A 72,089-nucleotide genomic window follows, 5' to 3' on the forward strand; every position below is an offset into this window, starting at 1 on the left:
ATTCCTAAGAATCATTCTCAGTAGTTTCGAAGATTAATGGTTTAATCAAATGACCAACAGACCACAGATGAAATACATAATGCCTTATGCACTCTCACAGACTTAAGTGGGATTTATAATTTTTTTTATTTTTGCCGTTGATAGTAACTTTGATTTTCAACTTTTGCCATGTTTAAAGGGGTTATAGAAGAAAAGTGGAGGATTTAATTGAAAAGTTTGAGTACAAAAATTTACCATTTTAGACATATTTCGTATTGTCGAAATAAGTCTATACATATTAAGAAAAAAGGCAAAATGTAGCTCCGCCCACCACCCTATCTCAATTGTGATGATTTTTTTTTATTCGTCGTGAGCCAAGGGGGCGGAGTTTAACGGCAAAATCCTTATTTCACGAAGACAAATTAAAAACATGTTTTTGAGTATCGTGTTGTTCAAAGAAAACTATGTATATTAAGAAAAGAATAAAGCCAAAGATTAGGCCCCACCCATACCGCCCCGATCTCAATTCTCAATTGTGATGAATTTTTCATTCGTTGTCAGATCGAGGGGCGGGGCTTAATTGCAAGATCCACATTTGTCTACAAGAATTTACCATTGGAAACATGTTTTAAGTTTCTTGTTCTGAAAAGACGACTACGTATATTAAGAAAAAAAGCAAAATGTAAAGCCCGCCCACCCTCCCTATCTCAATTGTGATGTTTTTTTTTTCATCGTCGATATCTAAAGGAGCGGAATTTAATTGCAAAATCCTTATTATTTCTCTACAAGAAATTACCATGTAAGACATGTTTTTGAGTACGTGTTAGTAAAAAATTATATGCATATTAAGAAAAAATTAAAGCCAAAAGTTAAACCCCACCCGTACCTGCCTTGATATAAATAGTAATGAAATTTTCATTCGTTGCCAGACCTAGGGGCGGAGCCTAATTACAAAATCCATATTTCGTTACAAAAATTTACCATTTTAAACTTGTTTTACTAAGAATAAAGAAAATCATCACAATTGAGATGGGGTGGGTGGGCGGGGTTTATATTTTGCCTTTTTCTCTTAATATACGTAATATTCTTTGAACAAAACGATACTCAAAAACATGTTTCTAATTTCTTGTAAAGAAATGAGTATTTTGTGGTTCTCGGCGAATAACAAAAAAATCATCCCAATTGAGATGTGGTTGGATTTGTATTTTGCCTTTTTGTTTTAATACGTATTTTGTAAAAAAAAACACTAAATTTAATTAATCAGTCTAGGTAAAAAAGTTTCAATGAAATATGAATTGAAAATCGTCTTTTGTCAATTAATTATATCCGTCTACAATTATAATCAGAGATTAAGCTATCTCCTAGCAATTGACAAATGAATCGTTTTCTCGAGTTTGCTAAAAACAAAAATCGGGTTTAATTTAATAATAAAATGACAAATATGCTTGACTTTTTCACATTCAAAATTACGTTGGTCAAGAGTACACATTTGAGCATTTGTTGCAAATATATATGTCGGTACGTTATTAACAGAAGCCGAGGACTCGTGAGGGGCTGAGTTTGCGCTTTATATCTTACTAATTTCTAGTGCGATCCCCACTGGATATCTGATTGAAAAAGTAATCCTTTTTTGTGCAGTACATTTATCCACCTGAAGCTGAATTGCCCCGACGCGAAGTTCATGTGTAGCGGTTTGGCACCTTACCCGCAAGAATCCTGGTTATTAATATGTATGTGAGTTTCTGAAATTTTAATTGTTTTTAATGTACGATTGATTATTATCTAAGCAATTTTTTATTGTCATTAAACAACAATTTTTTGATAGGCTTAGTAGTTTTTGTGTAGAAGTATCCACATATGTTTTATATATTACCTTACTCCGCATAATTCCATTACTGTTGCGTAAACATCTGGTTATTTGTAAATTGATTCCGAAATTGTTGCTACAAATAGTTCATCAATAGATGACATAATATTACTATTTTTTTGTGATAAATCTTCAAATTTGAATTAGGATTCTTGCACAAATTTTAAAGAGTAGGTATAGTTCTGAAATATCTGGCAAACATTTTCATATTTTTAGTTTTACTTTCGAATCTTAGAAACATTTAGAGAGGAAATTTTAGAGCTTTGTACGTTTCTACCCACAACTTGACCATGGTGATTAAACCATCGCTTGAGATTTGAGTCAAGGTTATTTTACAAATTCGTAGTTCAGTTGTGCTTTTGGGTCATACGGTAGTCCTATTTTTCTTAAATCGTATTATACCTAGAAAAATGTTAAGTATTTTTGTTTGTTTTATATTTATATAGTTTTTAGGGTTTTTACATTCGTTTGACATGACACTATTAATCATATTTAAAGTTTTATTTTGCTAAGGTTAGGACAAATACAACGTATATTTTTGAAGCGGAAAACTTCCATCCATATTTTTGTATGGTCATATATTCATTTGATTTTAGATTTAGCGTTGGTTCTAACTTTAAAACTTTTGAAACCCAGCAAAAGTATTTTTAGTAACTAAAAATCAAATGTACCAACAATAAGAAATGGTTTATTTGCTCAAAGTGCATGATACAATAGTAGGGGCGAGGTGCAAAGTTCCGTTCATGATCTGGGTTTCAACAGACGACTTGCCGGGGCCGGAAGTCTCGTAAACCCAGCCGAGTCAAAAACCGGAAGTAATTTCTCCTTACTTCCACGTAGTTGGTCTTTCTTCAAAGGTTCGGTCGGAAAATAAGTCGCTCCATAGAAATCCAGTCCTTGCTGTAGCAGTTGGTTGTACTCATCAAGAGAAGCCACGGTGACCCTTATAGGATTCGGAGTACCGGGGGGTTGATCAAGTTTAGCAGAGACTCTTGTAACTTCCACCTGTATTAAAATAGAAAACAACAAAATTACAGTTTAACTAGAAATGGAGACTCACGACAGAAGCATATCTGTATAGACTGGCTCTGATGTCATCCTCCGGTAGATCCACCGGCACTTCGTGCACCAGCAGGGAGAACGTCTTCTGTGGTCTGCACGGGATGTTGACTTTTCTATAGAGCCTTCCACCTGTCACCCTATGGAACCCTTTTCGAAACACTTGCTGGAAGTCCTCAGGGTCCGAGAACTTGAACAGAATCCCCGTTGCGGTCTTCGTCAGAGAGAAGCTCCCTCTGAAGTTGAGTTTGTCGCAGATATTGGCTGCCTTGTCCAAGCTGAGGTCGTGCGATGGGGTGAGCAAGAAGGCGCCCTTGGTCAGAAATCTTGCGTCGCTCAGCTCGCTGTTGTCGTCGTCGTTCTCGCCCATCGCGTCAGGGTACCATGACATCCTCCCGCACTAGGACCAACATAGTTTTAAGATTCCGGGAGCGGAGTTGGTTTTTATAACCGGTACCGTCCCACATAGACCAATTTGTAATAATTTATCAATGGCGTAATCGACCTATTACGTTTTTAATACATGGTTTGGGCAATTTCGGATCCTTTTGTTTTGCTGCTTGGGCTCGATAATTGGTCGTTTTTTTCGATGAAGATTTTTCTTCTCTGTCTCGCTTGCGCTCAAATTGGATAAATTGTTCGATTTAATTGTTTAATGTCGTGTTTAATTAAGCGCGACGGGTATATTAAGGGTGTAACTGTGCGATGGCGTCATGGATGGAGAAGGGGGAGGATTGGATGAATCGGGAAGGAAAAAATCTAGTCTAAGGAGAAGTGAGTAATGCAGATTGTAAACAGTCTATGGGTTTAATCTATATTGACTCTTTTTATTTAACATGATTGAAATGCTTTTAAGTAACGTGATAGTTTCGAGTGCAAAATAAAGCAGAAGGGAAAGGGCGAAAGGCGACGATGGGGTTCCTCGTCGCAAGGATTTTATGCGTGGCACTAAACTGGGTAAAACGTAAAACATCGTAGATATATTTTACAGATCTTTCATGTAGTTTGCTTTTAATATGTGGGCTTAAAATTTTAAAACTACTCTAAACCGAGATTTCTGTTACGCTTTAATCGATTAAAAGATTACTTAAAATGCGACGCATTCATGTTTCTCAAAATAGTTTTAAACAGCAACTGAGTGTCAGATCAGTCATTAGAAAGCTTTAATTAAAGTATAATAAATTTATTTTAATGAGGATCTGTAAAGAACTCCAAAAATGAACATATATAATTTTATTTGCGTAGCAAAAAAAAAAATGCAAAGTTCTGATAGTAGCTGAAAAATAAAAGTATTATAAAGCGGTGATAAAGTAGCGCAAAAAATAATAAAATCTTTATGTATGTGTAAGATAATTACAGGAGGCAACGGCGATCTCTAGGGACAAATAAGAGCCGCATTAATTTGGTTGCTTCGTCGGTATATGACGTCAACAAAAAGTTTTTAATGGAATCGTATATTTTTTCTTAAGTTGATAATTTAACCCAACGTTTAGAGAAGTAACGTAATTTACCGTAGTCTCGAAAATTATTTTGTCGATAATTGTCTACTCTTATGCATGTTATTAAAATCATATCAGGAAATAGAAAACATTATTGTTAACAGTATCCACTCTTTTGTTATTGCCTAAAGATTTTATGAATTTTAAGTGTTACTTTATTATCACTCTATACCTGTAGTGTGCTCATAAAGAATAGAATAAATGCGATAAAAAAATTACTGTTGCAATTCGACAAAGGTAGTCAGTCATTTTGAGAATATATTGAACTTATTGAAGTTATTTTTTATCTAAATTTTGCAGAAGTCAAAGTTTCATTTATTTGCAGATTTGCGACGCTAAAATTATTTCAAGATCAATATTTATGAGAATAAAATGAAAAAAAAAAACAAAGTGGCTGCAAATAAATTTTATTCGCAGTTTTGTTGTTGCATGACAATAAGGTATTTCATCTTGAAGATGTATTTTAGTCATATCCCTGAAATAGGACGTCACCGAATAGAACACAAAAATAAAAAAAATAATGAACCTCCAAAATTGAAATTTTCAATTAAGTTTTATTGTAATATTATTAATAGAAATGTAAAAACAAATAACAGCACTGAAGATTGACATCAATATTAAAATATGAATAAAATTAAAGATTATTTTGTATAATAAAAAGTTAGATAGACCTTTGATTTGTGATTAATAAATTTTACGTTGGTCGAGTTTTGATGTGGATTTGTCCATAATGACAGGAAGTCTGATACTTACAGTGAATACACACATTTTTTTTCGAGTCCCTCAAGTGAGTAAATCTTTCGACTTTCACGTTGTATTGTCCGTATTTTTCTGAAATACTTCTAAGAAAAAGAATAGAACGCTTCTAGAGCGCTCTCGACAAAACATAGCATCAGTTATGACCATAACCGTTTCATACATATATTTGTAAAACCAGTCATTTTTTCCAGCAAAAGTTAAATTTAAAGATCTCAAATAAAACTTCTGCAATATGTGATTAGTAACAGAAATAAAATTGTTCAAAACCAATTAAACGTAGTAGTGGACGAACAAAAATGTGGAGCTAAAAACTGAAAACTTTTTAACTTCCAAGGTAGTTGGAATGACGTTAATGAAGGCATTGGCTTTTCTTCTCGATAGCATAACATCTTTAACTTCATTTCTTCAGTTAAAACATCGCTTGTTCTATTTCTTTGGTCGTGTTTATACACGACGCATCGAGTATTATGTATTTTTTTTAAATATTTTGACAATTGTTCAAATAACTTGACATTTAGTGTTTCTTTTTCTAAATCAAGTAGGCAAACGTAACATTACTTTGATATGTTCAGAGTTGAAAAAATGTCCAATATATTTAAGGTACTAGGAAATAAAAAACGATTTGTCGTTGACGACTGATTGACATTTCTGCGATGTACAAATTTTTTATTGAAATGTAGGAGTGATGTTTCAGTTATTGACAAAGGGAGTCCATGTTAAACGAAAAACGATCCAAAAATTTTCGAAAAAATAATTTAAACGAATCCCGTAAACTGGGAAACTGGAAAGGCTGAATCTTATTAATTAACAAAAAATTTAAGATCACTTTTGTGAATGCAAGAAGGTCTCTTTATCTGTGTATAATGTACCTCACATTTTTTGGTAAATTCTAAGTAAAAAATGAAAGAAGCAAACAAAGTAAAAATGATCATTAAGACCTCTCATCCTTAAATTACTGCAGCTAAAACGGTATGACATTCTCAATTTATACGTAGAATATAAATTCTTGTTATATCAATATTGTCCTTTCTTTGTAACAATTCTTTTTTCGCTTCTACCGTAACTGCCGACGAAAGAAACTTTTTAATCTGGATGTTCCAGACGTGTCCAATTAAGTTGTAGTCTGGATTTCCTGTAGGTGTGTCCGTGATTTGGATTCATTCTTCCTTTACATATGCTGAGGCAGTGTTTGAAATGTAAAAATTGTGTCTTTCATGTTGCTAGAGGTAGGCTTTGATGCACGTTCGACTATTTTAGAGCCAGACCCTTTGGAGATATGTGCATGTCTGTAGACCTCTTGAAGTTACTACTATATTGCACCAATAACTTTTTCTTGGAGATCAAAACATACGACATCTATAAAGGAAACTTTGATTCATTAACAACCCCTAGATACCAACATTGAAGTCTAGGTGTTTTCTAGAAAATTCTTGTAGATTTCACTTTATACCAAATCTTATGTAGTCTTATGTTAGCTGAAAACAAGGAATATGAAAAAGGAAAAACTGTTTGTTTACACAGTCGCTAAACAACGTTGAAATCGCCCCTTTATTCCGTATAATTAAAGATAACTGCAAATTCAACACAATAAAATTTATGCGTCTGATCAATTGTTTATCGACGAAGCGTCCCCGCCGCCCCCCGCCGGTAGCCACCGCCAAGGGCCAAGCCCTCAACTATTAGTTAATGCAAAGGAGCGGCCGCGGCGGAAGTCGACAAGGTGCGGCATCCAAGTTGGTTCGGGGTGCGGCAGGAATACACACGCTCGTTTATATTACACCGTCACCTGATGACCGGCGGCGGCGGTGGCGGTGGTTGGAAATGCGACGTCGATGACGACGGCGGCGACGCCTCGTTTCTAATTGCCGATGGGTGTGAGCGACGACGATGGCCTGACAGACAGAACCGGAAATAAGATACTGCTGGAAACCATCATTACGATAACCGGTGACACGTACAGGGCCTGATTCGGACAGATTATCGAATTAGCGGCATCGGGGTGAGGTAATTGGATGAGTGGATTCGAGCCAGTTGGGTTTCGTCGATTGCTTAACGATATTAAATTTTTCGGCTTAAGATCCTAGTGTGGTATGATCGAAAATTCTCGGTATGATCTCCGGTTTATGCAGCGGATGTTTTGAGGTTAATTCCTGAGCGATAAATCCGGGAAGTACTATTATACTGTCATTTGGACGACTCTTTGATGTAGAGGAAATTTTGAAATATATGTGGTACTATCTACCACAACTTTTTTAATTGTGACATTACTAAGTCTAATTTATTACTGGAAAAATTTGATATAATATTCTTTCTGCAGTGGTTTAGATGTATTAAAAAGTTGTATGTTTATGCCAGATGTGAAAATAGCCCTAGAACTTGTTAAAAGATGCAAAAATTGTGTCTTTAGAATAAGATATAAATGTAGAATAGAAGAAAAGAACTATTTTGTTAGTTCACAATTCGTAACAAGTGTTTTCAAAATACCAAAAATTCATCGTTTGGAGACATGCTTTTTAATCTGTACATATTTGGCATTGATTAAATACATATGTATTTAATCAATGTATTTGGATATCAAAATAGATCTTTTTTGTCTGTAGCAAATAAGTTTAAGCCACCAGTTTTAAATTTAGAGCTTCAAATATTGATTATATAGCATTTTTATTATTTATTTATTAATCCTCCTTTTATGACGTCAGTTCAAAGTAAATATTAAATTAATTTTTATTGGAAAATGTTCTCTGAAATGCAGAATTGGACACAAGTAATTCTTAGGGTTTATCAGTTCGTATCGCAGTAATCTTGTATTTTTTGCTGATTTTTAGTATTACGGCAATTTTATAAAATAGTATCACTGATTTGAGAATTATCCTTAAAGACATAGAAATCTGTTAGTTTTTATTTTCCGAAGTTAAGCTAGGGAAGGCAATAGGGTCCATATGGCGAATGGCGATTTTTTTTTTAATTTTAAAATCATTTTCGAGATAACAAACTTCATTTGTTGTTAACTCACATCTTAGTTTACTATGTTTCTTGATGTAAAATGATCTTGTATAAAAAAGATTGGTTAATGTCATAAATAAATCGAATCCCCATTTTTTGTTGTCTTACAATATTACTGATGTATGTGTTACTGAAAACTAGGTAGGTTATTTCCAAAATTATTGCAAGAAATAACATTGGGTATGTAAGTTTTAAGAGCAACTCGTACAAGGGTTCGAGACAAAACTTCAAAGAAATGGTTTCTGTCATCTTATAAACGAAAAAAAAAAACGTAACCTGTGTCCTAAAGCAACAAGAAAGTTAATTATCATCCTGAAACATACGAGAGTAGACTAAAATATCATTACGTGTATTGTCATGTACAAAATTAAGTTTGTTTTGCAAAGATTTTGAATGTCTTTGGAAGCTTTACTTCTTGAGGTATTTCTGTGATATCATTCAAGAAACATTTTCTTTCATTCTTGTCGTCTGGGTTATTAAATTAGTATTTTCTGTTGTTTTTACGTTAACAGTAATTTCAGAGAACTATAGTCAAATAAGCGTCTTGGAAGAACCTTTAAATTGTGAAGTAGAGCAGACCAAAAAAAAAAACGTCACCGTTCATTTAGTAGCTCATGAGCCATAAATACTTAAACTTTTGCACCAAAGTTTCATATATTTGTTTTACATTAATACTTCAAACAAAATACTTTTGTCTCATCTTTTAAAACCATTTAACGAAATCATCGAATCAGTGTTAGATTTTCATCTTTTTCTTTTTTTTATCGAGTTACCAAATGCGTGACGCGAAAGTATAGATATTATTTTTTTCGTATTCATGCCTTCCAAAAACTTCCTGACGTCACTTTAGTTTTTATAAGTATAAATGATGCTTCAAAAAAAATACTGAAGGAGGCAATTTGTTTCATTCATCAAAAACTCTTTTACTTAGACAGATCATCGTATGAAAAATAAAATGCGATGAGCTTCGCTTCCGAGACGTAGGAAGTTCTGTTTGAATAACTTTTGATAAATTTTTAATTTATAGATAATTTTACGTTGGCTAAAATAGAGCAGTTTTTTTTATAATTGTAACTTTTACAAATTCCACAACAAAATGATGTATATGTATGTATATATATCATTTTGTAGTTAATGATAATGATTACGCAATTTTTTCACATTTCTGTAAATGAAGGATTTGTCATATTCAAGTTTTTACGCACGTTTAAGTTTGGCCTCATTTGAAATGAAAAATAAAGTTGTAATACTTTAGGGTTTGTGTTACAGTCATTCTTTTGCAATCTAAACTAATGCGATGTTGAAATATTTCGAGTCTTTATTAAGTATACTTCCAAACTTTCTATTATGATTGGCTACATATCAAGTAAATTAAAGTTTGTTGTCCTTTTATGTTTCTTTATTTCTGGATAAAAAAGTTTCATTTTTACTTTATTAGCAATTTCTTTTTATTCTTTGTTACATTTCATTTTAAGCCATAACTTTACGTAAAAAACAAAGTCATTATTTTCTTAACTACCCCACTAAATTTAAGCTCATACTAGTAGTAATAATAATAATAATAATAATAAATTATTGATATCCAGATACTGTTTGTTATGGACTAAGTTTAATAATAATCTAAAACTGTAGTTGCACAAAAACATTGTGTCATTATTGCATTCCTTCTATGTATATTTTTTGACCCAGTTAACTTTAAGATATGACGTCATATACATTTCTTTAACGGAATGATACGTATTTTACATTTCACAATTGCAAATTCAATCCACGTTTTTTTGAATATTTGGATAAAGTTAAAAAACAAAACTAGTTACAATAGTTTTTTGACCTAAAAAAGTGAACATATATATTTTTTCAAGCGAATTTAGGAGTAATTAACATCTATGAAATAAAAAAAAAGGTGTTTTCGTAGTATATTTTGCCACTGTTGTACAAAGGTTTTTGTTAGACGCTGCCGCCTTCGCGACCCCCGCTGATTTCCCCTAATAACATTTAATTAAGGGTGCGCGCCTAATAAAAATTGGACGATAAAATCTACTTGGTTATCTCAAAACAGTGAAAGTCACCGAATTAGCTTTAATTTATTTAAGGAGTGTCCCTCTAGATTAGTTTTATTCCAGGGGGTCGTGGTGAGCATCACGCACTGCGTGTTTTCTTGGCTGTACGCAAGGTGGCGTCGTTTGTTGAAATGCTCATCAGATCTTTTGAATTTTCGTTTTTTCGGCGTTGAGACTGTTGTAATTCAATATATTAATCAAGGCAAAAATTATTACGACCATATCCCATATTTTCTCTGTTTAGCTTACTGTTAAGTATTTGTTTATAAAGGGCGATAAATGTAAGGCGCCCGAGAAACGCTGAGTACTTCAGTTTATATTTTATATATGCGTATTTGTGATCTTAAAAGTTAGTTCGTAATAAGCTTTTAAAACGAACGGATCGCATTTTTAATACACGCACTTTAAGGACAATTGTGTTTTAATTAACCCATTTCCTAGAGGTTATGGGCCCAGTCTACGCGTAAAGTGTGTGTATATCGTGTTACGTGCCGGCGCGACAAACGAAATAAACTGAAAATGGATAACACACGTGTAAAGCGAAATATACAACCGTTTAAGGGTGAAAAGTATAGTGTGTGGAAATTTAGAATTCGGGCATTGTTGGCTGAGTTGGAAGTGCTACATGTCATAGACAGTGCCGTATCACCAGTGATTACAGATGAGTGGAAGAAACAAGATTCAACAGCGAAAAATGTCATCGTAGAATATCTCCACGACTCGTTTCTTGGTTTTGCGAAAGAGAATGAACAAGCACGAGAGATACTAGCCAAACTAGACAATATCTACGAAAGAAGAAGTTTGGCAACTCAGTTGGCGTTAAGAAAACAACTATTAAGCCTGAAACTCCAAGGCGATAACACCTTATTCCAACACTTCACCCGCTTCGATGTCATCATTGCAGCTTTAGTTGCAGCCGGAGCCGTGTTAGAAGAGATGGACAAAGTGTCCCATCTACTTTTGACGTTACCGTCCTCTTACGACAGTGTAATAACTGCATTAGAAACCCTGGGAGCGGACAATTTGAGCCTCGCCTTTGTCAAAACTCGTTTGTTAGATCACGAAGTCAAACTACAAACGGGAGAAACAGCCACTAACCTAAAGGCCTTAAGAACGAGCAGTTCTTATTCATCGCAGAAACCCAGTGGGAGTCAAGATAACTTCAAAAGCGTACGAAATACGAAGAAATTTTTCAAAAGAAGGGCACAAAAATTTCGACAAACATCCTCTTCGAAATCTTACTATAAATTATCACATATGAAATGTGAACACTGTGGCCGACGCAATCATCAAAAGGGTGACTTTTATTATTATAAACGGATGTTGACAAAGCAAGAACAAAATCCAGGTGATATACAACCACCACAATCAAAGCTTGCGAACACCGATTACTTTGCCTTCATGATGACTAGCTGTGATGAAAATCTACAAAACGACACCGCAGACAGCGTCGTTTTCATTCTCGATTCGGGAGCCACGGACCATATGATCAACAGAGATGACGTTTTTACCTCCTGGTCTGTTTTGTCACCGCCACTCCAGGTTGCTGTTGCGAAAACCGGCGAATTCATGACGGCGACAAAGCGTGGTCCAATCCACGTTACCACCACGTTGGGTTTTACTGGAACCTTGCAAGACGTGTTATTTACACCCCAGGCTACAACCAACTTACTATCCATTCGTCGAATTCAAGAGAGTGGTATGAAAGTGGTATTCGATCAGGGTGTTCAAGTACAGGATAAGACGGGTAAAACAATATTAACAGGTAAGACATATAATGGTTTATTTGGTGTGAAGTTTAGAATTAATAAAAACATGACCGAGAGTGGAAGTGCATTAATGGTCAATAATAGTGACAATTTTCGTTTATGGCATGAACGTTTAGGCCATATTAGCAACGGCAAATTTCAACAATTAAAACGTTGTCAAATGGCTGATAATATGTTTGATTTAAATAAAATCATGCCCACTAATGACCTTTGTGAAGCTTGTCTATATGGAAAACAAGCAAGACTTCCATTTAACAAAAACAAAAATAAAAGTCATGTGAAAAGGCCCCTATATATTGTCCATTCGGATATATGTGGCCCAATTACACCATCAACAATAAGTTGTCAAAATTATTTTGCTTCCTTTATTGATGATTACACTCACTATACAGTTACATATTTATTAACGTACAAATCAGAATTATGTAAAGTTTTTAAAGACTTTGTAGCTAAAAGTGAGACACATTTCTCTCTCAAATTAGAAAACCTCTACTGTGACAATGGAGGTGAATATTTATCTAATGAAGTAAAGCAATTTTGTTTAGAAAAAGGAATAGCACTCCATTTAACGGTTCCTCATACACCACAACAAAATGGCGTAGCGGAACGTATGAATCGTACAATAACCGAAAAAGCACGATCAATGTTAAGTTCTGCAGATCTTGATAAGTCATTTTGGGGTGAAGCAGTTCAAACTGCTACATATCTTATCAACAGAACCCCGACAAAAGCGCTCAACACAAATAAAACGCCATATGAAATGTGGCACAATCGAAAGCCACAATTAAATCATTTAAAGGTGTTTGGTTCAACAGCATATATTCATTTAAAAACAAGAAAACATAAATTTGATAATAAATCAATAAAAGGAATTCTTGTAGGCTATGAACCAAATGGGTATAAAATATGGGATGTTCATGGTAAAAAATTTATAATTGCTCGCGATGTGGTCGCGGACGAAATAAATTTTAAAGTCTCAAGGCCAAGAGAACTAGAAGGAGATTTTGAAAGTTTTAAATCTCCTAATCACAATGAGCTTCCTGTCAATAAAAGTGAGTCACCAAAAGTCATAAAAGCAACTGAGGAACCAAAACAAGAGATTTCATTACGCAGAAGTGAACGGTTAAAAATTCGTCCACCACTATCATATGATGAAAGTCATCATAATGAACTCCTAAATTACGCTGCATCAGCTCAAGCTGAAGTAGGGTCGTTACCCTTAACATATGACGACATTAAAACAAGGCCAGATAAGAAGCAGTGGGAGCTTGCTATTAAAGACGAATTGGATTCACTTCGAGCAAATAATACCTGGACAATCGTACCTAAACCTCTAAATAAAAACATAGTTAGCTGTAAATGGATTTTTACTATTAAAACAGATGTTCAGGGAAATCCACAAAGGTACAAAGCGCGACTGGTAGCACGGGGTTTCAATCAAACTTATCCAGCTGATTATACAGAGACTTTTGCACCAGTCGCAAGGATTTCCACTTTCAGGTTACTGTTAGCAATTGCCAATCAGTTTAATTTGTTAGTCCATCACATGGACGTAAAAACGGCTTTCTTAAACGGAACATTAAATGAAGAAATTTATATGCAAGTTCCGGACGGTGTTAAAACTGCAAATAATCAGGTGTGCAAGTTAAATAAAGCGTTATATGGTCTAAAACAGGCGTCAAGACGGTGGTTTGAACATTTTGACTCCATAATTAAAGCAAAAGGTTTTCAAAATTCAGCAGTCGATCATTGTCTTTACTACTTAAATAAAGGACACGTTAGTAAAAATATTTATATTGTATTATATGTGGATGATTTAATAATTGCCACACAGGATAAACACACAATGTTCTCCTGTAAAAAATATCTCATGACATGTTTTGAAATGAGAGATCTAAGAGAGGTTCGATTCTTTTTAGGAATAGAAATTAAAAGGGAAAGCACTAGAATTTCTTTAAACCAAAAGTCCTACTTGAACGCTGTGTTACAAAAATTTAATATGAGTGACTGCAAGTCTACTAAAACGCCCTTGCCGGAAAAAATCGATTATGTAGGCTTAAATTCAGAAGAAGGTTATAACGCACCTTGTAAAAATCTGATTGGATGTTTAATGTACGCAATGGTTTGCACACGTCCTGATTTGTCATATGTAGTAAACATCTTAAGTCGATATCAAACAAAAAATAATCAAACTTTATGGCAATATTTAAAGAGGGTATTACGATATGTCAAAGGAACTCTTGATTTAGAATTAATATATACAAAAGGTGACGTTAATAACATTTTAATTGGCTATGTGGATTCAGATTGGGGAAGCAATGACATTGACCGGAAAAGTACAAGCGGCTATCTGTACAAATTATTCACTACTTGTACTATAACCTGGAATACTAGAAAACAACAAACAGTTGCAGTTTCAACAACTGAAGCTGAATACATAGCATTATTTGAAAGTGTAAAAGAAGCTATGTGGCTTAAGTCTTTGTTAACTAGTATCGGTATAAGGGTTCTCAATCCAGTTGTCATTTTTGAAGACAACACCGGGTGCATAAACATTGCAAATAACCCCACAAATCACAAAAGGTCAAAACATATAGATATTAAATATCATTTTACGAGAGAGCAACTTGAAAAAGGCAACATTACCATTAAATATGTCTCCACAGGTGAACAACAAGCTGACATCTTCACCAAAGCGGTACCTGTTGCAAAATTTGAAGCAATGAGAAATAACATTGGCTTACAAGAGGGAGGCTTTTGTAGTTAAGAATAATTATCTTAAGCTATATACTTGGTAACCAACTCAAGATACCTGTATTTACTTCGTCGTTTTAATTTTTGAGTGGGAGTGTTGTAATTCAATATATTAATCAAGGCAAAAATTATTACGACCATATCCCATATTTTCTCTGTTTAGCTTACTGTTAAGTATTTGTTTATAAAGGGCGATAAATGTAAGGCGCCCGAGAAACGCTGAGTACTTCAGTTTATATTTTATATATGCGTATTTGTGATCTTAAAAGTTAGTTCGTAATAAGCTTTTAAAACGAACGGATCGCATTTTTAATACACGCACTTTAAGGACAATTGTGTTTTAATTAACCCATTTCCTAGAGAGACACCTGTTGCCCACATATGTTAATGTGCATGTGAAACGTTGGTTGCCATCTACGTGGTGACCTTACAGACGTCCTTATTGACTCCCCCTTGATGTCGACGACCCAGCCCTGGTACCGATCAATAAATTTCCAACTTTGCCCTACAAACATTTCACGTGTTTAGAGTTTAATTATAAGGTGTGTGTTTTTGGATTGTGTTGAAGACTGTTGTTATGGTGTTGAATTATGAGGGTATTTTTTTTTAATTGTCGGTGTTTAAAATTTTTGTGACGTGGCTAAACTGATATTGCGTTGTACGGAAAAACCGATATTAAAGTCACCTTCACGTCGTGCAATTTCAGTTATGTAGAAATATCGTTTTTATAATTTAACCGTAAACGTCAGGAGCTTGGACTAAATTCTCAGCGGGAAAAATTTGACAAAAAACGTCTTGAAGGATGTTAAAAATGACTAAAGCTGTAAAATTTAGTAAAACGTCGTTTTTATCGTACAAATAAGGTAATACGTAATAAACATCCGCCACAAACCTCCAAATACGCATTTCACCTTCTAGTGGCTCGAATGTGACCATCGCCCACCAGCGGAAATTTCTGAAATGTCTGAATATATTATAACGTTTCAGGATCCATAATAATTTCTCCCTTGTTCCAATATTTGTCTGGAAACATGCAGACCGCTGACCTTCCAACCAGCGCCTAGTTACACAAAGCGGCCATTTAAAAATAGCACATTTTTTCTTTTCTTTGAGCCGATCGAATTTTGTTCTTTTTCTCTTTTCCGTCTCCTTTCTTTGCGTCCGTTCCGGCAAAGCATCAATTGCGGCGATTTTTCTAATTAGACGTTCACGTCTAGGTCGAAGCGAGGGGCGGCGGCGGCGGGGGCGTCGTGTTTGTATTGCCATAAACATAATTTATGTTGGCAGATAATGTTTAACGGCGTATTCTTGGACTCATAAATCGATTTGGCAAACACTTTTAATGAAAAAGGTTTCGCATTTTACAACAGGGACGGATCGATATCGTATTTTCCTCCCTGTTTTTTTTTGTTTGGTTGGTCAAAGGATCATCGATTACATCTTTCATCGAGTTTCATATAATTGTCAAGGTTTGACAAGACGACTGTATAGGTTTCAGGATGAAGGGGTGTCTAACTACCCTATCGGAGCCAATTTCCGATCATTAGGTTTCATAAAAGGCTCTGAAAGGGGGCGGCAAGTAAATGGACTCGTATGTGTGTTAACGATGCATCCCTGTTTATTTTATTTCGCCCTTTGTGTTCACAGCTCCGCTTTTGTGGAGAAGGTGGTGAATATATAGGATCGCGCCACGGACTTTTCTGCTGGTTTTAATTTGTTTCGTCCAAGTAATAACCTTGCACTCTAAATCCTCCGAAGCCATAAAATTCCTATAACATGAATGCATCTTAATTTGACGTTTCTGCATCGATCGCAATTTTATCAACGGAAGAGGGCGTTTTATCGCAGGAAATAAACATTCATCACCTATATTACACACACAAATCCCTTTAATTGGCCGTTTTGTCAGGTTATTTCCCTTACAAAATTTCAGCCAATAAAAACGCTCGGATTTTGTCAAACTGTGTGTAAATTGGGATCGTTTAACGTTTCTGATGAGTCACTAGGTATACTTTTTAGATATAGTGAAAAATAAAAAGTTAAAACAGAAAGATTGGTTTGTCAGATTACACTTTGACATTTGGGAAAGTTCAGTTGATTTATTTAAAAATGTTTTTGTTTTTAATCAAAGTTATACTTGCTATATTTAATTTTTCTATCGTTTGATTTTTACAATTCATTTTCCCTAGATCTACGTAAGTTTTTTTGTCAGCTTTATTTATGTTTTAATGGGAAAACGTAAGCTAAGGTTATTTCTAGGGAGAGGAAAAAGGTTGATACCGGAAGATACAAGAACGTCGCAGAGCATACAAGCTACATTTTAAGAATAATTTGAAATTTTGCTAAAATCGTTCAATTTATTTTAATTGAAAAAAAATGCGTTAAATACCTATTAAAGTAATTATTAATCATACGGTATGAATCAATAAATATTATTCAGTAATAAGTTTATCACATTAAAACTACATGGTTCCATTAAAAAAAAACATTCAATAACGTTAACATGATCGCATCTGTAACAATGTATGCATGATTTGTGCACCATCCTATGCATATATATTAACTTTTATAATTATCAGCTGACAATTGCGATATTATGCTAAAAAAAAAAACAATACAATATATTAGTAATTCGACTGTAATTACTATAATTAGAATATAATTTATAAATTTGTTCTTGTGTTTAAAGAAAATGCATATTGCGACTTGTTTTAATTTTTTTTTGTTGCATTTTTACTTGGTAGGTAAATAGCTATTCCTTTTCTTATTACGCTGCGTAAATTTTTGTTTTGAGGCTTTCTATTTTGAACCTCAGTATATTGGACTTAAAAAAAGTCAGATAAATAATATACCAAAGTTAAAAAGGCCTATAATCGAAGATATGGTTGTTAAGTTGGTGATGTGATAATTTTTGACATCTTACATTTTTAATTCAATCATTAAATTTTCTATTAATTTGTATTCCTTGTAGAGCTTTTGTGCAGTTTTGACCCATATATAAACCTCAGATTTTCCGAAGCAATGCATTAATTAATAAGTTTTCAAATGACATAAGTTAATAAATTTCATATCATTTATTCAACAAAATATTCGAGAAATTTTAAAAGTTTTTTGGCCCAACGTAAGTTTTTTTTTATATCTTATAACTTTTCCAGCGCTGTTTCTCTACAGTTGTCACTGTTGACTGCTGAAGGTTTTTTTTGCTTCAGCAATTTACTCATGGAGAAAATTTCCATGGCAAATATTCATTTAATTAGTGACACTACATATCGCCTGCTGCTGCTCATAATTGAGTTTTCGAATGAACTTTACATAGTTTGAACTTTTTCCTCGAGCGAACTTTACTAACGACAATATCGAATATTATTTTTTACCTAAAAGGGCAAGTCATCGCTCGTGCTCCAAATATCTAGTATCTTAGTCATCTTATACGATTAGATCGTCTACCATTTAGAAAGAATGCCTCCAATTCAATCAGACCCAACGCAATTTTTAAAAATAAAAATAAAATCTTTATAGCTCGTCTAAACGTCTGAAATTTTCCGATCCACTCTAGCAAACCCAATAAAATGTAAAACCATCCTGGAAACTCTCCCGAAGAGAAAGATCGCAACACAAATTTATTATTAGAAACAGTCCAGAATCAAGCATAAAAATGTTGTCGAAATAATCCAATACATCATTCCCGCAAGTAAAGCCCGAGTTGATCCACTTCTCTCCCTCATCGCTTCTCTACTTCTCTCGTCTCTCATTCTCTTCCTCTAATTAATTCACTGCCGTTACGTTACACAAAAGAAAAATCCTTGCATAATCGCAGCCCATTAAACGTGTACCTAACAATGTCGAAATGACATCATTCTCGCTGTTATTTTCACAGTCCCGCGCTCCTGCTCTTAGTCATTGCACACGCATTATTGTGGTACAGTGGCGACTTGTCGCTTTTTATAGTGGGCAGACGAGCGACTGCAGGTCATTAATTAATTATTGTAATTGTTATACCACTTCTGGAAAGTTGTTAACCCAATTCCAGTTCGGAAAAAATGCCAACATGAGGATGTTTACGTAAAATTCCAGAGTCCAGGTTCCTAGAGTTGCCTGCTTATTTAACCACTCATGCTACAAACTTAAAGTGACTATAGCTCAAGTGCTCCGACGAGGATGAGAAAGTCTTGCCTCTGAGAAACGGTATCCAAATAAAGTTTAGAAGCTTCAACCAGTCTAATTTAATAAATCAATTGGCAAAAGTCATAGCAGATTTAACCGCTTCTTTAGTTACGGTCACGTATTTGTAATTATTCTACAACAATTCGTTGTGTGGACCCACTCATTGTCAGCATCGCGTTACAGATTTTACCAACCGTTTTTAACGAACCTAGTAAGAACAGTATAGCATAATTTGGTACTAAAACCGTTAAAACCGTTAGAAAGTAAAGTGAGTTTTGTATGACTCCTTGGAAGTGAGAATTAATAGGTGCTGTATTGCTATTTAATACATGAGTAAATAGCAAGCGGCGTCGTATTAACTCGTGAGTTGAGGAAGGTTTGTAATTTGCCCTCGCTAATCCTATAAGTAGATGGCGTTGAATGTGATTGTCGGTGGAAAATCCTGATTACAGAAAATGATTAAAAATATGTGTAGCAGATACGAAAGCTGTTTTTTTTTTAATGTGCCTGTTTCTTTTTTATTTTAGTTCACATATAATGGTGCCGAAATTTTCGCACGGGTTATAAAAAGTACATCTTCATTAGAAGTTTAAGTATTAAGGTGTACCTACAGAAGGTTCGAAAACAAAAAATTATTTTTGAATTTACGCTATGGAGCCGAAATCACTTGGCACACCGTAAGAATAAAACTTAAGTTCAGAAAACGAAGATATTCGAAACAAAAGTGTAAAGTCTCTTTGAACCAAAGCTTTTGATAGCAATACATATAGAAAATAGGGACAAGGTTGAGTCCAGAGCAATCACACTAACATGAAAGATTAAGAAATATTAAAGTTTACGCTTTTATTTTGTGTTGGTTTAAGTATGAATGATCAGAAGAATTGTTTGAAAACGCTACTTCTACCGGAACTTAAAACCAAAGACAAAAGTATTGTAATCCTATATTTTCTTGAAAAATTAAAACTGTTTAAATTCCTTCTTTGTGGCTGAATATCTTATGCTGAAAGCGATGTGAATAGTTAGAAATAATATTGACACAAGTGAGTTCTCGCAATTAAAAGCTTTCCGTAAAAGAAGCAGTGTTAAATGCGAGATTAAAAAGACACTTCAGTCTTATCAAATGAGAATTAATGTAGTATAACTGTGTCTCGGGAGAGCAAAAAAGCACCTTCAAAAAGTATTTATTGTATTTAAGAAGTGCCAGCAACTTTTCTTCAAAACAAAGAGCTAGATGAGTACCGGTTTTAGTCAAAAAACAAAATGTATCTTTGCATTCAGAATATTAGAAATGCTACTACCGAGATTGTCGTGTTCCGAAGTACTCTTTTATTCGTATATTTATTTTGGTATTTGTATATTGTGATTTTTCTAGAGATATTATATGATATAATATCAGTTTGTCATTGTATTTGTAAATAATTAATATATATTTTAGATAGTTTCAGTAATATCCTAAACGATTGAAATTGACCATTTTGAGAATTAAAAATGGTAATATCTTCCAAGGAATAAACTTGACTAACGTGACTAATCATACCCTAGTTTTATGACTGTCCCATCACCGGCAGTAGTAATCAATTGTTAAGGAAGTTAAGTTTTACACAATGGGGTACTATCATTAAACTGAATTAGAACTGGGAAAACTATACGTACAACGGCGGATATGATAGCGAATGTTTAATGTTTAATTCGCAAATCTAGATCCTTTTACAAACGGGAATTCGTTTAAATAAACGAAATGCATCAATTTGTTCAAAAATTACGGCTAAAAATTTCATTTTAGTTTGCTATGAATTTGGTCCTCCCTTGCGTCAAAATAAAGCTGTCACGAGTTATACAAAATCACTTCAGTGCGCCAAATAAGGTCTAAATTGAGGCAAATAAATCGTTCACTAATTCCAAGTGTGTTTAATTAGTAGTCGTAACTTTCCTTGTTATTTTGACATTTAGAATCGGCTTGACAAATCCCAGGATTAGTATGATTAATGCAGGAGATGCAGTGGAAGTTGCAGTGGGTAAATTGGAAGTGCAGTTTTCAATTTCAAATTTTGAAATATTAAACACCCGTTTACAAAGCGTGTCAACGGCAATGAACTTCACTAAAATTTAATACGTTTAATGTCCAGGAAAGCAAAAAAAAAAAAATGAAATACATATTTCCGTATAGTTGTAAATTTAAAAAAAATCACCTTAATTGTTAACCTAAAAAATCTCCATTCGGGTTTAGAAAGCAATTAAGAAAATTTCGAAACCAAGAAATAAAAAAAAATCACCACCCTACATGCATAAAGTTTACCGAGTGTACGCAGAAAGATTTTTTGCTTATTTGCGTTCGTGATGAACACAAAACTCTTGCCAAATCCAAAAATATTTAAAAACATTGACAAAACCAAGGTTTCCCTGAATAATAAAACATTATGAATATTATTTGCAAGCACAGGAGTAAATCCCCTTGATAAAGTTTTAGTTTGCACGTAGTTACCTCGGCAGACCGCCCATCCTGCTGTCCGTGACGAGCCGCCACTGCTGCGCTATACCTCTACGGAGATGATGTCGACGGCGGCGAACCACGCGCGATTAACTCCGACCCCGATCCACCATCAATTAAAAACAATGACGGATAATTGCGTCCAAGGCCGATTGCGCCCACGCCTTTTTCCAGTGAGATTATGCGTTTTCGCGCTTTTTGTTTTTGTTTTCTGTTTTTTTTTTCGCGGCGGGTTGTAGGGGGCAGGTGCTGGCGTCCATCTGCCCCACGTTGTTCAGCTGTTTCCGTGTTTCCGGTGCTCGCTTACCGTTCCGCACGTCTGGCTCGGACGGTGTGTAGATGGGTTTGTGGATGGATGGCTAGTTTTCTGAATTTTGGGTTTGGAATTACCAGAACTGTATTTTGGGTTGGCGGTTTCGTTTTGTGGTTACAGTTAGGAGTTTTGAGAGTGACGGTTATGGTTAAAATTTGAAAGTTTGGAGATGTAAGTTTTCACAACAAGAATTTTCGGTACTGGTGTGATTTTACGTAAAATATTATTCATGAATTCAAAAAAAAAAGTAAATTTGACGGTCTTGCCAAAAATTTGGGGTTTTAAACAGAAGTGTGTTTAATTTAAACCGCTTTTTAGTGACTGGTACTATTTTCGAAATATAGGCACACCGCAAGGATCTGTTTTAGGCTCTATCAAAAGAATGTTTAGTGTATAGTAGTATACTACGCATATGTGCACTGTAAACTAACTTACGGTATTTTAGCTTGGGGTCACTCTCATGCTCCAGAACGCCTATTTAAAGTACAGCACAGGATTATTAGAATAATGTGCATTATAAGCGTCAGGAACGATTGTAAGCATTGTTTCCAAACATTATACTCACACTTCCCACTCATAGTTTAGTTTCTTTGGTGTATATGAAATCAACTGTACTGCATTTTACTGTTCGCGAAGAGATTCATCACCGACGTCTAAAACAACGTGATGATTTACACATAAACTTTCATAGAATGTACAGAATTCGCTGTTGCGTCCATTACTAGGACCTTAAATTTTATACTAAATTGCCACTATCAATCACAACTTTAGAATTAAATTCCTCTAAAATGGAGATTAAAGTTTTACGACTCAAAAAAAGTTACTATTCTTTTCTACAGTGCGTAAATGATGAATATGTTGTATTTTGACGTGTAAGCACATCTGTTGAAAATCATCTTTATTTCCAAAAAATTAAAGGAGCAGAAAAAGAGGAGAAAGAAAGAGACATTTTTTATAATTTCTTGAAGTGGTACACACTGTAGTTATGTATTATTAAATCAAAGCAATAAATTTTCACGCTAAAAACCATTTTGACGCAATATCTGAAAACAAGTTTTAGTTTGAAACAATCTTGGTGACGTTTCAGTAAATTGCACTAAAACGTCAGATTCGTTTGTGTTATTTAATACCCTGTTTTAACATTATTTTCGCGTCAGACTTTCGACATCAAACAAAACTTTTTGAGTCGGTAGTTATTGGTTGGCTGGCTGAAATTCTGTTTCAATTTAGCCATTTCTCGCGTAACACCTTTCGAGAATTTTGCAAATGTAAAACAAATTTTAAAATCTCAATCTCCATCTAGCAAACCAATTTCAACGCAGCACTTTCCGCACGATTCTCCTTCGCTCTTTATACGGAATGACCTTAGAGCAAACAATTTTTCGCCATAATCCAACACCAACACAACATCCATTAAGAGTTTACAGCCTGACGTGAAGATTAAAGAATCGAATTATATCGAATGATATAATTAATGATAATAAAACCCGTCTTAAAATGGTCACGTTACGTCACTCGACACAGTTTCTCAATCGATCAGCCAGAAATCATCCTAAGGCCGCGTTCACACGACGCCTAATCAGTACTCGCCCTTCCTACCCCCACCATCATTTTCAGATGGCATAATTACGAACAACGTGTACGGTTTCGATTAACGTCGTTACCAGGAAAACCGCCGCCTCCGCCGCCGCCGCTTTGATTCAAAACAGAAACTTGGCGCTTTAATAATTTCACCAAGTTTTGTGTTGTTGGCCGAGTTAGTACACACTTTATATGTAAATTGTCTTCCGACGGGTCTAAACTTTCGGAGCGCCTATCTGTAATGGCCGGACGGAAAGGAAGTATGTAGTTGTTGCAGCTAGGGAAAAATCAATCCTTTTTCGTAAAGGTATAGATTTTTCACGAAACCGGCCCACGATCTGAGGTGTGCCTAGTATTTTTTCCGTTTCGTGTCTACACTGGCATTAATGAAACACCCGCTTTTAATTAAATGAAATAATAATTATTATTATTGTTGTTGTTGCTTAGTAATTAATGTAAAAGCGTTGTCGCGCTCATGAAAATTATCTTGTATGTAATGTTTTTGTTGTTTCGTTACTTTTCTTTCTAGGCAGTTACGTTGCATTGAAAGGGTTTTCCACAATATTTTAATTTGTGTTTTTATTACTTTATGTTTATTTGTGTATTAGGATTGGTTTTTTGTGTTTGTTTTTTATGGTAATTAGGTTTCGAGCTGGAAATTTCTAACAAGTTTCCTCGTATTGTGACAGGGACGGACTAAGTTCAAAAATGAGCTTCGAATCTATCGAAAAAAGGCACAGTACCATTAATTAACACTACATGATGATAATAAATACTGCGCAAATTGATCAAAAATTGACAGTTCAAGACAGACCACTGAAACATATATTCGGCTTATCGTTCTTTGACAAACATTAAAAATTGAAGTTTTTGTTAAATTATTTATACGGGGTGAGTAAATTTAAAAATGGTTAATTTTCTCAAATTTTTCAAACGGAATACCCTGTATTGTATAACATTTTCGAACTTGTCTCTTAGTAAGTTTCCTCTTTATACCAACTATGTTAGCCTGTGTTATAAAATACAGGATGGGCCATTTAATAAACAGGACTAGCGACAATTTGTAAATTTAATCGTCCAGTTTATAATTTTAAATATGTCCATTTTATTCCATAAAATGCAACCTGTGTTAAAGAATTTCTTTTTATATCGCGAAAGATTTTTTTCAACAATTCAAGATAAATGCGTAATCTTCCGCTAGCATACGGACGGATTCGTTTATTGACTGAAAAAAATGTTGCAAAAAAATCACAAAACATTTATTTTTATCTTATAAAATCTCTTTAAGTAAAACTCTGAATACACTAACCACAAATTTTACGATAAAATCTAATGATATTAGAATACAATAAATCAGGCACACCTCATTCAACTTAACAAATCACGTGAGATAAGAACTACGATTAGTTTTACTGTTTTATTTTAATTTTTATGAGTTTTTTTTTGTCTATTTAAACCAATTGGTTATTTATATCAAACTGAAAATATTTGTAGTGGACCCCCAGATAAAAAAAATCATCTTAACATTGATTCGCAGTTTTAGTTTGAGTCTCTATCTAACTTTGGGGGTCTTTGTTATAAAAGTTAAGACGATTAAATGTTAATTTATCGAAGAAACCGTTTTTTTTTTAATTAAATCAAAATATAGTCATTTTCTAGATGGTTCGTTATTAGCATTTTATTATCTTTAGAGTAATTTTAAAGCACACTTAAAGTTGCAGAGTAATCGGTATGGTAGTTTTAGCAGATTAAAAAAGAATTCAATAGGCAGGCAGACAGAAACGGAAAGCTTGCATTTTGAAGAAAATGTGAATAATGTGGCAGCAAAAATGACACGAGGTCATAGACCGAGGATTACTGATATCACACAGATAACGCACAAAAAAATCTACCTATAAAGACCTGTTCTACTTATTTTTGTAATATATTACAATTACTTTTTAATTTATCGAATTAATTCCATTAGTACGAGAAATTAATGGACAAAAAAAAAAACAGATAATTGGGACCACATTTTAGCATGGATGGATGTTAAAATTGGAAATGTTATACATAAATTATGTACACGAATACGATGGATTAACTTTACCGCATTTTTTCATTCTTCTGTTACTAAAAAATCCCATTAACAAATTGACAAATTAATAATTTTTTTAAAGAAATCCTGGGATCTTTTAATGTAGTTGGCGTAGGAACTTGGTCCTTTGAATATTTTCTATTCTATCAAGCAATTTGAGGAAAACGTATTAAAATAGAAGAGCCACTTCGACAAACCTCCTCCAACCGTGGCGATTCACCTCTGATATTCCGTCTGTTCGAAATTATAAAACATGAAAACTCTACTGTAAAAAGCTCGTGTCAGTAATAGGATTTCAAAAAATCTCAGTAACAACATTTTCACCTTCAATAATTAAGCAGTCCCCATTCTGCCGCCCCCAATCGATACCCCCTCGCAGTCGGCTTCGTCGTACACACTAACACACAAAATCACCACCACCAACCCAAAAACCACCCCCGGCGATCTCTAATTGCGTCATCGGTCGGCGGCGCAATTTCGACCTTGATTCACCCTCGCCCCCGCCCCTCTTCCCTCCCCGATTTTTTCGTTCTTCCTCATCGCAGTCGGCGACGACGAGCAGAAGGTCCGCTCCTCGCGCATCAAGTAGGCCGATTTTTCTCGTCGTTAATGCACGCGATTAACGCTAGATGGCGCTGCGAAATAAACGCGCGCACGCTCTCAACGCGACCATTGTTGCGGGGGTGTGTTGGTGCGAGATGGATATACTATTGACGTAATCCCGGAAGCAGCCGATCGGCGCCGGTGCGGCACGAACATGTTCGTTTGTTATAATTCTCAGAGATGTTTCGACGAGTTTCGGCAGTCGAACGGCGGAGGTGGCACGGTGTGGAGGTGTACGGAGACGGGGTTCAGGGGTAGAAGTGATCGTGTTTTTTTTTTGTTTTTTTATTGTTTTATTGGATTGAGAAGAAGTGTTTTTGTTTGGATTTTTTTTATTTTTGTTTTTTGTAAACGAAGAACGAGTTGATTTTTTTGTAAGTAGTTTAGATTTTTTTGGGGTGAAGACTTACACATTGTGGGGTTTGATTCGATTAAAAGCTTTTTGTTTGGTTTTCGGGGCGATGAAATGGAACGTGTGAAGTTTGGAAGGGGGCGGTTAAATTTTAGCGTTTTTGTAAATATTTACGTTTTTCCTTTTCATCAACACAGTTTGTAATTAAAATTTTCCGCACGTTTCGAACGATCTCGTGACTTTTCCGAATTCTAATATTCGTTTTTCTGTTCCAGAGGAGTCCACATCCTGTGCTTCGTGTTCTAATACGGTAAGTCCTTAACATATTTTTAAATTTAATATATTTATGTTTTTACTGTTCAGTTGGATTATGTCAACAATATGCACGTAATTACGTCAGCTCGTTAAAAAATTGAATCATCTTTTAAGAATGTTTATGCTTCCCGTTTTTCCGCTTAAAATGTCGTTCCGTCGCCAATTCGTGGTTGGTCGAACCCTGGTTAATTTTCCACCCACTTTTGCTAATTGGCGATTTCTTGACAAATTAACGAACGACTTCACCTTTTCATTCATTAACGGACACTCCTCTAATAGCGGACGCGCTGCCGGAATACCTAATCGCCGATTCTGGGGAACAATGGGGCCATAAACAGAAAAAAATTAAGTGCGCCGTTGGAGCGAGAACCCGGAAAGTAGTTGTGCGATAATGGCTGTGATCTATGCAAATCCCATCTTGTACAGTTAAGAAGAAAAAAAAAATTGGACGTCATGACTTGTGCAAGTCACGTCTGTGCTTAATTGAACGCTCACGGACTGACATGTAAAGACAGACGCCCACTCGATACTTTTTTAATACGGACTTATTAAAACGAATGTGGTGGCATTTCCTTCGAATTTTCCGAAATTGACTTTTCTTCGGAAATTGCGTGGGTTGTGTTTAGCATAAACAAAAATTTGTGTTGAGTGGATTTACCTTGACAGAATTGCATTGTGATGTCATTTGCAACGGAAGGTGTTTGCCAAAGGTGACAGTTCGTTTGAAGTTGCAAAACATGTACAAATTGATGTAAATTTGAAACACGGTTGATGCAATGTGTGGTTCGTTTCATATAAAGTTTCAACTTCATTAGACCAATAATTAATTAGAGGACAATTACAGGGAAGGGTTGAACTTATCGTATATTTTGTTGGACGAGAAATGGTAAAATTTATAGTGAAAAATGAATCTTGAAAATTTGATGTTTTATTTTAGATCATTTTATTGTGCCTTATTTCTGCCGAGAATATGGGCGATTATGGTTAACTACTAAATGCTTGAAAGTTTCGTATCTATTGCTTGACCTAATTAGTAAGACCTGAACAATTATGTTAAGCGTTTTAAAATTTTGGAATATGTTAAGATTTTCAGAACTTGGAACCTATTTCATTTTTCACATTATTCTAATATTTATTAAACAATAGTGATGTGAGTTTCAGAATAAATACATAATTCATTTTTTAGTTCGATATGTCAAAAATGACGACAAACAAAGTTTTGCGTAAAGTACGTACGTAAAAATTTCATAGTATTGTTCTAAAAAAAAAATGTTTATTTTATGGATAATACTTTGTTTTTGTCAGTATTAATGAGTAAATGTCTAGTATCATTCATTGTTCTATTATATATATTCTTCATTTTGTGCTAAAATCCTGAGAAGTTATGTATACATTTTCACAACCAAGAAGGAAAATATTTAACGGAGTAGTTCTTGCTAACTTAGTGTGTCACTTTTTTCTCATAGACACGTCTTTTTTTAATTAATTTTTGTTGTACATACATATTTTTAAAACAAATCGTTTGTATTTATGTATTGTTTTTAGTTCTAACTAGAAAAATTGTTTTACGATTAGGATACATGACCAGTTTTAAAAATAACATTGCTGAGCCGATTTTAAATTTAATGTTTAGTATACGTAAAACTTGTTCAATTGCTATTTGTGTGCTCGAAAATAAATGTACAGCATTTATAGACTCTAATTTAATCTTAAAAATTGTAAATTCATTCAGTTACCGTTCACTTACCGGAAATTGCTATACTCTGAGAACAAGTTATTTTTCATTTGCCATTTTCAAATGTTAATCGAATCGCGGGATTTAAATTCCTGTAACAAATTTTGAAATTTCCTGTTGAAAGGTCCGGCTTAAAGGTGAATAATTGTCGCTTAGTAACTGCAGTACTTGCAATAATTCCTCAGCTTTTGCAACCCATAGTCTGTTCATGATTCGACTTCAAACGTTCACCAATTAGTTAAGCACAAACTCTTTAAGATGACAAATTGACATCTAATAAAGTCTGTGGAAACATCCGCCGGCTACTACCTAATTATATACTCAAGAATATAAATATCACTTTTATGTGTTTAACACCCGAGGCCATCTGTACGATTTTTCCCACGATAGTGAAAGTTATCGATTGCGTCATTAAAATTTAAACCGACATCGTTCACCCTGTATAAGCGCGAATCGATACACCCACTTTTTCGTCTCTTCAATTTTAATCGTTCGATTCCATTGAAACGAATTAATTTGTTTGATCCATTTAATCATCACTCGATTTTACAAAAAAAAAATATTTGCATTGAATGAAACGTTCAAATATTTATTCATCGCTGCTTACATAATGCCATCCAAAGAATTTAAATTAGAGTTACCAAAATAAAAATTACGCGCCACTGCATGGACGAGAGAAAATTGCGATTGTATCGACCTCCCACGAGTCGCCCCTGAGTACAACGCCCGTAAATCATCGCTTGTAACTTTTGCAAATGAAAAGTTCATCTTATGCAACTGCTTTAACCTTTTCGTACTGACATTTCGGGAACATGCGGACACGGATGGAACAAGAAGAAGAAAAGAAAACGCCCACGTGTATGTTCGTATTGTGAGAAACGAAATGATCGTGGAATTATTGTAATAATAAACAACAACAATAATAAATGATTTGGTCGATCTGGTTCGAATAAATCGTGGATCGTGAGGTACTTAGATGGTGGTGTGGTCGATAACAATGGATGGTAAGGAAGAATGGAAAAGATGTGATGTGGAAGGCTAGATTAATGGTCTGCATTGGAGGTTTGATCGAATCGAGGCGTACTAATAATGGTCTAGTAGACGAGAAGTTACTTTAAATGATTGTTTATTGCAATTTGACGATTTCAAATTTTCGTTTAAATTATAACTACACTACGGGAACTCGTTTAAACGCACAACGCAAAATTATCGCAGCTTCCATTGTGAATAATGTTCTTTTTATAAATTAAGCACTACATTAAAGTTTATTTAAATGGAACTCACTATATTTTTGCACATTTAGATGGATTATTATATGAACAAAAAAATCTGTAAGTTCCCATGCTCTTCTGACCACTGCGCCAAGGTAACACGCTTTTACTAACAAAAAAGTAATCCTATTTAAACAAGTTAAGCAACATATTTAATTTTTGATTTATAATAATGTGATTTTGTATTATCCTCCGGTACGAAAATCCGCTTTCTTTCATTATGTAAGACTTTTTGGAAGTCAGGTGTCAAATTTTAAATTTTCACGTGCATATGTATTACGTCTTATTGTATTCAAAACGGGTTAGGATGCATAATTCGTGAACGTGTAGTGGTTTTAAACTTTTTTTTAGACGAGTCTGATTTTCTAAGCGATTAAATTTGTTAGATTAATTTCAGATCAATAGTTGAAAGAAGCTAACAAAATCGTTACAAATATTTGTAATAAAAAAAACTGGTTAACAATTTAGGAATGATGATGGAGATCAATAAATCATTATCACGCCACCAAAACTCAGACAGCATCGTTCGTTGTGGCAAAAATCTCAACTAATGACATTAACTATTCCGCTTTTTTTTAGTAGAAAGTTTGATCTTACATAAAACCGTTTACTTACACAAGGCTTCAAATTTATACAGTGATGTGTGCTGTGTTTTTCAAATTCGTGTTCCAGTGGGCTTTTTTGACAAATCCTGTGTAACAATTCAAAAAATAGAACTCAATTAAGAACTTTTCTAACACATTTCTGAAGATATTTAATTTGTAAAAGTACGAACTGATACGTTAATCGTAGAGCACACCAGCGATCATAGAGAAACAGTAAAGATGGAAATGGGGTACCTACTTTTTCATATTCGAAGAACTGTGAAACTTCGAGAAAACAGGAAATTAACCATGCGTCCAGTGGAACCTAATACCCAACGTATGCTCGGGAATTAATGATCGTAAAATTTTTATCACAATTACGTTAAACATCTGAGATATAGATGTCAATCATTTGTAAACTACTTTGATTATTCATTCAACTTTAAAAGCAGTTTTGATTGAATGCCTTAAGTTATGACACCTGAAATGTAGAAGTTTTGGATCCTCTGCTCGTTGAAATTGAAGAACTACGACATGACACCGTTTTCGGTTATGACAGCACAAAAGATTTTTTGTAAATTACAGCTAATGCTCATAATTTGTTATTAATTGACACACTTGACGCAAATGCCACAGACGTGTGTTCGTATGAATGTCAACATGACAATTAATTTTAACCTAAAAACGTTTTCCACGAAACAGAATTGCCAACTGCAGCTTTATAGTGACACGCTGCGCTAATTTTGTTTTTTTTTTTCGATCGCATGGTATTTTTTACGCCGCTATTAAAACTGTTCCACTCGTTCTAAAACACCAACTCGCCAACACAAGTTCTAATTAATGTCAAACGTGTAACACTGCAAAATTGGAAGATTTCATGGCACTTAATTCCAGAATTAATTTAATAACAGTATTTAAAGTCACTTAAGAAGACCGACCTCCCAAACGATGTATGATTAACAGCATGTAATTCGACACGAGACCCGATGCCGAATATTTTTTCGTGTCGACGCCACTGCTCGATTAATTTACCGGTGAGGAACCGTACAGGCGTCCTTCTTTCTAATTTCGTGTATCGATAATAAGTTACGAAAATAGACGGTGATCTGGTGATGGCTTTTTTCGTACTTTGTGTGAGCTTTTCCTTCTGGCATGAAGTCGGGAGTTGAAAAGTGACGTCACAAAGCTCGAGCGCACGTAATGAATCTCTCGACGGCGGCGGTGAGGGGTTCGATGGGGTCAGGGCCGGAGTGAAGTGCGAGGTTGAAGTTTGAAATTTCGACAGCGGCTTTCTTTTCAGCATTTCGAAGTATTAAATTATAAGTGAGAGACTGGGGCCAATTTTGACAACTCAAAGTATATGTATAGCGAAGTTTTATTTTTGACAAATATCGTTTTTCTATTTTTGGCACACGAACATCAAACGGATTTATTTATTATTTTTGTTGTAAGGTACGAGACAAAAAATTATCACGGTGCAGAATTTTTCCCTAAATATATTAAAAGAAAGTGAAGATACCTGGTTGATTGAGCAATTCCATTTTTAATTAATTTAATAAAACACTTTCACAGAAAACACAAAACTGAACGAAATTTAATGAAAATATGTAATTTTGTTAACAGACTTATTGTGACAAATTATTATCACGCTTAAAAGCGAAATAACTAACTAACTAAATGAAAACTAATTTAATATCCAAAGTATTTTCCACCTGAAAATATTGAGATTGTAGATGCGTTGCTTCATAGAATTGACCAAATGGATGAAGTAATTGACGTCCAAATTCTCCCAAGCCGTCAAGATACCATCTTTCGATTCATTACTACTTCCCATCTTTATAAACCTCTCGTACAAGAGAACTCCATACATTCTCAATAGGGTTGAGATGTAGGCTTTTCGCAGGTCATTATAGCAAAGCTATATTTTGTCGTTGAAACCACGTTTTCGATTAATTAGACACATGAATCGACGCATTATCTTGCTGAAAAATCATTTTGCTGTCTTGAAATAGGTTCAAAGGTGGTTTGAGGTGCATTTCCAACACATCTTGGTAATTCAGAGAGTCCATTCGATTTGATTAATGCTAAGTTATTATTTCCTAAGCTACTAAAGGCACCCCAGACCATAACATTGCCACCTCCTTGAACTCGTTTTGACAAATACTTTGGTTCTTTCCGTAAATCGTGCCAATAATATCTAAAACCATCAGGACCATCAAGATTAACTTTCTTTTCATCTGAAAAAACTGGCTGCAACCATTCTTCATTTTTCGTCTGCATTTCTCTGGCCCATTCACGACGTTTTTGAATATGTTCTTTTGTTAACATTGGTTGTTTCTTATATTTGGCATATTTAACATTTTTGTCATTAGCCAGTACTCGCAAAACTGTTTTTTTGTGAACAGGAAGTCCTAGGATCGTCTTTATCATTTGAGACGACATGTTATCCTTTATACCCGGAGTCACAATGGATCTTTTGGCACGTGCAGTGAGTTTTTCTTTTCTTCCACAATTTTGTCGTCCATTTTCACTGTATTTCTTTCTTACAAACTTGGAGATTGTAGTCCGATCTCTTCCAATCTTTCATCCTATTTCCGCAAAAGTCAAACCTTGGTCATAGTATGCCTCAATCTGTCCTTTTTCACGTTCTGTTAGACCGTTTTCTTTGCCCATGGCGAAAGAGAATTATTGTAGCTCAGCCAATTATATTTCGACACTTTATCAGTTCTAACAAACAATTGCATATCATACAAATAAACAATAACTACGCATACTACGTTTTTCTAATTAATTTTTATACAAAAAGTGATGCGTGATAATTTTTTGTCTCAAAATTTCTGGACACAATTGAGTTTTCACAGATCAGAAATTATTTGATGCAAAAATATCACTGAAAAAAGCATTTTTGTATACTAAATTAACTTCTACTGAGTGTATTACTTAGTCAAAGGTCTAGATAATAAAAAAATCTTAAAAAATTGCACCGTGATAATTTTTTGTCTCGTACCTTATTAGTATTACACTAAAATTCGATATTAGTTCCAAATGTTGACGTACTAATTTCGGATCAAATATGATAGTGATTGTTCATCGGAGTTACTCAAGAGGGTGTCGTGAGTATAATCCCGAAGAATAACTAAAAAGATCTTTCTCTGTCAACTTCTTGCGTGCCAATTAAAGGAAGGAATATTACAAAACATGATGCCTGAGTTTTCTTATTAATCACGGAAGTGACTTGAAAGCTTGTTTTAGAGTTTCTGGTTCCATGGTCTTTTATCATAATATTGTTGGCCTCTTTCAAGAACAAACAACAATATAATCCATCAGATTGGCAACTTTTCATCGATTCGTTACGGCGGTGTCTGAAGGCAGTTCTTCTTCATAACGGTAATTCAAAACCTTCCATTCCTATTGCTCATTCCTAACGCTGACAGTAATATGGATGTTTTGTTGGAGACAATTCAGTCTAATGCGTACCGGTGGAACATCGTGCGGATCTGAAAGTGATTGGGATGGCAGGAGGGTTTACAAAATTATGTTTGTTTTTATGTCTTGGGGTAGTCGCAGTAGAACTGAACATTGTATCTAGCGGAACTGGAAAGCAAGTAAAATATTTGACTCGAGAAAAAAGCGGTGCCCAACACTCTCATTTCGTTGATCCCACGAAAATAGTCCTTCCTCATTTTCATCTAAAACATGCTGCGACTAGACTTCGAAACAGAAGACATATCTTCGTAGGACCACATATTCGAGGATTCTTCATTAATGGTAACTCTGGCTGCTGTAATAGAATACCACATATGTGGAAAAGTTTTGGTTGAATTTGTTCAAACGTCTTTGTTATCTGCGTCAAATTGATGCCCCGCTCGTAATAGAGATAGTTTGGGAATATTGCATAGATGATAAAAGAGTAACCAGAATTTGTTTCATCATCCTCATCAACAATTTGTTGGTGTCATCTCCGAATTTGCAATAACTGCTTCAGTATTTGGGGTATATTAGTTTTTATTATCCTGGACGTCTTGAAGCAAGTTTTGTTGATTAAATCAAAATATTAATATCAATTACTCTTTGGATGTATCATTCGCCTCACACGGTCTCTGATCTTTTCATTTTTTAAAATCTCTCTAAAATAAAATGTCAATATTTTTGACACTTTATTTTTTTACCAACATTACAAGAAAGTTAGATAAACCGAAGGATAACTAACGATCAGATAAAAGGTATTGTAAAAGTAATATCGGCTTATCCAAGGTTTTAAATTTATACCTTGAATAACTATTCCCACGTTGATTTATGATTAGTAAAAGCGGCCCTAACGAAAACTCATTTGAAACAAATACTTAGCATACTTCTTTGGTTGTAGCTTAAAAATTTACGCCTCCTTTTGTTTTGAGTTATAGGGGTTATTAATAAAAGAAATTGCAGAATCAAATTTCTTACAAAAGTAATAAACTACTACATACAGGTTTAAGGTGTTCCCGGAGAAAAATATATCAAGCATTTAATTTTGGAGACTGATAAACTTATATTTTATCGTACCCTATAATTTTAGAACTACCCATTTTTGAACATATGTTAATATGAGCTTATCCCCTTATTTTCATGTAAGCTCTAGGGGTTATCATGTTAAAATAAAATTTGCAGAATTAAGTTTTAAATTTTATACAGAGTGAGTCACAAAGCACACGCTTTCCTATATTTGACTAAAATTGTATTAGAAACAAAAAAAAAAAATCTCACCACAGTTGCAAACTTACATACCAAAATATGCTTTATTTTTAAGGCGTAACACAACTTAGTTCTTTCAAATGGAATACCTATACCTATGTATTTTTTTATATTCTGAATGATCTCATCTCAGGCTTTATTATAACTACAGTTTATTTTCGAAATTCCGATGCAACGTTGCAGTTTCTTTGAAATTTTGTAGCAAGGCGCTTAAAACATATTAATTTTGAAGTTTAATATCATGTAAATGTTATTTTAAAAAGAAAAAACTAAACGTACATATGAACTGTTAGTCTCCAAAGTCCAAACCCATGTAAATTTAGAACTTTTACCAAGAACACTTCTTGAAAATATTCAACTATACTTTTTTTATCGACCCGTATAATTAACATGCAAACGTAATGCACATATATGTACATGGTGTACAAATTATTCAAAAATACCTACTGCTAGCATGTTTTCGTCGACTACCGAACGTAATGAGCAGCTGTAAACATTACGAAATTAAAATATCCATTTTGACAGGCGAACAAAATGTAAATAATATTCAACGAAAAACGTAATTTATCATAATTTGTGTGAACGTGCTTTACGGACAATATATAAATGACACCGTACCTTTATCTTCATATTGGAACAATCAGATGACAACACAAACACGACACCCCCTCAATCTTATCAACTACACATTTCATGCGTGCACACGCAGTATGCAAAGACACGTGAAGGACGGCCGCCGCCAGCTTTTCGTGTTCTTTTCTCGTCTAACGATTTATTTGCAAACGGCAACGAGAACGGACACCTGTCAATTACGGACGAGTGGCATCGCTTGTAGTTGTCGCGGAACGTCCTCTCTTCGTCTGAACCGACCATTAAAAATTATCGGGACGAAATCGCTAAAACGCGGCCGACGGGAGCGGGCGAAAGGGGCGACGGAGACAGGGCGAAGGGGTGGCGGCGACACGTGCAACTTGTTGAATACGCGACGGCTGTCGGGGGCGGCAGAGGAGAATCGACGAGTCGATCGGAAACGAATGCTATTATTTTTATTTTAAGGTTTTACCGCACGTGATGCTTAAATCTCATGTTGGTGGTTTATGGGTGTAATCGGTTTTCCGTTGGTCGTCGTTGATGAAATAATGCGACATTATTAATATGCCCATTAATATTAAGTACTATTATTGTAGTTTATAGTGGTATTACGATGATAAAATGCGCGCTATGGTTTTATCGCCAAGATTTGTTTGAGGAGAATGCAATATACGTGGTATTAGAAGTATCAGCTAAATCCTTTATTTGATTTGGAGAATAGTGTGCTAGGAGTGCTCTTTGAAGCCATTTTACCAGACAATCTTAAGGAATTCGAAATTATTTCTTACTGATTGAATGAAATTACGACAGATACGACAATGACAAGTCGACAGATAAATTGTTTACATTAAATTTGAAGTAGTACACAGTTTAAAAATCATCCCTATATTTCCACCGACATACCAACAAATAGTTACGCGCACCCGACAATTAAATAAATGAACCTTTGTTGTCTACCACTTGGGGGTTTTTAAACGTAGGATGATAAAGAGCCTCAAAGTTGGTGTACGATCAGTAAAATTAACTGTCAGTGGGTTGATGATACTACAGCATATTATTAATATTGCAATTATATTGTCTTCGTTATTAACGTCGGCGATAAACAGTAATTTTTTCATTATGTTTCTTTATAGTAAGACAAACAAGTATAATCCTCCTAGTAAGCTTACTCGAGGCAGACATTTAAAAGTTCCAAGAAGGTATTTACATAACTTTATTTAATCAACGAAACTAACTTCCCTATTGAGAAATTTCCAAATTTGTTGGTTTAAAACCGTGTATTTAGTTAATCATTGCTTATTCTGAATCATAGTCCTTACCCTATTAAATAAGACAACGATATGGTCTTCGTGCATGTTATATTACACTTCTACCATTGTATTGTACCATTCGTTATTTTCTCTGTAAGATAGGATAGCGCAGCCGACGATTACAAAATAGAGTGGCTTATGCATATTGTATCAAACGGTACAAATGGAGCAAACACAGCGAACATCCGCCATTACAAAATAGTAGCGATGGGCAGAGATGGATACAAGGACGATGTGGTGTCAGTTTTTACTGAGGTTTTTATTTATTTGGTCTTAATGCTACAGCTGCGTTACATTTAACCATTGAAGTGATTGGAATTGTAGTAATCATTCCAGATTAGCTCCAGATCAGATTACTTTTGAAAACAAGTGGAAAGTGGAACACTAATTTCAGGATCGGATCACATTGGGGTTATCCAGAGTTGTAACAGCTAAATGCATGGTTTGTCACGGTGGGGTGTGACACGGCTAATGTGCAAATATGATATATAAGTGGCTGTCAATCCTAGTCAAAGAAATAACTCACAGATAAAATGAAATAGTAAACAAAGAAAAAATTAAACAAATGTCCTTGTTTTATTATAACAACTATGTTTTTCACCTTTTTTGATGGACGTAAAATTTAAACGTGGCCAAGGCAACTACGAGTGCATACATTTAGTGACGTAAACGGCCAAAGTACCCTGGCTTAAATTTAATTATCTTTAGGACTATTTGTGGGTCGCAGAACTGTGGCGTAAATAATTGGTTGTATATGCTGTAGATTTCGGTGAGCTGGAGTGAGTTTTACTTTGGATTTTCCACGTTTCTACCAAGAGACCATATGTCTTGAGAGCAAATGTTAAATCTATGAAAGTTAATACTAAGTTTACCAGGCATGTTCTTTGTTGGCCTTCCTGAGAAATGGGTTAATTTTTTTTTTGTTTGATGTCTCTGTTTCTTTAACTCCGATGCAAAAAAAAAGATGTTATAACTCTGAAGCCTTTGTCTGTCTGTGTGTGGCACTATAGTTCCCAAAGGGATGAACCGATTTTAATGCGTTTGTTTTTATGAAAGCTGGTTTAATGGGAATGGTTTTTAGCTGTGTCTGATGACAATCCAGGAAAGTGTCAGTTCTGTTTTTATAACTTCCTCGGTACGTAATAATTCACCTGAGGTTAATTTTATGCACTGTCCGGGTGGCAGTGGGAATTTTTGTAAACACGAAGTACCTAAAATTGTTACAACTTTTGGTCTCTGATGTCCACGACCAATGAAAATTTACAGTGTGATTCCTCAAATTTGAAAAGGGTGATATTTTGCTTTTGGGGAATAGCTTTTTGTAGACAGTTTGAAAGCATCAACATTGAATTTTGCAGTTTTAACTTTCTTTTTATGCTATTCTTATGGTTATTTTATTAAAATATGTGTAAAATGTAGCTAATGCATTTTTACATTCGGAGTATAAGCTAGGTGTTGTATTGTAATGGAATCTGGCATTTGACCATTGGCTAAGTAATTTCATGCGTTTTCCACGTTTTATAACTTTCAGGGTAGGGAAAAATAAGTTTTCCGTTTCTGTCTATCATTTGTTGGTGATTTTATTTCATCTGATAAATTAGATATTATCCAAAACTACTGGACTGATTGTTTTGAAATTATAGGTAAATTTAGATCGTTTAGAAGATAAAAATCTAATGAAATTCGTCCGATCCCCCCACTGACAAATTTAATGACATTTTCTCAGACATTTTTCTGCGTAAAGCTTTCTAAAATGTCCAAAATATTATGGATCTGCACATGTATGTGTGGTTTATTTTGTTGATTAAATCAAAAACAACTTATGTGCAATTTTTTTTCTTCAATGTTTTAAACGGTTTCATGGAAAAAGAAATTACATGAGTTTGTCAGGAACATTAAAATTAAAATTCCTTTGTCTTAGTTTAATTGAATGTATTGTTATTTTAATTGCTTGTTAGATTATCTTTATGAAACAAAAAATTGGAGTGTGCTGTGAAGTAGATTTTATTAACTGTTTCCCCTCAAATGGTAACGCAAAAGTAGTTCCCAAACCACTACCTAAATATATAGATATATGTAAATTTCGTAAACGTGGTCTACATTTTTTTTGTGCTTTATTTATCTTATAGCATACATTTACAGAGAAACTAGTTACTATTCTGTTCTCTCATTAATGAATAAAAGTAAAAATCTATAAAGTGAAATCTATTTTAAAATGTCGAAAACATGGTTCCAGGAACTCTCAGTAGCATTGGAAATTAAACTCTTGTTACTTCCCGAGCGTAAGCAATGGAAGTATTGTAATAGGGTCCATTTAACGAACGTTTAATGTTTTCTTGGCGTTTCTTGGCCCTTTAAGTATGAAAAAGTAGATCTTCCGTTTTCACCTGTCTGACTGTCGTCTGCCGAGTTTTATTAAACAGATCTCGGAAACTTCTAGATCGATTTTTTTTTAATTTGATAGGTAATTTTGTGTAGACGGTCTGACCAACCCCACCAACAATTCGATGACGTCACGTAAAATTTTTGCATAGTAAATATTACTTAAATGTTATAAAATAACACAGTCCTACACTTGTGGTTTATGAATCCGTCCTTTGTCTTGATTTGTCTCCATGGACATGTAGAATGCTGAAATTGAAGTTATCCATTCTTATTTCTTCTTAATTCTCATAAAATTTGTACATACATATAAGCTATATAACAAAGTTTCCGAGTAAATAAAAATGGTATTAGAGTTTCCTGGCAACAATGCACACAGATCTTTTCCCACGTAAATTGACTATTGTTAGACGAAAAAAATTGGTCGAAAGTTATTTCGACAGGACTTCCCTCGCCCCCGAAGGTCAGTGCCACAAATCCCGCTTCTTTGAAAAATTGAAAAAAATGATTTTGTGAATTTGTATTCGTGATAACCTCTATGCATTAAAATAAGTATAGATAAGTAATACCAGTAAGTGCCTAAGAAGGTAAATGACATCATATAAATTCGTTTTGATACCCTATATTTTCTTTTTGTTTCTCTACCACATATCACTTATTTTTTAATTACACACTATACATTTTTTACAGATCTTGTAGAGCTTGTTTTTATGAACACGTTGACTTCAAATTGTTTTTTTTACAAATTTTTTTTTACTTATATCCAAAAATTTGTCATCAGTAAATTTTGTTAATACCTGCAGTAACACGATTATTTTTTTCTTTATTATGATCTAGTTCTTGCCCTACATCTGTAATCATCGTAATATCAGTTCTACAGAGCGTTCGTTTTTGCAAATTAAAAAACGACGAAATCGACAATCTCTTTTTTTTCCAAAAATGACCTATTTAATTTTTTTAATTTGTAAAACAAAATGTCGTGGTAGTGTTTGTGGTACATATAATAAAATGAAAATATTTATTCTTACGAAAAATTAATAAATAAATCTTTACCGAAGATTAGCTTCCAATATACACGTATATATGCTTCAGGAGAGAGAAGTTGTATCTAAATATTTTTGCACCAACTCATCGCTTTTTTCGATGTCTTTCTCACAGGAATTTTGTAGTTGCTTTATGGTTAGACATGTGGTGGTTCAAATCAGTTGATGTGAAATATCGGGGTACCTATATACAGTTAATAAAATATTCATTGAATAATCTTCATATGCAAAGATGGTAGAAAAAAGCGCAAATAGTGTACAAGGTAAATTAGAAAATTCCATTTGCATTAATTGGGTTTATGTTTGAAGCTAAATTTGTGAGAGGTTATAAAAAACTATATTAGTGTCAAGTTACTGCAGTCAAAGTACTGAAGATTGTAATTCATCTCTAACTGACATACTAATGTTAGTAATACGATACGACAGTTTTGCATGTAACGAATGTTATTTAATTAGAAGTAATTATTTGCACAGAGCTTTTGCACTTGTATTACTCATTAAACTCTTGAGTGGTGCACATGTAAATATTTATGTATGTTTTAATATTTATTTAATTATCTACCCATGGCACAGTGAATTAATTTTCTAGGTATCGATACAACAACTAATTTTATAATAACACATAATATTAAAACTCCCAAATTTATTATTGTTTGACGCATTTGTAGTTTTCCAGTAAAATGTTGCAACCTGATTTAATCTTGTCTAATTAGTTATGAATTTCTAAATTTAATTTTTCTTCTTAACTAGCGTTAGTAATTTTAGATTATTACACGATGGTTATTTTTGTATTATCTAGACAATAAACAAAAAATAAAGAATGTAAGTAGCAACATGTTTGAATAGTCAAATTAGTGAGTAGTAAATAAAACTGTTGGGGCGTTTTCGCCTTGTTTTACCAGTCGTTAGGTATTTAAAATTTTATGATTCTAATGCATATTTATTCCTTTATCAACAGATGTCTTTAAACAATAATTATATTGTACAAACGTATATATAGCCATGACTTTTTATCAAATGGGAAGAATGGAAATTCAAAGTGGCATATTCTACAAGCGTGGTACGCTCATCTCACGGGGATAACAGTTTCCTGCGTGAGCTTAGAAAAGTATTACGATTATGCCTTATTTATCTATATTAATAGTAATTTCTTAATGAACGACAGGTGCATAATGAACATATTAGTTAATGATTTCAGGAGAAGATTCGTTGAGTAACAAGTAAAATGCCTGAGAATTCACACTCGTGCCATCTCTGAACGACAATCACACTTAATAAGAAGCTTATCTCTGCCCAATTTTTTCCATTGAAGAGTCTTGATAATTAAAGATTTTCAAGTACATACTTGCGTTTCCTAAATTTTATGAAATTATCAAGGACGTTTTTGTTATCACGTTAGACGGCGGACTTTGTGGCTATAAGCTAGGTGATAATTCAGTGAAGTCTTAAAAACATAATAAACAAATTAGAGTTACATATTTTTAAAAATTTCACCAATGTGTAGATACAATTGATGCACGATGCTTTTGTTCTCATATCGATGAAGAAATGTCAAACCCTAAATGTATCGAAGTTAAATTAATTAACGCATCAAATTAATAATCGACCAAATACCCTCTGCTCCATCAACAGATGTTTCGCTCTGGCGATCCGACCTTGATGATGTCGAACGTTTCGGGCGAAAATCGTCTGCTAATTTCAGCGTGTACACAGACCGCATTTTCAAAAATATCCCACGTTATTTATAGGTTATGTTCATTACGTTACGCTAATTTATGTTTAATCAACGCGATACTCGATACGGATTTTTACGTCGTGCACGTTAATAGGTGTGTTTTGTTTTTCTGCTCTAAAAAGTGACAGCTACCGGATCCGGTCCTGTAATGACTACGTAAAAAAAATCGTCAACCATAAAATCCCTTTCGGATCCGGTTCTGGATAAATAATTACGGATTTGTGCTGACGTTTTGATATTTTTTTTTAATTTCTCGCCATTTATAAAGGAGTGATGAATGCGTGTTCTTGTAATCTCCGATTATGTGTTGTTGAAAACGCTGAAAAAAGCAAGTTTTGGGGGGGTTTGGGAGGGGGAAAGTTGACGGATCGATGGGAAGCGAGGGCGGGGAAAATAGGACGTCAGATGTTTTGATGAACTGTCATTCGGTATTTGAGGGTGGAGGGGTTAATTTTTATTCGTCAGGTTCATTAAAAAAATGTGAATAACCTCGTTAACAGTCAAATTGTGATGTTTTATTTTTTTTTATAGAGATTTCAGAGAGAAAGACGAATCGTCGTTGGAGATATTGAGTTCTTAGTTTTGCCCAAACTTAAGGCGTATTTTTTCGATTATAAATCATTATACAATTTTTTTTTTAATGGCATTATGAACTTTTCGTTGTAGGTAAATTTTTTTTACGACTTAAATAATGCAAAAAAATTACGTAAGTAACATTAAAATTCGTACTATTTTTTGATGGCACATGTCTGTCACTTGAGTCCAGAATTAATAGGTTTGTGCTTCAAATAGAGCAAGCCTTTTGCCATAATTTCTCAACATGATATAAAAGGGCTTTTTGTTAATAAAAGAAATTATTTAGTTATCTGTTTGAATGTTTAATTTTGATTTGCGTTCTATCTGTGTACTTAATTAAATCGATCACTTGTTGAGTTTCTTAGTTTTGAAAATTATAATCTTATGAAGCCGTGCAGACACACAAGCCATCACACCCCGTTAAAATAACACTATTAACAATACTCCCCTTACCTGTCGCTCGAGGATTAAAAATTACTGGACGCTATTCGATCAGACCTTTTTTTATGGAACATCAAAGGAGCGTTTTTTCTCAATCAGATTAGCGCGCGTATTTTTAAAATTTTAATTAAATTTAAAAATAGTACGTCGCGTGTTAGAAACCATAATTTAATTTTAACTCAGTTTTTTAAAGTACATCATGGACGACTCGTCCGTCGTTACATGGGCACAATTAGGCGGCTTCAAATTTAATAATCGGACGAGCGTTGCCAACTTTTGAAAAACGTAAAACATAAAAGTTAATTCCGCCCCGTCACGTGTCTTATTCCGTTGAACAAACCAACCATAACAACCCTTATTTGTCGGCACGCCACCCCAAGTTAAACTGTTAAACACACCACATGTCCTCTGTCACCGTGAATTAATAGTTTTGTCTCAATTAATTCCCGAGCCGGTGGGCTATAAAACACATTCTGAAATATTTTATTTATAAGTTTACGTCTAAGTTTTTTTTTCTCGTTATTTAATAAGATTTATTTCCATACTTTCCGCAATAAATGTCACTTATCTTTTTTTCGAATGATTTCATTGATGAACATTTTGGAATGTTTGAATAACGGAACGGGAATTAAAATTATTGCTTAAGAAGTCGAGTTTCACGGGCACATGTGATTTATCGGTTTTTCCTCGGGGAAAAATTGAAGTTTATTTTTAATGGAGGTTTTATGGTTGATTTGTGATGCGGAGGTGTGTCAAATCGAATTGATTTCGATTATCATAATGAAGGTGATAATTTACATACGCAAGCGATAATTTATTTTCTGTGTTCGGGCCGATTTTAGGAATGTCAAAGCGACATCGTTATCTTAAATAATTTTTATATTATGTTTGACATATTTGTCACAACTGTGAAGAATAATAGCGAGTTCAAGATGGAAAAATTAGGAAAATGAAAAACAGCTTCTTAAACTTTTTTAGTTTATTAGGTATTATAATTTTATTATATCACCATGTTTTCGTAATGAAATCTTACAGAATTAAAACAGAAAACTCTTCATTTGTTGAGGTTAATTTAAATTAAAATTAAAGTGTCAGTTATATGACAGCTTCATAATACCTCAACAGGTTCAAGGATTCGCAGCCAACTTTAAGCATCGCATTTTTTAGTTTCCTTGGATGCAAACTTTGCCATTGCAAAATCATCACATTGTGTTTGGTTTTTGAAAGGGTGTATAAAACATGAATAAATTAAAAAATCTTTTCCAATTATTTTCTTAATAAACGCGCTTAGGATTAAATTAATAACACTTATGTTGTTAACAACACCGCAAATGGGCTTTAATTTTATCAAGTTACGGTATTCAAGTTGTTACGATAATATTATTTACATACTGGAGACCCGAGGCAACAAACACACCGCCGACATTACAACCAAACATGCGAATACGCACCATAAAATTCGGTATTATCAGAGAAATGTGAACGTATCAGATCGTTAAGGTAAATGGGTTAACTTCTGAAAGCTAGAAAATCGGATCTGAATTTCTGAAAATAACCAATGATAAGGTAAATTACATCTTTTTCTATATAAGGATTTCTTGTTAGACTTTTGACATTTTCGTTTTTTTTTTGCGTAATTCGCGTATGTCTCAACCTTGTTTTCGTGTTTTTATGATAAATCATAAAACTGTTGTGCAAAAGAAAAAGGAATGAAGAAACATTTATTATTGGACAGAATTATATATCAGGTGTTTTAATTCGTTATGACAGGTCTAGGTTTATGATGTAAGCGAATTTACATACAAATAGTAAGGTGGATGTGAAGGATTGATGATGATGAGATTTTTTTTTCTGACTGATGTGAATATGGATTGGTCAACTGAAAAATAGGACATATAATTTTAGAATAATTGTCACCAACGGTGTCTTCTATTGTATTCAAGTTTTGCTGATCAGTGTGATATTTTGAATGTATTATTCTGCAGGGGTTAAACCGATTACATATGTGTAATCTAAATTGCAGATTTGATCGATGATATATGTACGTACCCCTTTATGTAGTAGATTTTTTTTAAGTGGGAGTATCTTATTATACAATGGGTATTTTCTCTATTTGAAATGTCTTTTTGTATTTATTGTGTTTATTGCACTAACAAATTGTTACAAAGATCCGTTTTATTTGCTCTTTTAGATGTCATCAGTATACGAACATGATTTTCAAATTATTTCAATCTTTTGTATAATTATACAGTACATTGACACTAACTCAGACACATTATTAACCCCGTAGCGGCGTCAAAAATTGCAGTACACTGTCATCATGATGGTGTGCGTTTAACTTATAATTAACTATTATAAATGAACTAGTGTGGATGTTTATTTTGTAAAAACATTAACAGGTTCTCATATCTGTCCCAAAACTTGACTTTTATTACAATAACTCTATTAGCTATAATTCCTAAAAACTGAACGTTCTAATTAGCACATAGTGTCTTCCTTTCGACTTCACTATTATCTTGCTATAATCCGAGTCCACTAGGTGACTGATATATGATTCCTTCCTCCTATTTTTTTTAAAGGGGCCATCGTGCTTTGAGTGCTCTACATTCAGCGACACTACTGCATCGCGAAATTTTCGCATTCCAGAACGATCTTGACAATACTCCGCATGATTCACGATTGACCCGTATTGTTTGCAAATTCCGGAGGTCTTCGTAAGTAACATGTCATTTAAATTAAGCACACAGATAACAAGTACTATTTTATTCAAAAGAAAACTGGATGAGATGAGAAAATCAGGTTCTCATTGATGACTGAAAAACAATGGGAATAAGACATTCGTGTCAGTGTCATGTGTCCAGTTTTTTTTTCTTTAATTAAATAGTACTCACAATGGACATTATTCCAACTTAAAGCATAATGTTATAAACAGGTGTGCAACACGTCCTGGACGGGAAATTATCGTCTTCATTTAAAACCGAAATCTGAATAATAATAATAATGTTAGAACATTTCGTTGAATTGAGGCTCATTAATAATTTTAGTCTTTTGTTTTGAGGTGATAAACTCAGTCAAATCAAATAAATTTCTATGTGGCATTCTCCCGATCTATAAACATAAACAATTCAAGCACTACGCATGTTGCGAACGGCCATTTTTCCCGTTGGATATGTGTTGTAAATATATTTTACATTGTCTGTGTATTGTGCGGAATGCTTGTGATGCAAGAGCATCAGGCCCCGTCTGGCTTAAATGTAAACGAAAATAAAATTTATTTGTAATTTGGTTATTACAAAAATACAATTTCGCCTGTGTAAAATGCAAAATTGGCCACTTCCGGACGTTCCAGTAATTTATGACTTGCAGCCAGTCAGCCACCCACATAAAAATCTGCCGGCGGCGAACGGCAATGTTTTCTTTTCAGTATCGTTTCTTATTCTTATTTTGCTTTTCTGTTCGTTCAGTAATTTCAAAAGCGTGCGATGGTACCTTGTAGGGCCTGTACTTCAGGCGCGAGAGAAGTTCTTTCGAAAGAATCTTTACCATTTTTTTTTTTGTAGTAAAACTTATGTAAACATACTTTGACCAAATAACACCTTCTAAAAAAAATATACACTCTCTTTAACCTCAAGAGTTTTGTTCTACTCCATACAGATCTATCGTGAATTATGCTTTATAGCAAAGGACCATCTAGTTTTATTATCATTAATACTAATACAAAAATTGATATATCGACGATATCACGAATGAAAAAAACGAAAGACTCGTATTATCATTTTAGATTAGTGATCTAACCCGGAAACTACATATTGATGTCAATAATATCGTATTCTAAAATGTATAAAAATACTGTCTAAATTGATACAGATATTCATTTAAAGAATTGATATACGTTTTGATGGGGACCGACATTCATTTTAATATGTATATAGATAATGTAACCTAATTTCACTATATTGACATAATTTTAGAAAAATTGCAGGTAAGATAATCGATAAAATGTATTTGTGCATAACATAGTACCAAAACATCACACATTTTTAAAACTAGGAGTAATTTTTTAATAAATATTAATTTTTTTGAGATAACGTCATCAACCTTCAGGATATATAAATAAATAAATTTTAGCTAGATGTTCGGTAACCATTAATTCTATGTTAAGTGACTTACTAACACTTCAAATAACTCTTATTTAATAATAAATCTGTAAATTTTATTGTTTTGCAATAACCAATATGCGTTAAGTTAAAAATATGAATACGTTATGAAACGACAGGTAAAGGAGCACGTTAAACTATAAATTTCATTTAGATTTATTGAACAAAATTAATTTGGGTGTGACGTCACAAATATTTGGAAGGGATAGGTAGTCAAAGTTTAATTAACTCGGTAACACGGTAGTCTTAAAATACTTCTAAAATTCCAAAATATTGAATTTTCAAATTAAGAGGTTGTCTATGTCTAATAAAATCACCAACAGAACGCGGAAAACGGAAAAAAACATTTCGTATATTTGAAATTAAAGATTAGTCATAACACTTTTTTTTTGATACCTAGGCCATTTTTATCATTAACATTTATTGTTATAAAATGTATGGGATTTGAAGACAAAGATCGACTATATTTAACGAGAACCATCATGGTACAGCGAAGATACAACATGACTTACGTTAAAAAACTGATATTTCATTTTGTAAGTAGATTTTCAATTCATATTCCAAAAATAATATTGAAGGTCTGTTAGAATCCATGTTTGACGTCAAGTAAGGATGTTGTAAAACCGGGAATTCGTGCGATAGATCAGCCCAGAGTTTGTGTACAATTATGTAATTGGTATGCTTGGAATGAAAAGCTGACATTTCAAAGTAATCCGGTTGTAATTTTATCGGATGTTTGAAAGTCTTATCACAATCCATCAGTGTTATATGTCACTTTTGATAATTGGATGACGATATTGAAAGTTAATAATTTCAAAAGCTGCATAATATGTTTTTGTACCTTTCGATTCCAAGAACTCGAACAATATCGATTCTTTTTTATAAAGACATCAATGATATTCGTGAGAAAAGCTTTCATCGTTGATGATCGACAAGATGTCTGAATTCTGTGTGGTATTTTACACGACATGAATGTATTTACCCAATTAAAGAAACAAAAAAAATGCATGTCCTAATTATCAGCTATATCGGTGTGGTTTATCTCGTTCAAGGCAATTGTTTCCTTCTCCGTCTTTTTAATAAAATATGTTTCTATTTTCGCAAGGTAAATCCGTTCATAAAATGTAACATATTGCGTGACCGTCTGGTTTTGTTTGCTTTCTCAGCGTGTGTTTGTTGTTAGCATAAAGAGGCAGTTTTTGTTTAAACGAGGAAAAAAAGCGGAAATTTTCCGTATCGGATGAGTAATAATAGGTTCTTGCAAATAATTCGTTCAACCTTTAAATTTTACACACATTAGGACGAACGTTACAACGAAAATTGTCCTTAACCTTACTTGACACACGCAGTGAATAATTATCGCCATTATCGTTACGAAAAAAATTAATTTTGCTACTTTTTTGTTGCAGGTGCTGTAGTTTGTAACCTGGTCAGTCATCAGCGTGGGTGGACGTAAGTGATTTAACATCGCATGCCGATTAATTTCATATCACGAGAAGATTGCTTAAATTGTAGCCGATTATAGTAATTTCGTTGTTTCGCGTAGTTAAGGGCGAACTTTTTTTAGCGCGAACCGCAGGAGTCAAAAACTTTTTGCAAAAAAAACGGACCTACGTTTTCACCGAATATCTAAGTATATGGTGCCGTTCGAAAATTTTTAATTTGGATGAAATTTTGTACGCATAGTTAACAATAATTTATTACAAAAAAGGTCTGTCCAATTTGCAATCAACAATACCATATTTAGACGGATTTTTTTTAAATTCGTGTTAAAAGACAAGTGCATTTGTTTGACTAAGGAGTTGAAGTACTAGAAGATTCTGTCGGATGTTGTTGCTATGCAACCGATACTGAATCTAATGTACAACTTGTCATTAAACTATAGCCGGGTCGCCTAGTAAATTATATCGAGACGGACGTTGGTACGCTCGTAAAGCAGAAGTAGAGACAGCAAAATTATACCAAAATCTTGTTTTGAAAAACTATACACGTGCGGAAAAAATATCTCTAAAAAATTTTTTACTATACTAATCTCGATCTGATTCATCGCCCAAAATATATGTAAAAATTGTTAAAAAAATCGTTTTTCAAAATTATGCCACGAGAAAAAGAAAAAAAGTTTATTTTGCAGTTGGTGCTCAAAGGACTCGCCATTTACTTCGTGACAATAAAAATCCTCGAACGTATTAATGTTGTTAACGTTAAATTATACACATAAAAAGTTAATGAAAGTTTCACCAAAAAATTAATGAATCGTGTAATGAAAAGCATTGCGAAAAACATATCCTTTAATCTGTACAAAGTATTGGTTGTGCTTCAGAGGGCGAGGAAAATACTGTACCAATTCTGTACAAATTATTCCTGCTTGACGTAGCACCATATAAAACTCATGAGCCATGCATTTGGTATGAGAAACTTCGTGGCTGTGTTGTCAATTAAATGTTATTATTTTTTAAATCCGTACATGAATCTTGTTTATTACACAATTAATCTGACGTTTTCTTGAGGTTTTATACATCCTAGAAAAAAACTGCGTCATTCTTTTCCCTCTACCTGTGGTTTGTTGGCGGTTTTACAATGATTGTTATTATTAATTTTAGATATATTTAAAAATATCCGAAACCAATCACTCCCATTTTTTAACTTTAAAACACATCGGTTTTTAGCAAAAAAAACGACATTTTGCAGTTTAACTTAGAATCTATGTAATCGATTGATCTGAAATTTTATAAGTCACTGCCAAACCAGAATTGGTCTATTCATCCCGACGTCATCTCACAACTTTGCCAAGTAAATCTCGTTTGAATTTTATAGAGTGGCATGCTCCTGTATTATAGGATATCTAAAAAAAGAGAAAAAGCAATTTATTGTATCGATTAAATCAAAATCGGTTTGCCTAATTTTACAAAAATGGCGGATACACAGTGGTGTTGCTATTAGTGTTACATTGTCTGTGTATCAAAAGTGTCCCCACTAAAATATTGATTCACAAAATTTTATTAAGAAATTCTTAATCGAAACATATTGTATGCTCCTTTAACTGTAGTTTAATCACGCATCCATAGTTTGATTTTAATAAGTGGAAATTATCGTAAAAATTAAATTATTGATAGAATCATATTTTATAATGTTTCTAAATGTGACTTGTATTTTGCCAAAAATTGTTGTCAAATATTTCTTCCATTCAAAAAGAATTTTAGAATATAATTTCAACTTCGCCCCTGGTCGATTTTAAAATCCCAAATAAAATCAGTAATAACAAAAACCTCGCTCATTAAAATTTCAATAAACGTTTTATGAAGGTAATAAAGAAAGATTTTTTAACTTAAAGAACGTTAGTAAATGTAATAAAAATTACGCTGTTAGAATCGGTGAAATTTGGAGAGTTCAAAAAAGTAACTTCTTTCATAAAATGCATTGCTTATAACCAGGGTTAGGCACAGCCGAAGTTATGGGGAATCAATCAGACAAATATTTAAAACGACGGCGCGACATCAGGCGATAAATTTGGCTGAGCGACTGTGCAGTCTCAACCTCAGTGGCGTTTGATGCAATTGAGGGGTTATCTAATCAAGATCATCACGAAAATTGTGATGTTGAACAGTCATTTTTAATTTTTAAAGCATCTAGGAGAACTCATATAACTGCGGAAAACCTAGGAAAAATTGTAATTGTTATTTAGAATTCCCGAAATTGTAGGCCACGACTACAATAGCGCTAGCGATCAGACGGCAATGAAAATCACTTCCGCAATGCCAAAGCCTGCTTATAACCTATAAGTTTTGTGCTTTGTCAACTTAAAGCAGATCAACAATATACTGTAACAAATGTTCTTTTTACAAAACTCTTTAAATGATGGAGGAGGTGTTGCTGCAACAAAAATCGATTGTGATTGTCCAAAAGTAACAATTTGGAGTTAACTGGAACGACAAATTTTGTAGGAAAAGTTATTCTACGTGTTACACAAATTTTTATTTGCTTTTTATTAACATTTATGTTGATATACATGCGTAATGACATACAGTGCACTATAAATAAGTAATTGAAAACAGGTTGACATTTGGAATAGGTTAACATTTTCTAAACGTATTTAATAAAAATATAGAACACAAGCTACCACTAAAAAATAGTACAGATGTGCTAAATATACATTTTGAATCGGTTTTGCAGTTACCTTTTTGTCTCTAAAAAGTGGGTGGAACTAGGTAATTAAAATTTTAATTTGACATAAACGTTTACTCTCTATTACTGCTTGGCAGTAGGCTGTTTTCCATTGGAAATAAACGACATTTTATGAGATTCAAAGAAGAATATTTTTCCTGATGTTTTTGTTGTTTTGGCACTATTGGTCGTTTCCATAAGTTTGTGGTTAATTAAAATGAAATAATTGTAGTTGGTATAAACGCCCCTATGGCAAAGTTAAAGCTCATAACTGTTGAATGATCGCAATTTAGCCAAAATTATTTCGTCATGAACCTACCTTGGCCTACAAACTTATTTTGCAAAATTTTAACAAAAGCCGACAACGCGGGAAACTGTCCGGTACCGATCCGTACAAATATATCGAGGAGGCGTGGACAAGGAACGCAACATAAATCATAGGTGCTCGTTGCACATCCGCGCATTCACTTGTCTTGTCAACACACACGCACGCAAACACACACACACATTACCTCCTTTCCTCCTCGTGCTGCCGTATCTCATCTCGAATCTCGGCCGGCGTGCTCGTTAACGTATAACAAAAAACAAGAGAGAATCGTTGTCGTTGCGTTACGTCTGGTTTCTCCTTTTTCGGGAAGCGACAAGACGTTGTTGTGCAACATGTGGTGGCGCCTTTGTTTCCAAGCGTTGCGCAACAAGGCGGATGGTTTCTGGAAAGTTCGCGGATCGAGTGGTGTTCGACGCGAAAATTTACGTTGGCAGGAGAGGTGTCGATTTTGACGAAATGCCAAAAGGGAGACGCGGTGTCGACGGGTCGGATCGTCGACGCTTCAAAATAAATAAATATGAAGAAATTTCAGTGTGGTCGCTTCCCGTGAAGTAAAAGGAAAATGTGCGCTTCCGCTTTCGGCGACTTTGTTCGGAATCGATAGCGTGACAGAGGGGGGAGGAGGCGGCGATGCGAGATAAAAGAAGTAAAAAAAAAAACAAACCGAAAAAAATATTTTGGCTGAGGCTAAAGCGGGAACGAGGACGAAATACTAAACTGAGAAATGGAAGAACTTTTTACCATTCGTCGAACAGACTGGCAAATAATTTTTACTGCTTTTTCGCAGGACGATTTTTTTTGATAATCTCGTAATACAAAAAATAGACTAATTTCGCTTTGGCCAAACACATTCTAGAATATAAACATTTTTTCGACCCAGTTAAAAGGTTAAAGTTCTACACTGCCCTCAACTTTATTGAAATTTTAGAAATTTATAAATTTAAATCGTGTAAATGAACAAACTTATTTTCAACACTCCCATTCAACCCACCCTTGTCTCTAACTTCGATGTAATTACTAATTACTAATTACCGATGGCTAGTCCCCTATCAGCTTGTGCCTTACCCTTCAATTAGTTTTTTGAAACATGTGAAAACCTTTAATATGCTGTCAATATTATGTTTTTCATCATTAAGTTACAACTTTCTAATGGCACAAACACCGCAAAGAGTACACCCTTCCAGAGGCATTTTCAAATTTTATCCACCATCCGCTAGAGAATTTTATAGATCTAATTCTCACACTATTTGTTCCTTTTTTTTCTTTTCTCATTCGCATCATGAAGTTGTGGGTAGCCATCAGTGACATTACCCCCTTTTTAATATTTAAACATAATGTCAGTTTTATGTTTCACGAATCCTATGGTAAATGTTCACATATTTTTGTCGTTTGTTACCTAATTTCCTGTTTTCAGCATATAGCTCGGTGATAATGATACTAGTCTAAATAAACTCCAAATACATGTGGTGTCGACTTATTTCTTCTACGTTTTAAATAAATAAAAAAAAGATCTGTTTCAGCATTTTCAACAAAGACTGTTATAGTTTTGAAATTACTGAAATTATTTCATGGGTATTCACACCTTGTATTCACATTCATATTTTTCTGACGTTGGTTATTTCGGCAGATATCTTTTCCTCTAATTTAAAATTTTCCGGTGCTGTTTAGATAATCCCCAGATAACAAATTTTGAGTATTTTCTAATTCTTTGTCTTCCAAGAAAATTCGTGTTTTCCTCCCGTTTGTGGCGTTTGGTTTTACCGTCATTTGTGTAGAGTCCTATTTTTTATTTTACCTTCATATTGTTTGCATTTTTTCTGCATGTATACATTTTCTTCGGTAGCAGGGCCACATCGCCGGCAAGTTCCAGATCTTAAAGTCATGCGAAAGTATTCCACAAAATTCCAGTTTTGTTTTTCTTTGACTTTATAGTATCCATTCTATTAGTATTGGAATAAGAGAGAGGATACCACGTACCCTTCCTGACTCCTTGTTTGATTTGAATTTAGTTTAGTTCTACATTGTGGAGTATCTGGTTACGCTTGATGTATTTATTCCAAGTCCCATACTATCAAGTACCTTCCACGTTCTTTCTCAATCGACTGCTTGTTTTCCCATTCTAGTGCTTGTTCAATGACGATATTGAGCCCTGCACGATTTATTGCTCCTGAATTAAATTTTTTTCTAGTTTCCTTTTTTGTAGTGTCATCATGGTAATGTTGTCATGCTTGCTGTTATCTGTGGTTTTTGCATGAACTTTGTATCCTTATTTTTACATTTTTAGAAGTATGTACATACTTGGTCTAGTCTTCAGTCAGCATCTCTTGTTTCTTTGTCTTATTTATCAAGATTTCTGATATTTCTGTGGTTGTTGCTCTGGCTTTTAATGGTTCAGATATGATGCTATCAATGCCCATTTTCCTTCTTCGTGGTTTTGCATTATTTATTTCGTCATATGTAAACTCATGTCATTATTAGATTTGATTTCTTCTCTGTTAACTTCCTTTCCCAAGCCATGTTCTACTTCTTTGAAAAATTTGCCTTGCAATCACTGTTAAGACATCAAATACAGACCAGCCACAAAAAGCCACTTTATTATTTTTTTCATCAAACGTCAACAATTAAATTATAGAAGTAATTTAAAATTGGAATTTTCAATTTTTAAGAGTGAATGAAGTAAGTTATATCTGGATACTGTTACTATAGTTTCATTGTTATTCAAAGAACAAAATTACAGAAAACAGTTTGCGCGTAAATATGGTTCAATTTATTTATTTTCCATTAAAAGAGAAATATTTGCGACAGAATTATTTAGTATGAGTAAATTGGATTTAGAGCATCCCACTCAACGTTGCAAAAGCCGCTGCAACAGTCACAGAGAATCTAGGGCCAACAAAATCGGTCTACGAAGTTACTTATAAACGATTGTACTTCGAGTTCTACGAATAACTAATTAACTCCAGTGTGCTTTGGATACTGTTTCTTTGGTTTCACTTTTTCTGACGCCTGTAGCGGCAGAAAAAGTCTTTATCTGCCGTTCTTAAGGAGCGGCTCGAATGTCAAACTTTTAAGATAATTTGTTGAGTTACAAAATGTCTTGTTTTTTTGACGTTACTAATCGTGTATTTTCTTTACACCATATATCAAATTTTGTATAGCTGCCAAATACCTTTCTGATTTTTCCGGTAATAAAATCAATTTACTGTATTGTTCACGTCACAGTACATAAAAACTTGTTTGTTCACCGGTTTTACCATCAAACCGCTTTTAATGCAGATTCAATATTTTAAAAAAATTACAACGCAGCAGCAACGGGGACTGACTTTTATGGATTTTATTTATCATTCTCATATGTTTCGCAACTCCATAGCAACGGACTAAAGTATGATGATTGGTACTATAAATTATATGGAGGGAATTCACGAAAGTCGGTTTTGCAAGTCGTTACCCCGATTGCAACTTCCTAACGACTTGAAAATAGATAGCCAAACCTCGATAAAGTAATTCACGAAAAAAATTGCAACTTATCGGCAAACTACCCGACCGATAAACGCGTATCCATGGTAATACCATAAATATTTTTTAACTTGCGACATGTGCGCGTGCCATGCAATGATTGAAGTTCAGGGAGACGTCAAAAACTCCACCACGACATGAAGAATCCAAGCAAAGTTTTTTAGAAAATAGCACTATCAATTAACGTGGTTTAAATATTCAAACAAATGGCCAATACACATCTAGAAATATCCTTTTACAAAAGACTTTTGGCAAGTTTTACAAAATCATCTTTTTCAATCTTCTCTTGCTTTGAAAAACTCTTCTTCGAATTAAATAACATCTGATTATCTCTTCTGCATACGAAACTCTTTACAAATTGCGTCATTCATTGTTTTGCTGATATAAGAAATTGCCCACGTAGGAAATTTCTTAGCCACAGGTCTTCTATTAACCACAAAGTAGTCCTTAGAACCGTTTCCAGTGATTCCAACTTTGAATTCTTTTATTGATCTTTAGTGGTGCCAGAACATTTAGGAAACAATGTACAACTTTTGTTTTTGAAATATTTTCTCGGTATTGCAAAGTATGGGGGTTTGTAAGACTTTTTCCGTGAATTCATCATCAGAATAAAACTACATTAATATTTGTATTTCTTCCCAACTCAGATATTTGAACAAAGTAGGTAATTTGCAATTTTTAATACAAAGATAGTTTCCACTTACCAAAATTGAGTTCAAATATATGCATCTGAATTCATTGGTAAAACTTGTATGTTAACAAGTACTAGCCCATTAATCTCGCACTCGTGTTACCACACTCGCCAACGTCTCGTACGCCAGTTTCGAGGTCGTGTGCTATAATCCTGTTATATCCCACTTGTAACGTAAATAACTATTATAACATTATTTTTCTTGCGTTGTTATTATCGACGTGTTCGCGACTCCAGAGATTCATTTTTTTTTCTGAGAGACGCCGGAGAGTCTGAGATAGAGGAGTCCTCCCTCTGGCCTCCCGTCGTAGTCCGCCCCTGGAGAACGCGGAAAGTTTTTAAGTCCTATTTGTTGGCAGTGGGTCGGCGCTTTCGTTTGATCCCATTATGAGGGTTGTTCGATGCAAATCTCGGACGTTTCGGCGTCGCGACGCCGACGACTAGTTGAACGCGCCAAGTCGAGAGGAAGATGATGAAGTCGTAAATAAGCAAGGCGAGATCGTGAGATGGGTTTTAATCCGACGAGATACAGAACACCAGACCTAGTACGAAGACAAGACACTTAAATCGATATATAATGCTAACGTCGAATGCACGTTAAATATACGTACGAAGGCACGGTATATGGCTGCTCCGTTATGGTCAAATAAACGTTAAAGCGAATACGTCAGTCGGTATGGGGTCATTATAACGTTTAATTAAAAATTAAATTAATTTTTCCAGAAATATGTTATATACGTTAAATTTTTGATTGAAAAACTGCTAATGGTTTTATTAGAATCATCTAAAGTTTTTTATTAATAGATGCTTTAATATTACACTTTAAAGGCGGCAAAAGAAATTAAAAATAAGCCATGTTGATAGAATTTAAAGCTGACAATTCTTGTTACAAATTGCCATTTGACATTTACTTCACACACATTTTATAGCTATATGTCGACATGTCAATGTGATAACCTAGAAACCAAATGAACCGCTTAAAATAAAAACCGCGACATGTTTATACACTGAATTTTACAGAGTACCCATTAAATGTATTATTACATCTGCAGTATGAATTGTGGTGTACTTAACTATTAAATCTATTAAGTTTTAAATAAGTCAAGTCGTTAAACAGTTGGACTAAAAATATTAGACAATGATTGAGACGAGTGTTCTAGATTTTGCAGTGTACTTTAATTGAAACACATGACCATTTTTGGTTTTTTAAGCGATAGCCAAGGAAAAAATTGTGACAGAAGCAATTTGACGAATTTTTACTGTAGTTTTTTTTTTTTTGGTTTTCCACAATGGATATGGCATAGTTGTATGTTGTATGTAAAGTTAGTCGCAAATAATTTTCAAAACTACTGAACCGATTACTTTCAGATTTTCAGACTATTTCCGGTTGTTGCAAATGCAAACATCTTTAAACTGTAGCCAAAATTTGTTTATCCCTAGCCTTTCTTTGTGTCCAAATATCGTTAAGTAAGTCGTAAACTATGCAGTATTTCCACTGTTCTAACTATAGCTTAATGTTCGATCCCTATTCTTTACTTTTCTTATATGGATTGCCGTTTAATTAAATCCATTCTGATACGCCGATTAATGCTTTGAATACCTCACACAGGCTTATTAACAAGATTGGTGTAACTTTTTTTGACACATGCTACTTAAATATAATTTATTTTTTGCTATTTTGCTATAAAAATAAGACCCTAAATGGATAGCAATAATAGAACTATAAAATATGGACAACGTTCTGCTGACTTGTGACATTATGTATATCCATGGATTTTTTATTAAAGATTCAACAACATGACACTAACTTTCACAACACACATGACAGCAAATATTTCAAAATGGAAGATTAGGAAGTTATACGGTTGACGCGAAAGTTAATGAAATCTGTAATTCAGTCAGGGAAATTTTAGTTGTATTTTTAGGACACAATTTATAACGTCTAAGAAATATTTTTTAGGAATTATTAATGTGAAACATTAATATTAATTCTTTGTTTTGGAGATTTGGTACATTTAAATAAGATAATAATGCTATTATATTTGACACAGTATCGCTAAATGTTTTTGTTTTTTTGTGGGTATTGAATTGACGAAACTTCCACCAACTATGCATTTCTAGATTCTTTCTCTTTGCACAAGCATGCACCACCAAAACACAAGCCCGGTATAAACAATGGCGCGTATATATTTGAACAGCAAAGTGAGTTGATACTTTAGTTAAGAGTTTTCCGAAGTATATAAGTCTACTGATTCTATATTTCCCATCTCTGGAGGGTACAAAGAGACGGGGTGTTGCGATTGAAATGGACGCGCAAGGCAACATATTTCCCACAAAAAGTGATATTGAACTCAATTCACCAACAAGCACAAAGCGCCTTGGTTTATTCATCCCCGTATCAGGAATTCGTATCATCAAAACTGTATTCTTATTTTCAGTGGCATCAATTGATGTTTTTGTCAATTTATCATAGTGACAGGCTGCCGCTACAGCAATGATTTATACAATCTGTGAAAAAATTAGAAAACAGTACAAAGCAATAAAAAATTCATTACTTACCTTTCAGTCTTTATTTGAAAGAGAAAAACCGGTCGATTTGGATTTGTGAAAAGGTATTTAATTTCTTGGTTTGATATCCCACAGCTTTTCATTTTAAATACCAAATTAGCTTAGCAAATTTGTTAATGTCGGATGTTTTTTTTTTTTTTTTTTTCAAGTAATAACCTCGATTTAAACCTGAAATAATTCTGGGAATACTTGAAAATTTATAATTTCCTGCAAAATAAACTAAAAACTCGCATTTTGCAATTCCCTTAATGTTCTTCACCCAACACCAATTTTCAAAAGGTTTATAAATATCGCTTTATCTGCCTTTGGATTTTCTAGGCAGTGGTAGCAGCAGTTGCAGAGTCACAAATGTCGTTGACATTACTGTATTACGAAAATTATGGCGAATGCTGCAAAATAACAGGGAACCTAATTTTCGAAGGCAATTCTTTGGTTTTTACCTTAGAGACCATAGGATGCAACTAGCGATGAATGTATTACCAGGGAAACGTACTACTTTATATTCAACGAATACAACTGATTTGTTATTAATAAATTGTGAAAACTATATTTTAAAGAAATAAATATATATGAATCACAGTGGTGAAGTGACTTGTTGCATAAATTAAAGTATTTGTTTTCGTACCATTATATTATATTGCGATTGATGCCCTTGCGTTAATTTACAATTAAATATTTTTTCATTTGTTACCATATGGGGATTTTAACAAAATACCAAGATAATTCAACAGGTGGTTATTTGTAATAAAGAACTTTTTATGCAAAACTACAGGGTCGCAGTGATCTCAAGATCCCAAGAGGTAACTTACGTTTGAAATATAAAATAGATATTTACAAAAAAAAATACATTTGCAGAAGTTAACAAAATGTTGAAAAACTTTGGCACATACAAAGTCGAAAATATTGAGGTCGAACTGTTATTAGTTTTATTAGTGAGATTGTAACGGCTGAGGAACACATTCGTGATCTGGTTTGACTGTTTCAAAAAACGTAGAATTATTATATCGTATTTATTCAGCAACGCGTACGTTTGAACAATTGCTATAGTGAAAGTTAATTTTCCGAACATTTAAGCTTTTAGTTTAATTTTCGAATTTTTCATAAGTTTTTTTGATTGCAACTTTACAATGTATGATGCTGAGCCATTTCAAATTCAGTCTTTTCAAACGTCGAATACACGTTAAATATACGTTACGAAGCGACGGATGGATATGGTTACCACGTCGAAAATCGATCGTCGAGTCCACGTTGAAATCGATCGCGTTTTCAACGTCGCAGTCGACCATATCAGAAAACAAAGAAATCTACGAAGAGATCTCACCTGCAATCCAGCAACGACCAACAACCGGCCGGATGTCGTTAAAATTATTACGAGTCGTCCACGCTAAAAGATTTTCCTCTTTATTTTTACGACGCCTTTCAGCAATAAAATCGGTCAATGCGGCCACAATCTGTCGGTATATCACACGACAGGATCGAAATCCTTTTGATCACGGCGTTAAATCCAAGATTGATAAACGATAGGCGTTTGAAAAAATTTTATTTACTTTGTCTTTGAGCGCGATGTGAAGAAAATCGGATTACGTCGGCGTAAACTTCGTATAAATTTGAATAATTTTAAAAATGCTAGGGTTATTTGTAAGGGAGATAATTTAATTGGTTGTGACTTTGTCAAAGAAGAGAGAATAGTTTGGCTTGATGGGAGATAATTGAAGAGTTTTTTGCGGTTTGCGAACGTACGGCTTTCTCGGTTGGAATTAATTTTTTTTTTGGACGTGGTAGGGCTTTAATTGTTTTAGAACAACCATATTGCCGTAAGGGACTAAATTTGCTGGTGAATGGTGAACGATGTAAAAAAGTTCGGGAGGACTGCATTTCATGTTTGAGTAGTGACGGATCTTTTCATTATGTAAGAAGAAAATGATTTAATTATCATTGTCCGAGATAAGAACGTTCTAATTAAGGAATTAACGTCACGGTGTGATATGTCTGTAGTAGATCTAAACAAGGCTTATTTTAATTAAGTCATGATTCACGTTAATTTATCGACGTTGAGTAAGTGAAACTAATTTAAAATTCGTAACTACGTCTAAGAGTTTGCGGTTGAGAAAAAAAGTCTTCTCATTAGTTGGTCACCCGATGGTGCTAAACACATGCAAAATTTCCCAGTCGTAATATTATTTCTTTTAGAGCTGCGGATAATGCACTCGCATACAAAAACACAGAGACATCTGCAAAGTGGTTGAAATGGCTTTACAGTAAAAAAACTTCTAGTACTCTTTTAAATATGAAATAAACAGGGCGTCTAACTTGTTGGTCGTTCACGTATTTGGATTGTCATTGGTGTCTTTTTTGAGTTAAAATTTGGTGATGCTAACGTTATTAATCCCGATTTTTTTCTCAACGAGTAGGTAAGTTCCAGGACGAGTTCAGTAGATTGGGATTTTCGTTGTGGTGTGGATATCCATAGGTTGCTTAGTTGCGACTTTGATAATTTAGGGAAAACCGGCAATGATCTGCGTTTGATGACCTCAAAGCCAAATATTTCCTGTAAAGGCTGATGTGGATGCAGTGGGCAACAAGTATAAAAGTTTCGAATATTAATTTTAAAATTTGAGGTATAGATTTATTGTCAGCTTTAATAAGGGATGTTCAATTGAAAAAGTCATCAAGTTGGCGTTGTTTTTTTCATGGAAGAAAACGTTGGGAAAACACTTGTATTTTATTAGAAAAAGTGAGGTTAGGTTATACCATTCCGCATAGTCAGCTGACATCGATTAAGTTTAGACTATTTAGAAAAAAATCAGAGCTTCTTTATGACTTTTTTAATTGAATACCCGATATTTTTTCATGCCTAGAAGTGCCAAAGATTACAATTCTGTAAAATGCTAAGCAAGTTGTAGGTAGAGTGCCTTGGCAGTCGTTTTTAAGTGTATGGGCATGAAATTTAAAATATTTTAGGTTATATGACTGGTTGTCAGAATCACGTGTATGCCAAAATTGTTGTCAAATTTATCATGAACTCTTTATCTCAAAGGGTTTTCCAGTTTCCTAAAAAAAATTGCAGCAATCCACTTGACTGTGGTTTTTTATAATTTGTCATTTTTTGAACTAAAAAGTCAAATTTTGAAAATATTTTCTGAAAATGCACTGCAGTTTAATTAATTGTAATAACAACACAATAGATGGCAATCGTTTATATAATTTTCCCTCATGTATGAAGATCATTGCACTTTGGAAGGAAAGTTTGAGGCGTCCAAATTGGAACATTGGCTATACCTTCAAAATTTGTGAAGTGCTTACTTTGTAAAATCCTTTCCTCTGTATTTTTAAAATTATATTTTGAGGTGCACTTTGATCAAGAGAATTTTGTCCACGACTTGGAGTTAAAAGAAAACGTTTTACCTAAATATGTTCATGTTCAAGATTTTAAAGATAAATTGTAAATCCGGAACAAACAATTAATAAATAAAATCTGAAAATTCAAAATTTAATTGCCACTGAAAAAGAATTTGTTGCAGCAGAAAGAAGACGAAATTTGTTGTTTAAAAGAAAAAATTAACAGTTTGAATTTTTAAAAATTAAAAATTAATGATGAAACTGATGATTGCAGGTAAATTTGGAGTGAGCTAAGAAGTAATTATGAATTCACTTAAATAAAAAAAAAATGAGGAGGTAGAGCCTCGAGACTGTAGAAAAAGCACCCTTTTTCTATGCATCTTTATTAAAATTAAACTAATTGGTTAAAAATTTTAAAGACTATGAAAAAGACTGTTTATATTTAGATGAGATGGCTTTAACGCCGGGAAAGCAATACTGCACATGTTCCTCTACCATAGTAGGATATCAAACCCTGGAAAACGTTTTAGCGATAACCACTCATTCTTTAGTTATCATGATATGTGGAATATTGCGCCTGTGAAAACAAGTAATTTCGTATCACTTTACAGGAAATTCCACAAGTGAACAGTCATGGGGAGATTACATTAAAGAATTAATAATTTTAGTCACAAAAACGAATCTAAATATTATAAAAATATTACTACAGATGTGGATGTAGCAAATTGTTCTTCAAAATTTCATTTCTAATCCAACTGATGAATCAAAAAATATATATTTCATGGCAGATCCTTCTCACATTTACAAAAATATTAGGTTTCCATTGGTAAATAACAAAATTATGAAAATTCCGGACGAGTTTGTTAATAAATATGCATTACCAAGCAATGAGGTTAACATTAAATACATTGAGGACTTAATTTCAAAAAAAAATCGAATTTAAATTAGCACCAAAATTAAGTAGTGATTTGTCAAACTGAACCATTTTAACAAAATGAAAGTTGCTTTGGCATGTTATTTAATAAATTTTGATGTAAGTGCGGAACTCGAATTTTTGTGTAACACAAACGTAGCTATTGTTGATCGTGATGCGTATACTATTGCTTGGTTTATCAAAATTTTACGTAAATGGTTCCGTATCATGTCGTCCCGATGTGATATTTCGGCTATTAACAAATCTAATTTACGTGAATACAAAAACACTGACATTTTTGCAAGAAATTATTGTTTTATTTAAAAATTTCATTATTGGGAAGGGGGAATATTGGAAACCGGTACAAACAGGTTTAATTTTGTCAACAAAAACTATTTTAGACCTTCAGGAATAGAAAGCATTTTTAGTCAAATAAGACTGAGACAAGAAATACCAAATGCACTTCAGACATTTTAGAGAAAACAAAGAAAATTAGCACGGCAGGAAAAATGACAATACTTATTTTGTTATTTATTTTTCATCATGGTGATGGGTTGAGCTGTAGAAGTAGTGGGTTCCCAGAACGCCAGGACGTTGTTGCCGATTTTACTTTACCGGATACTACAAATAATTTATTTTGTACTTCGTGGATTAAGTCATACGGCTAATACAAACTTTCCGGGCTACCAAAATTTTTATTTTTTTAATTGAGCGACGTAACAGTAAAACAAAACAGACCATAAAATCGATACAGCTTCAGTTGCAAACAACCGAAGTTTTACACAAAAAAGCAGACAATTCAAGACAGGTATTATAATTAACTGTAAATGCTGTAAATAAAATCACTCATCTAGTGAAATTAACTCCCTTTTAACTCCCTTGTATATTTTAAATTTCACGCGGAAATTAAAACTCCTTAGTTGGTAATCCGTCACTAACGTCGGAACAAAGGCTGCGTGTCCTGAGAAAATCTAGTAAATTTTCCATAAGTAGAAAATCAGTAATACTTTTGATTTGTTGTTTACAATTCTTTTAATTTGTAATCTGTTGATTTAGAATTTAATAAAAACTGTTATTTTCTGCAAATAGTGGAATTCAGTAGAAATAAACTTATTAAACGAATTTATAATGTTACGCAGCCTCAAGAAGCCAACAAAGATTTTACGAAACGTTAGTTTAGATAAAATTTACATTTTTAATTTCTTTTATTAAGAATAATAACCAGACTCCAAGAAAAAAAGATAAAGGAAAAAGAAGCCCGCTGTAATCAATTCAGTGTGTTAAAAAATCGACGGTATATTTTGATGAGGCAGGGGTTTTTTTGGTTGGCCCCCGCCTTGGAAATAAATAAAAATAATCCAGTTATGATAGTTTTTAATTGATCTCAGTTTTTATTAATTAGTCAGAATTACTAAATACTCTGATTACAGAAGTACCAGATCTTATGTGATTTCTAGTAATATAAAACGCATTTTTATCGCCTTATTTTGTCTACTATATTGTAGAGAACGAAGATAATATTGCAAGATTATAAAAAGGTTAAACGTTTGGAATGATCATGAATTGTGTAAACTCCACAGGGTGCAGAAATTGTAAATTAGGTGATTATCTTAATAAACAAGTATTGATTTATCATAGAAATTTTATTTATTCTTGTATTGTCAAGTTAAAGCAATTCTACATTGTTTTTCAACAATACTGCACGAGTTTTTCATTGTGTAGTCTTCGCAAAACGTCAGAACCATTATCACAACAGGCGTGTGTTGTAGTGAGTCACCACTGTTATTATTTATTCCTCTCAAAAAACCAACAGTCCCACCTCGAAATTGCGTATTATGTATAGTCGCCCATGAGATCATTGCTATTATTTTTTACGACACTACCAATTGTTATTAGAAAATGTATATTTTTAGTGTACACCATTATGTCAATAACTGAAATTTATCACGTTTTATGAATCAGAGCGTCGTACGAATCGCAAAAAATGTTTACTTTTCCCTCTCCCCTGCCGCTTTCTGAATAATTCTTCCTTCCATTACACGATAAATAAATAATCGCTCGCCGTTTCAAAAAACAAGTGAAACAATTTCCCCCGAGCCGACTTACCACGACATTCCCTCCCGAAATTTTTTGGTTAACGACCTCGACTTAAATCCGATTGAAATTTTCCCGTAAAGAAGTAAAAAAAGCACCAGCCACGGAACGTTTCATGACATTTTTTAATTTCCTTTCGCTATTATCTGTTTTTTTCCCTCCTTTTCGTTGCGAGTGTTTTATTACGAGGAATCATGTCTGAAACGAGAAAATGTAATTTGTAACATGACACGTGTTATGCGTCGTCGATTGTTTCGCAATTACTTCGATGAGATTCGCGGAAGAGGAGGCATTGGTACTGAAATCGAATACAGGGTGTTGTTTTCGCCTAAACGAAATTGTTTTTGAGCACATTAGAACAATCAGAACAAACAAAAGGATAATGCGATGTGTAAGAAAAATTCGGGAACGTTGCCTGAAACCTTATCGCACGGTGTCGTCGAAAGCACGCACGGACGTAAATTTGTGTAAAAGGAAAATATGTGTTGAGACAACAAAAAATGTTCCAATCCTTTAACCCATTGTTTAGAAAATTATTTAACAGCTTAAAAAATTCAAAAGTTTATTGGTGTGAAATAGCGCAGGAAAATAAACAAATTCATATTTTTTGTATACTAATGTATACATGGCCGAATAAATAACACCATCAAAATTGTGGTGTCAATTAATTTCGATGTGTACAATGTAATACTGTTGTAGTTTAAATGTAAATTGGAGCAGAAATTGTAAACCAGTTTACAATTTCTTTTTGGATTATTGGGTACAAACATATCTAGGAAATAAAATTTTGAGATTTGAACCGTGACATTGAGATTACGAAATTTTACAGTAGGTAAAATTTTCAAAAATTCACTTGTATATTTTGACATAAGTTAATATAGAATAGAGGCTAGCTTCAAATATAGTACACATCAGAATTGTACATTTCATTAAAAAAAAAAATGGAGTTTTCCAATTCATTTACGGAGTTCTCAAATGGCAATTGTTTTGAATATTCAACCACTGGTAGCAACTACAACAAATTATCGGAGCTTGTAGCTATGTATTAAGTATCACTTCCCAAAAAGTCGGTTTTATGTTTTGAATGGATTTTAGAAACATTTCTTTGATGTTAAAATAAACAATTTTTCTAACCTACTTAAATTAATGCAAGCCTGGGCCGCAAAGTTTAATGTGTAAAAATAAACAAGGGATTCTAATCGGCCAGTCTAGAATCGTTACCGTTTAATGTAATTAAATTTTTAAATGCAACATATAGTTAAAGCACACTTAAAATAAAAACGCATAAACCATTTTCACAAATTTGAAACAGTTAAGTTACTACATGTTTGAATATTAAAGTACACTGGGCAGTGGCGGCTCGTGACCTTTTGAAACGGGGAGACAGAATTTGATTGATGAGTTAAATATGAAGAAATAAAACATGTTGTTAAATTACCAATTAATAGACGAAATTGTGTGACGGAAATAAATAAAAACTACATTCAATAAAAATAAAAAATTATTTGTCCACATACACCTTTTTGCCTTCGGTGAAAATTTTACGTTGATGGCATTTAAAAGTTCATTTTGGACAGTTTTAGATGTTCCTTTAAAAACCGTTGCTTCTTTCAAATAATCTAATAAAGCAGAGTCCAATTCAGCCGTAAAATCAATCAGACCTCGAAATATACCTGGATTTTGGGATTCCCTACTTTCGTCATGCCCACCTAAAGCAAGTTCGAACACTCCACAAAATTTTATGCACATTATCAATCGGCGTAATATATGGCGATTTTTGTCGACCCCTGCATTATGTGCCCGAATATTATTAATATAGGCGGGGTCTAGTTGTTTCCGAATGTCTCTATTACCGAGAAGATTGTAATCTACTAAATGATGCAAATGACTCGCACTGCTTTCATGTTTTGTTGCTCTTTCTTTCAAGTCTCGTAGATTATCCACGGCAGTGTTAATCCAGGGCGATGGTTTTAACTCATGCCTGAGGAGACGCACAAAACAAAACAATTTATAATTTTTTTCACAACCGCACATCCAAGAATATTTATCATACGTGTTACGTCTATTAAAATATATATGAAAGTCTCTCGTTTTACAGTGAACACTTTTTTTATTAATAAATTGAGGGTGGCTCCCCCTAAATTTTTCACTAAAATTTTACAGTCGCAATACAGAGGACGATTTTTTATTAAATATCAACCGAATTCATCATTTTTATTTAAAATCAAATAATTTCACTCGCGCAGAACGAAAATTAAAACAAGCTGCTGGGCACTGTCGGAACACGACCCGATTCCAGTCCAATATTGCGAGCAGACGCACGGTTTCCATGGCAACGGTGTAAACAAAACGTCTAAATCAGCCATGATTTGGTCTCCGTCTCCGACTTTTATCAGCACTTCATTAGCAACATGTCATATATTGAATAAAATAAAAAATAAAATAAAATACATCCAAGAAACAACATAAGTAAGTTTTGATATATTTTATACACGTGGAGCGAGATAAAAAAATTAGTTTTGATATTAATGACACAAACTTCCGGATGATTTTTTAAATATTGAAAATTACTATTTTGCTATGTCCAGTGTGATTGTAGACGGTGTAATTTTGGGGGAACACGTGCATTTCATGTCTCAGTTATTTGAAAAGATAAAATTTTGAAATTTTGTTATAAAATATATAGAGTGGTTATATTACAGACGGTACAGTAAACTCACTTGACATAGATCTTGTAGAACTTTTATGACTTAGCGGATTAAGCCAAACAACCCTTATGTTAAACTAGCTATTGTAAGCGCTATGGACCCGAACCGCAAGGATTATTACTGTCCGTTATTGTCATAATGGAGGTGTGAACTGAGTTCAGTTATACATTAGCCAGTTTGACTTATAAGAGTGCTTTGGCCTAAGCCGCTTAATTCAAGTTTTACAAAGTGTATGGGACATGAGTTTACTGTATATCTGTGCTGGTTTTTCTGCAGATGGTATCACAACTTTTTTATTTCAAATGGAATTGGTATGTTTTACATTTTTCTTCCGCGATTTAACGCCTTTACGATAATGCATTAAAGTTTACCAAAAGGTTCTCCAATTTTTAAATTTACAGAAATTTTTTTTTGCCAACAACTATTACATTTTCTAACATATTTTTTTTTTTAATTTCGGTTTGTCTTTTTGAAATTAGTGCTTCTTAAAACACCAACCAACATTTGGCTTCTTATCTTTTAGTGCAATCTTCTCGTTTCTGTTGTATAGGCAATTTTTTTTCTAGATATAGTTGACATTGAGACATATTCACTTTCTCTGGTTGAAAAGTCTTGCATCTTCTGTTATTGTACACTGTTCTTTAGAAACTTATGCAAAAGGTATACAAAAAGGAGAGAAACGCTAGTTGTCTGCCACCATTTTTTTTTTTAGAGCACTTTAAAATATAAAGATTACTTGAAAAAGGGAAAAACTACAAAACTATTAAAAAATATGTATATGTAATTCTATAGTGCAATCATGTAGTAGTTTTTTTTGCCTCCGTTGGCGATATTAATCGGTATTTATTGAAGCGAACATTTAAATGTGCACTGAAAAAAGGATTTTGAAAATTGCCAGTGTTCGAATTTTTGTAAAATGACAAATAAATAATCAATAAATAATTGAATGGTTGGAGGTGAACCAAAATTCTTTATTAACCAACGTATTTTATATAGACAAATCGAAAGAACACTATTAAATCAGAAACAGTTGTCAAAAAACTGTGAGCAGAAAACGGTGTTCTTTAACTCGTGTCTTCCAAGGAGAGGTGTGTGAAAATTTTAATAACTTTTAAATTGTCAGATCAGAACACATCAGATTGGAGTTTAACGTGGAATTCCAGTATAATTGAATGAGTCACAACGCGTTGAGGATATGAAAAACTTGAAACATTCTAATGTCTCATCTGATTTCAATGACACAATATTACGAGGAGGAATTGATAAGTTCTTAACCTAACAAAGGAAACGTTACCATAACACAAATTTTCATTGCTGTAATCTAATCGATTTTTAACTATACATTTAGCATAGTGCTAAAAAAATAGTTGTAAACCTTTAAAAAATTCCTTGTTTTGGTTCTGTAAACCGTTCCACCACAACACAGTACACATTTGTTTATTACTTCTCCAATGAGAACTTGTACCCTTTGTTTTTGCTTTTTTTTGTTTTTTTGCTACTCTGATGGAGACAAGTGTGGTGAAGAGGGGAGATGATCAATCAATTCAATACCAGGTTCATCATTTTTTTTTTTTGTTCATTCAATGTTCAATGTTATGTCAATATGTACTTATAACATGTTTTTTGTACAAAATATAGAATTGGTTAAACTGTTTATTACTGAAAATGGAATGGAGGAACACTTTGTCAAACAACCTACTCGTCATGGTAATCGCTTTCGGTTTTGTTTATGACAAAGTTTCAAGGCTAATTATTTATTAAAACCCTTTCGTATAGATAATTGCTACAACTACTGTTGATCCAAATCAAACAAGGTTAGAGTTAGTTGACAGAAAATTTCCAAAAATTTTGCATTTAGATGGCTTTCTCTATACAGTCTCAGAAGTAAAATGTCTTCCATCACTAAACACTAAGCTAATTTTTCTCATATAATTTACAGAAGGTACTTTTTAAAAACTTGAGTGACTAGTCTGACAAGTTTTTACTTCATCATACCAATACAGAGAACCCCACGTGAGAACACATGAACTTAAATGAGAATATATACTGGGAGTTTCTTATAGCTATCAGAAAACATAATAAGTACAATTAATGCCTATATTTTTTTACGAAAGCAAATGATTAGTGTCCCTATTCGTTCTCTAAAATGACAGTTTTTGCCGTCAGCTGACAATTAATAGTGAATGTGTGAATGAACTGCATTTAACTTTTATTTCCTGAAATGTTACTTCATGATTTTTACCTTCAACCCGACACCATGAAAGTATAAATCCGCCTATCACTTTTTGACCATTATGAAACGTGCTTGGAACAAAAGTAATTATTTGAGTGCTCGTTCGGTATCTTAGTAAAGTTGCATTTTTCAGCCAAACTGGTTGCTCGGTAAAAGACAAAACGAATTATCCCCGATAAAACGAAAAGCCTGTAAGGCGAATCGTTTTCTTCAGCCAGTTTTGTTGAGCCAATTACTACGATCAAAAACCAATTTGTATTTAAAAAGTGCATGTTTATCAGGAAAAAGAAAAGGTTTGAGTGTAATAGGGTACGATAATTAATTTTGCTTTACTACATAAATTGAGACACCTTAATTCATTGTGTCTGGCTGTATCTATTTCGCTATTTACGTATTTTACTAAAACGTCTTTTTTTTTCTTCTTAACGACATTAACACGAGGACGGTTCACCAGTTAATGTCCGTAACATAGAAGCAAACAACTGAGACGTTTCGAAATACTTTATTTTTCAACAAAGTCAAAAAAATGGGTATCTCAAAGATATTCATTTAATTTGTGAAAGAGTAAGTAGTCACTGGAGCTAGGTATGAAGAATACGGGGGTTGTTCAAAAATTTTGAAACCGGAACTGTGAAACTGAACGTCTTTTTTTCTTTTTTCTTTGATAGCTTCGCATAATTTTTGAAGCATCTTAGCATAATATTCACCAGTTATGGTGTGGCAACGTAGTAAATAATCAGTGAAGATTCCCCTTCAGTTGTCCAAAAAACTGTTGCCATAATTTTGCCAACAGAAGATGGGATACGAAATTTTCAAGGGGGTGGTAAACCCCGATAACCGACGCCATTCCATGCTTTGGCGTTTTGACTCAGGCTCAAAGTAATGAACACTAGTTCATCTACTGTGACATTTTTTTTATTCGTCTGGGTTTGCGTTAATTTTGGCCAAATTAGTTTGAGTACTGACTTGCCTAATGCGCTTGTGATCAGCCATTAACATTTTTTGCACCCAGACTTTTTTGCGTCTCAATTCTGCGTGCAAAATTTTTCTCACCGTACCCAGCGAAAAGCCACATTTTTCTTCTGTAAATCAAACTATAACTCTCCGATCGCTGAGTACTATGTCATGGACTAAATTGATATTTTCTGCATGAACGACAGTTTTTGGTGGTCCAATACTTGGTGCATGTTTGCACAATTCTCTTCCGGATTTAAAATCTCGACACCAATTTAATGACTTGATATGACTGCCCAAATTCAGCCAAAACGTCAGTTATGTCTTTAAAAACTTCTAGCGGTGATAGCCCCTTAAAAAAAGTAATCATTTTAAAATCATAAGTTACAGAGTGTAGTAAATTTACACATACTAATGTCAATAAATGACAAATACAAACATATGCATTTTTCATTCTTGCCAACAATTGTTAGGGACAATAATAGATGAACCATCCTCCTATAATCACATAAGCAACAGTGTTAGAAACTGACAAATGCACATCAACTGTTAAAAATGAGCACGCCTTTTAATAGTCATTACTGGATTCCAATACAATAAAAGGTCAGTAAATTGTTTGTTATGGGACTGAGATATGAATGAAATTATTAGTATTTTTTGTGTTATGCTTCTTAACCATATTTTCCTTGGAACTAGTAAGTTAATAATAATAGTATAAATGTTAATTTATGTCAATTGTACTTTAGTGGCAAGGGCTTAATTCACATACATTCATATTCGAGTTCTGAAGGTTTGTATAGAGAATGTGTGTGTACGTTGAGTCAGAGGAGTCCCGTAAAAAAATTCCACATTTTCCCTTTATTGAAAATGAAATGTAAATTGAAATACAACGACCCGTTTTTCGATGTCCTAATTACGCGTCCGTACGCAATCGTTATCTGTGATTCCGCAAACAATTAAATCATCATTAATTTCCCAAGACCCACGGATAATTTCCCTCACGTAACCACTTTTCGCATCGTTGTCATTCTTCAAACATCATCATCACAGAACGCAATTAATTATTCAAATGAATAGTTACATTGTCTATTGACAATAGCAGCAGCTAGGCTCTGAAACAGTGCACCACCACCGCCCTCTCGCTCTCTCTTCGTCTATCGCTCTCATTTGTCTTTCGTCTCTTTAGATTTCTGTGCTCCGATAACCTTTTCGCGCCTAACGGTCCCAAACGGACTTCTAACAGCGTTAATTGCCCGTTTTTTCATAAAATATATTTAGATTTCGTCTGGTCCTTTGTCTTCGGTTTTTTTTTTCTCATGGCGTTACACTTTTGATGAATGGTCTTTTGTGTTTCTTGTCGTTACGTTGTGGGATGTATCTTCGCTC

General features: G+C 33.7%; 1 protein-coding gene and 1 long non-coding RNA gene across 3 annotated transcripts; one reads left to right on the forward strand and one right to left on the reverse strand.

Moving 5' to 3' along the window:
- Positions 1–2,483: 2,483 nt before the first annotated feature.
- On the reverse strand, positions 2,484–21,488 carry LOC135138775 (uncharacterized). 2 transcript variants are annotated; one of them, XM_064068792.1, is made up of 3 exons: positions 21,396–21,488; positions 2,910–3,305; positions 2,484–2,851 (listed from the first exon to the last, which is right to left on the reverse strand). In XM_064068792.1, exons 2-3 carry the CDS (start codon positions 3,294–3,296, stop codon positions 2,588–2,590), a joined length of 651 nt encoding a protein of 216 aa, XP_063924862.1. In that variant the 5' UTR covers positions 3,297–3,305; positions 21,396–21,488; the 3' UTR covers positions 2,484–2,587. The 2 variants fall into 2 exon arrangements, with proteins under 2 accessions (XP_063924862.1, XP_063924861.1); XM_064068791.1 differs by having other exon boundaries at positions 2,907–3,305.
- Positions 21,489–26,138: 4,650 nt separating this feature from the next.
- Positions 26,139–48,650, forward strand: LOC135138878 (uncharacterized). Its single transcript, XR_010282077.1, has 3 exons — positions 26,139–26,349; positions 26,603–26,637; positions 48,608–48,650. It is a non-coding gene; the product is annotated as an uncharacterized LOC135138878 (long non-coding RNA).
- Positions 48,651–72,089: the final 23,439 nt, after the last annotated feature.

This window comes from Zophobas morio, unplaced genomic scaffold, assembly GCF_036711695.1.
Source record: "Zophobas morio isolate AGI-343-1 ecotype UQ-CSIRO unplaced genomic scaffold, CSIRO_AGI_Zmor_V1 ptg000030l, whole genome shotgun sequence".
Lineage (NCBI taxonomy): Eukaryota > Metazoa > Arthropoda > Insecta > Coleoptera > Tenebrionidae > Zophobas > Zophobas morio.

Excerpts from the sequence above, each read along its gene's own strand:
- LOC135138775 (XM_064068791.1), bottom strand. The coding sequence starts at position 3,296 with ATGTCATGGTACCCTGACGCGATGGGCGAGAACGACGACGACAACAGC. Across the intron at positions 2,852-2,906 it reads TATACAGATATGCTTCTGTC|GTGGAAGTTACAAGAGTCTC; the intron begins GTGAGTCTCCAT and ends ATTTTAATACAG.